The sequence below is a fragment of the Telopea speciosissima genome, chromosome 1 (genome assembly GCF_018873765.1).
Source record: "Telopea speciosissima isolate NSW1024214 ecotype Mountain lineage chromosome 1, Tspe_v1, whole genome shotgun sequence".
Taxonomy (NCBI): Eukaryota; Viridiplantae; Streptophyta; class Magnoliopsida; order Proteales; family Proteaceae; genus Telopea; species Telopea speciosissima.
The window spans coordinates 61,886,143-61,958,231 of NC_057916.1; the positions used below are offsets into that span (position 1 = coordinate 61,886,143).

General features: G+C 38.8%; 4 protein-coding genes and 3 non-coding genes across 7 annotated transcripts in view; 3 read left to right on the forward strand and 4 right to left on the reverse strand.

Annotated features, from left to right (window-relative positions):
• The first annotated feature begins 19,957 nt into the window (after positions 1-19,957).
• LOC122652560 (peroxidase 60-like) lies at positions 19,958-21,749 on the forward strand. The gene is made up of 4 exons (XM_043846346.1): positions 19,958-20,179; positions 20,383-20,562; positions 21,001-21,163; positions 21,334-21,749. Exons 1-4 carry the CDS (start codon positions 19,958-19,960, stop codon positions 21,747-21,749), a joined length of 981 nt encoding a protein of 326 aa, XP_043702281.1.
• Positions 21,750-21,916: 167 nt separating this feature from the next.
• TRNAA-AGC lies at positions 21,917-21,989 on the reverse strand. The gene has a single exon. It is a non-coding gene; the product is annotated as a tRNA-Ala (tRNA).
• A 10,395-nt stretch (positions 21,990-32,384) lies between these two features.
• On the reverse strand, positions 32,385-32,491 carry LOC122649329. Its single transcript, XR_006331288.1, has one exon. It is a non-coding gene; the product is annotated as a small nucleolar RNA R71 (small nucleolar RNA).
• A 217-nt stretch (positions 32,492-32,708) lies between these two features.
• On the forward strand, positions 32,709-34,547 carry LOC122652570. The gene is made up of 2 exons (XM_043846357.1): positions 32,709-32,789; positions 33,675-34,547. Exons 1-2 carry the CDS (start codon positions 32,709-32,711, stop codon positions 34,545-34,547), a joined length of 954 nt encoding a protein of 317 aa, XP_043702292.1.
• Positions 34,548-42,715: 8,168 nt separating this feature from the next.
• LOC122649315 lies at positions 42,716-42,821 on the reverse strand. The gene has a single exon (XR_006331275.1). It is a non-coding gene; the product is annotated as a small nucleolar RNA R71 (small nucleolar RNA).
• A 7,960-nt stretch (positions 42,822-50,781) lies between these two features.
• On the reverse strand, positions 50,782-58,646 carry LOC122657382 (10 kDa chaperonin 1, chloroplastic-like). The gene is made up of 7 exons (XM_043852077.1): positions 58,513-58,646; positions 58,337-58,395; positions 58,151-58,201; positions 51,914-51,979; positions 51,755-51,802; positions 51,470-51,499; positions 50,782-50,932 (listed from the first exon to the last, which is right to left on the reverse strand). Exons 1-7 carry the CDS (start codon positions 58,592-58,594, stop codon positions 50,864-50,866), a joined length of 405 nt encoding a protein of 134 aa, XP_043708012.1. The 5' UTR covers positions 58,595-58,646; the 3' UTR covers positions 50,782-50,863.
• Positions 58,647-68,260: 9,614 nt separating this feature from the next.
• Positions 68,261-72,089, forward strand: part of LOC122652579 ((S)-8-oxocitronellyl enol synthase CYC2-like) — a 6,453-nt gene continuing 2,624 nt past the window's right edge. The window contains exon 1 of the mRNA XM_043846370.1: positions 68,261-68,397. Within this exon, the coding sequence (XP_043702305.1) occupies positions 68,261-68,397 (137 nt within the window). The remainder of the gene's footprint in view (positions 68,398-72,089) is intronic.

Here is a 72,089-nt window from a genome sequence, read left to right on the forward strand (position 1 = left end):
TCAAATGGAAGATCAATGGTCGTTGGGACTATTTTGTTGCAATAAAAATAGTAACTTACATTAAATGCAGCTAGCTCACCGTGTTAAGCTGCTAAATAGAATCATTTTCAAGGCTTTCAAACCGCTGTGTTTGTCGACGTACTCATCTTGGTACTCATCGAAGACTGGGGGGTTGTTCAAACCATCCTGATTAACAAATCGATAGCCTTCAATGTCGACTTGGGAAGCCGAACTTGTAATTTATGGTTTATCATCGTCTTCGGTATCGACTTGCAAAGACAAACTGGTAATTTCTTGTTCATTTTCGTTGAAGCTCATATCCCATATTTTTTAGTCCAATCGGAGGATATGTGTCGATGATTACTCCTCATTAAACCAGATTTTTTGATTCTTTGAAGACAAAGACTAAGCATCAGTCGCTTGCTCATTCGGACTCCGACATCACGAAGCATTCCTCAAACATTCATTCTCTAGTGTACTTTGGCAAGTTCTTGCTAAGCATGCAAAAGTTCATTCTCAAGGTGTGATTCTGCAAGTTCTTACTGAACAAGAAAAAGTTCTTCTCTTGCATTGTTATCCTCGACAAGTAGTCTTTGCGCGATTATAGTCTCTTATGTTCTCTTCTAAGGCTTTGATACCACTTGCAGCAGCCTGGTGGAAGCCGCGGATCAGGAGAAACTAGAATGCATAGGTGTGTCACAGAGTTGATCAATCTAACAAGGCCAAAACAATTGCAAGGAAACTCTGTTGAGCTCGTCTTGGCGTGATTACAAGCTCTCATTCTCCTCTAAGGCTCTAATACCACATGCAGTAGCCTAGTGGAAGCTGCGAATTAGGAGAATCGAGAATGTACAAGTGCATCACTGAGTTGATTAATCTAACAAGGCCAAAACAATTGTAGGGAAACTCTCTTGAGTTCCTAAAGAGTAAGTCTCAACTTTATTCAAATCTTCCATTAACTATCTTAATGAGCAAAGATCTTACATTTATAATAATACAAAAATCTAAATCTAATATCTAAGCCTATTAAATGTTAGTGCTAAGATTAATTGTGTCAAACTCGGTGGCGGTGATGATGGCTATGCAATCTTCCAAGCTCCCATGGTGGATCCAACAAAAGTGGTTAGTGATAAAGCCTTTTTTAGCGGCCTGTAACTAGAAAATCACTCATTGCTATAGAGAGGCTAATCCCATTGTGGATTTCCTTGCTAAAAAGGCTACGAGGACTGGGGAATCAATTGTAGATTGTACTCTTCCTAGTCATATTGGTGAGCTTCTTGCTTAGGACGCTATGGGGTTGCCCAGATTTAGATTTATGTAATTGTTCTTTTCTCCTTTTCTAATAAAATGATCCTTTAGCGAAAAAAAAGCTAAGATTAATTGCAAATTACATCACAAAATAAGAAGATAATTAAATACTAAAATAAATTCTAATTTAATCTAGGATCTTTGATAATTAATAAATATTAAAAGAGTAAATTACTCCCCCCTCCCCTCGATTATGCTCGAATGCCAAACACCACCCCTAGGTATTGAGTAATAGCTCTACCCTCCCCTGAACTCAAAAGATTCTATCAACAGTACCCATTCTGGTTTGGCTTGACCCTTTGCATCCTGCAAGGGTTCTTCTCAACAAATTTGATGATCGCATCCGTTATGATGCAAGCTCTGATAGATTGGCAAGGGTACAATCCGTTCTTGTTGATGGTAGATGGAGCCATGGTCATCGCACTTCATCAAATCTTAGCTTGGTTTGGGGGGAGCTTGGCAGTGTCAGCAGACGCAATGACTTGGGGGAGGGCTCAGTGATTTGATCGGCTTCTTCATCTGTTTTATTCTCCACTAAATCATCTTGGAACATTGTGAGGTATCCTGCCCCGAAAGTGGAATGGGTGTCTGCGATATGGTTCAGGTCTTATATTCCTAGGCACTCGGCAACATCATGGAGATGTTTGGTGGATGGTCTCCCTTCTAAGGATCAGCTCTGAAAGTGTATAATATCAGTTGCTCCCTTCCGTTCTTAGGGTGTAGAGAGTAGACAGACCACTTATTCTTTGAGGGTTCCTTTACTAAAATGATTTCGATAAATATTCTGAGTCTTTATCGATGGTCTTTGGGCAGCAACCTTTTAGAATCTATTTGGATTGGAAAGAACTTCAAGGGAGATCCTATTGGGTGTATTGCCAAGCTGGTGTTCTGTTCTAAGATTGCCCACATTCGAAAAGAGAGAAACTTTCGTTTAAATAAGACGAAGATGATGCCTTGCATCATTAGAGACATCATTGCAGATGTTGAGGATGTAGAGCTATTACTCCTATGGGGAGGCAATCCCCTAGGAACATCTATCTTGTTTAAAAATGGGGAATCCATCCTATCTAGATCGAGGGGCATAAGCCCTCGGTGAGTTGATATTAGGGGCTGGTCATTGTTGTTGGTACTACTTTGGTTTTGGGTTTGGTTTGATTTGTAGTGCCTTTCAAACCTAGTGGTATTTTGTGGCTTAAGGGTTCCTTCTTGTGGCTTAGCCTGACTGCCTTGTTGTTGTAATTATTTTCCTTCCATTTCAATAAATTGCTATGGAGAAGGATAGGTATGCTAGGCTCTTCCACCCTTTGAAATGACTCCCTTACCCCTCAAAGGGACGAAGAGAAAGATAGACACAAATAGGGTGCTAGCATACGGTATACAGCTAGCATACCCAACCTTTTCCCAAATTGATATTACCTATAAAAAAAAACTTATTAGACCAATATTGAGTTACCGGTTTTGTGGTGTCTCTATATTCACTTACCGGTAACTCAATTTTGCTCTAATAATACTTCATCCTACTTCATCAAAGAAAATGAATGCAACAAAAGGATGAAATTACATTGAGTATGGAGGGAGATATTTTAGTTTTTGCATTCACAGTGGAAAAAAAAATAAAGAATTTATAAACTCTAAATCCCTTAAGTTCCTAAAGATATTCAAAGAACTACAAAATGGTTTTAAAACCCCTGGGCTTGATTTGATATGATTTCTATTTCAATTTTAAGGGGCGATTTATATTTTAGAAATTGTTTGGTTTGATTTTTGCACATTATGCTAGTGAAATAGAAATTCAGACATAGCTGAGGAGTTGTGTAAGAATTTCTATTTCATTTGATTTCACTCTTGCTCTCTAATGAGCACATGGTTAATTTGATGGGCAAAGTAGTAATTTCATGTTGAGAATAAAGCACCACCCTTCTTCTTCTTCTAATGGTCTCATCACCACCACCACGGCCATCGTCGCCACCACCGCCACTACCCCACCGCTGCCACTACAACACCTCCATCACCACCCTTCCCAAAGAAATATAGAGAATCTATTCTCAGAAATTGAACTACCAAATGAATTTTATTTATTCTTGAAATATTTAATACTGATATAACCAAAACAATTTCAATTTTTTTGACTATTTCATAAAATCAATCCAAAATTGAAATAGAAATCATACCAAATATGGCCTGCTATATATCATGAAATTGTTTATGTTGTGGAAAATATGGAGACATTTTGCATAGCTGTGTTTGATATATTTCCCACAAAAATGACTTAGTTGCTGATGTAAAAATTAAACATTTTGAGGTATAAGATAACTCACATCAATTTGGAGTTTGTGCAAGTTGGGAGCGCTTCTAATCAAGCAGAGTCCTGTTGAGATCATGTGCAAATCATTAAAGCAAATTTCTAGATCCAATTTCTTCAGATGATAAAAAGTATTCGAAAGCCTCTTCGGTATCAAATCCGCAACAAAGAACTACACATAAAGAACGGTATCAAATCCGCAACAAAGAACTACACATAAAGAACATGCAAGAAATAGGTGTCTGAGAATGTATTTAAATGAATATAGGGAAATGCACTAAATAATATTCATGAAATCATCTTACTTTCAGGAAATTCCCACCCACAGAAAGCATCTCAAGACCAACAAGACTTCCAAAACCTTCATCAAATGGAAAATTCCGTCCTGCTTATGATTCATAAGTACTCCTTCGAAACCAAAGCAATGCAAATTAAGAGACACATATGCTAGAAGTGGGGTGTTCTTGAAGCATATATTTTGCGTGACCTTGTAAAAACCATCAACGACTAACTCTTGCAGCTTAGGAGCATCGATAATTAGGTCAGTGGAATCTGTAAACCCGTCTAACATCAATCTCTCAAGTATTGGGCACCTGGAAATAAGATCCTCAAATGTGAAGCCAACATAGTCAACTTTATAAAGAAAAAGGCTCCGGAGGGACTTAAAGCATGCCAGCATTGGTGGACTTCTAAGTGTGCAAAAACTGACTTCCCATTGGGTAGAGAGATGCTAGTAACTCATAATTCTCAAACTGGGGTTGCAGGCGAAGGATTAGTTTTTGGATATAATTTCTTGATATGCATAGCATCCACCTATCTATTATATCTGGGGAATTTGGAATCCATAGATGAGAGATCTTGAACTTGCAGATTGGGCCTCTATGGTTCAAGAGAACTCCATCAATAAATCTTGCATGCTTGTCATTTTGGTTTATCAAATCATCTCCGAGGGAACAATGAAATATAAGTTCCGGAAGAGTAACCCAATTATATCTCCAATTTTTCGATAAGATGCATGTTCTCACGACTTCCCTTATAGACAAACAGGAAAGGATGTTTTCTATGATGTTTGGAGGCATGCCACTAATTTTATCTCTATGTAAACTTGGACCCCTCTTCATCTTTCAAAGGAACCTTGGCAAGTTGTGCTCTTAGTTGCTTCTGACATCCAAAATAGACTATGTTTGAAGATCAAACTCACATACACAATATTGAAAGAAAAAACTCATCAACAATAACAAGAAGTTCTTAAAAGGGGCGAAAAAAAAAAAAAGCGCAGATGACATGAGATGAGAAGTCGATTCAAACACATATGAGAACAAAAGGAATGCTAAGTAAAGCTAATGAACATATTTCTTCCAGTTGTTTGCATGCTTTAATCTGGCCAAGCACCTAAGAAGAAGCTTTTTAAAACCTTTTCCAGTAAATTTTGGCTCAACTAGATCGATAGACATACCTGTGGTTTAAATCCTCAATTCAGAGCTTAGTGATCGAGACTCTCTACCGGCTTCACCTCTGCAGCTGATTGCCTTCCCGGTTGAGAAACGAAGATGATTTCTTCTACTACCGTTGTACCGTTTCACAGCATTGCTCCAATAAGGTTTTAAACTTTTCAACCGAGCGTTACTACTTTTTTTTTGGTAAAACCGAGCGTTATTACTCTGGGAGTTTGGGGTGGTCGATACATGCATAAGGGGGTTTTTAACGTTTCAAATGAGCGTTACATGCATAACGCTTATCCCCTGGGCCTGCAGCTTTTTTATAAAAGCTGTGTGGGCCCCTTGGCTTTTTTAACTATTGAACTTAGGAGAAAAGAAATCCTACATGAATAGTGTAAAATTTAATTTCCACTTTAGACTGTTTTCATACAAGACAGACTCAAGTGCACCATTCATACCGTTAGATGGACCATTAGATGGATAAGGCAAAAGGTTTCGTACGCTGTCGTTGGATGGAGATGAGAAATAATGTATTGTATACGGTCATGTCCATTCAATAGTAGAAAGCACAATCGTGTACAATGCATGGCTGTGTACGAAAACCTATCCCAAAAAATAAAATGTAAAATATATCAAAATTTGAAGAAACTTCTTTATCAAATTATGCCATATAGAGCTATTTCCTTTTTTGCCCCTCAATGAGAATCTTCTTCAAATAATTATCAAGGGGCATTTTGATAAATAGGGTTTGAGCAATTACTATCACTACCCTACACTTAGTCTATATTTATTAAAACTACCCTACAATTACATTAAACTTCTTTTCTAAAACTACCCTGCTTTTAAACTTTTACATCTCCTTCTACCCTCATGTTTTTAAATACCCAGATTACCCTTCCTTTTCACCTAGTAACCTGTTATTCTATTTAACCTACCATTCTTCTTCTAATTTTACTATGTTTGTCATTAAACTGTAAAAAATGAAAGCACCCACCCGCTCCTCTCTCCCGTTTTTGTATTCTATTCATTTTTTCTTCAATTTTTCAACATTTCAACCTCATCGTTCTTCGAACAGATCGACCTGGTCCTCACTGTGACCCAGTTCTTCTCCTTCGTCTCCATTATAGCATTCCCTTCTTTGAAACCGATCCATCTTTTATGGATTTTCAACTGAAATCGCCAAGAAGGCAGAGACAATCTGATGATTGATCTTGTGCCGTTCGATCCCATGGCGGCGAGGTTGAGGAGAGATGAAAATGGTCGTGTAGAGATCAATTGTAATGGAGAGGGAGGGTTGCCTTTTGCTTCTGCGAATATGAAGAGGGAGAAGAAGAGTGATGACTCGAGAATCACGTTGTAGGTTAATAAAAAATAAAAAACACGGAAAGGTAAATTGAATAAAAAGAGGAAGAGAGAGAGAAGAAGAGGGATGCTTTGAAGAGAGTCAATCTGTTCCATGGTTTTAGTGCACGATATCAGATGGGTATTGGTAACCTGCAAAACCGATACGATACCGATACGGCATCGGTTGTAACAGACAAAATTACCCCTGAATCTCCTTACAAAAATGAGTTTACTGACCTTTTTACCCCTTGTCCGTACCATGCTATCGATACGGTATCGGCCCGCAATCGGTGACTAGCAAAATCGGTACGTATCGCCCAATACGGGTGATACGATACCAATACTTAGAACCATGATTTGTTCGAAGAAAAACGATGAGGATGAAATGTTGAATAAAAAATTTATTAAATAGAAAAATTGAAGAAAAAAAAAAGCGAATGGAATAAAAAACGGGAGAGAAAAGAAGCGGGTGGGTGCTTTCATTTCTTACTATTTTAATGACAAAAATAGTACAAAATAGAAGAAGAATGGTAGGTTAAAGGTTACTAGGTGAAAAGGAAGGTTAGTCTGGGTACTTAAAAACATGAGGGTAGAAGGAGATGTAAAAGTTTAAAAGCAGGGTAGTTTCAGAAAAGAAGTTTAAAGTAGGGTAATTTTAGTAAATATAGGTTAAGTGTAGGATAGTGATAGTAATTGCCCCAAAAATTAACCAATAGACACCTTCAATTTTTTTTCTTCGGTTTCATGTGACGGTGGTATGCAATGCTATGCTACTGGAGTGGGGATTCGTCATTATGGTTTCAATCTAAATTGTATAGACAAAGTCATGTTTTATATTGAACACCTCTGCTCTTTTATTGTTGTATGGTACTCCACCTCGGTACTTCACTTCCACCCGTGGTCTTTGTCAAAGGGAATCCATTATCCTCTTTTTTGGCTAAAGGTCAACAAAGATATAATAAAATCAAGGGAAGCAGTTTTCTGTACGGGAGTGTGGCCTACGCCAACATTCCCATGTGTCTTTCTCTTTTCTCATTAAAACGAGGGGGTAGAGGTGTCTTTTCACATGAGGAGGAGAGAGATAGACTCATGAGAATACTGGCATAGGCCACACTCCCGGATAGAGAACTTTTTCCATAAAATCAAATAGAGTACAAGGAATTAACGTCTAGGCATTCTTAGACAAATACAAGCACACTATAGGAAAAAGTAGTCCACCTTCGGCGTAGCCATCTATAGATACACTCCACCTATACCAACAAAATAAAAAAACAGAAATTGTATTAATTAGAGAAACTATATCTTGACCTTGATTCATTATCCCCTTATTTGTTCATTCTTTGTGTCGAGGTACGTACTGTCCTCTCAGTTCCTTCTTGAATAGAGTCAAAAAAGAAAAAGAGGGATTAGTATTTTTGGAAATTGTGACTATATTAGTCATATGCCTTTAGCAAACGGCATTATCTTGCTTGGCAAATCTTCCTTCCATGAATCATGTGCCTTTCAAAGAATTCTGGGTATCGATTGTCGTTTATAAGGTCCATGTTTAAATGAAACCAAGTTGGAGTACAATATAAGTTTGTGCTTCATTCAAAAGGCGATCCTACATGTACATGTTCGAGGGAAAGAATTGACTCTCAATGGATAAAGTAGCAGTCTTCCTAGATCTCTAGGTAGGTTTAAAGTTACGTGTTGAAAAATTTTTATACACCGAGCCCCGCCTAGCCAAAGGCTGGTTTTCTATGTAACCATTCATAGTAATATTTCTTATTAACTATCATGCATCATAAAACAGTAAATCCAATCATATTCTAGGTAACTAGATTAGACTGAGTGTAGCGACCTCGAATTCCAAGCCCACATGACTAGACCTAACTGGGAAGTTGCACAAGAAAACTATACTCTAAAATTCTACTAAAATTTACAGCGGAAGAATTAAAACAATCATAACAAGAAAAAGGATCTGATGGCTAATCTAGTTACCTAGAATATGATTGGATTTATTAGATCCTTGTTGATGAGAGGCTACCATATGGTAAGCCCTCCAAAATATGCATTAATTGATCCCAAAATAAACTGAATTGTATCCTTCAAATTACATCTTTGATTGGATAAAGAACCCACATAAACAAAATACTTACAATGCTGGAAGAAAACAACATAAAAAAGTAAAGGATTTAAGATTCTCTACGCCTCATTAGATATGACAATACCATTTCCTTTTTCTAGTGATAAACATAAAGGGGTTAGCTTTGAAAATCCCAGTGAGCAATATATCACAACCATGCTACATTCATCAACTAAAATTAGTTAAAGTACTACATATTAATTAGAAATCAATCACTCATCGATACATAGCCTTCTTTATTTGCTTTCCATTACAGTTATAATCATTATCCTTAGTAACTCATATCGTTCTCTGACATTCTCAGTCATTCGATTCATTATGCATTTATACATTCTTTTTTCTTTATCTGACCTCTACTCCCATAGTGGATATGTACACATCTCTGTGGATATGAATACCCTCTCTGTGGGTGTAAACACCCTTGCGTAGGTACAACGACACACCGATCAAGGGTCAACTTGTGGTTTCCGCATGTTGGATTTACCGGAGGTTGATATCCCTTTTAGCTACTCAATTGGTGTGGTGCGGGGTGACAGTGACGTGACATCGTGTCTCTCTAGGGGTGTAGGGGAATGAACAATTTGAAATAAAGGAAGGGAGTCACCACCTAGGTTGTGAAGGGCCTAGAACCCTAAAAGGATAGCCCAAATCTTGGTCAAAGGATAGGACTACAATTGATTTCATATGATTTGGCCAGAGAACGGGTAAGAGGTTAGGCTACGAAGATGGGAAGGTTTTATGCACCCCACTCCTGATGAGCCGATCTTTGTGCTAGGTGCTAGGATTCAAAGATTCTCTCAGAATAAAGTATCATACAACAAACATGCCACGTTAATTTATGATCAGAATATCATGCATCACATGGAAAACACTATATGAAAATAACACTGAAACAGGTTACTTTAATGACCAAAACTGATAAGGGGTCAAAGTAATTGCATAAAGTCATATTTGAACATCACCCTTGATTAAAATATGACTAAATATGTTAAAAAAAAAAATGGATATAAGATATTACAAATATCTAAAATGCAAGTAAGCAAGAACTAGTTATAATTACCAAAATGCCCCTAGAGGGTAGAAGGGTAGAAAATGCCAATAGTCATATTTGAGCATCACCATTGATCAAAACACGATTAAATACATTAAATGTATGTATGTGAGATATTTCAAATATCTAAAATGAAATAAGCATAAAAGTACAATAATTACTGAAATGCCCCTAGAGGGCAAAAGGGCAGGAAATGCCTATAAAGTCATATTTGAACATCACCATTGATCAAAACATGACTAAATACATTAACAACATGTATTTGAGATATTCAAAAAATCTAAATGCAAACAAGCATAAAATGATCACAATTACCATAATACCCCTGGGAGCAAAAATGCAAAAAATGCATGGAAATGATGTCATATGCAACAAAACATGTTTATTAATGTTAAAAATGTGACAAAATTGGTTGGAATCCCTTAGCTGTCCTAAGCAAATTTGATTGTAAAATGACCAAAATGCCCCTAGGAGCATAATGGTAAAAGTGTCAAAACAAACACTTAGAGGTGTGGCAAGGATCAAAAGTGATGTTGATCATCTTAAGATGACCAGGCAAACAAAATAGTATTATTGGAATGAAATTCCAGGCCTGTAATTAGTAAATTACCAAAATGCCTTTAAGGGCAAAAATGTAGGGAATGCAAATAAATCATATTTGGACATCACCACTATTAAAACATGACTAGATGCATTAACTATATGCATGGAATGACGTTCCGGCCTGACAAGGGGGGTTGAACGTATTTTTTAGACAACAGGTACCATGACGATATAGAGATTGATGGGGTTTTAGAAAAATATAGTGGAGTAAGGCCGAAAAGCTGAAATTCTGAAATGACCAGAATGTGTAAGTAAAGAAAGGGAAATTATCATTGCCACTCACTGAGTTACACCCTTATTTTAATGCAACCCACTAAGTACCCAAATATCAAAATGAACCAAAAATCTAACGGGGTTAATGTATAGTGTTGTTAAGTTGTGATGTCACCAGGTAATATTAGTTATAAAGACTATTATAACCTTCCAATTAAAACAAGTGAAGCAAGTTCTTCTTCTTCCTCAATCAAACGAAGAAGCCTTCACCTTTGCAACCGCCGCTCACCTTTGCTCACCTCTGCAACCGGAGAACAGAGGTGAGCAGTTGCAATCTCTTTGGAGTGTCACAACCTCAAAATAAGATTCAGAGGAAGTATACAAAGAAGAACTATCAAGCCATTTGACAGTGGCCATGGGGAAAATGAACGGCGGAGATTAGGGACCCATATCGTGCAGTTCGCATCTGGCTTGGAACCTTCAATACTGCAGAAGAAGCTACCATGGCTTACAATAAGGCCACCATTAAATTATGTAGTCCCCATCTGAAGATCAAATTCTCATTCCCTGATTATCAGAACTTAGAACCCCAAAATCAATCCCGCAGCATCAACAGGTAGAACCCAAGTCAGTAGTGTAGGAAGTAGAAGCCACACAAGGACGACAACAACTGCGAGATGTCGACCCATCTTGTTTGTCCCACGCAAACTGTTACACCTGTGCCTAAATCTGGGTCTAATTTAAACTTTGTATGTAGGACCGGGTGGAGTAATAGGACATGGTATCGAAGCCATTTCCAAAAATCTAAGGGTAAGTCTGTCATGACCTATTTGAATGAATTATACTTTGCAACACATGTATTTAGGTCATATAAACCTTTTGGACAAAGTCCCTTACATGTACGAAGACCCCAGAGAAAACCCCATTGCATTTGGAGTCAAACTCAGTAAGAATTGGTCATTGCGGATCATGCTTGAGTACCCCGCGAACTGTTGTAGAACATCATCCGCAGACATAGTCCACAACGGCTTAAAATGCCTAGAAGGGGAATCTTTGACTATGGACCCCTCATAGTTTGACCTTGAAAGTGACACCTCGTATTCCTAAGTGGATTTAGACCTAATTGACCTATCCTAGTCATCCATACACCTAGACTAAAGCCCATTTGGACCCAGATGTATTTTAAACACTTTTAGGACTCAAAACACTATTCCACCCAAACAAACCTTAGTGCTCCCAGCCTATGTTTGGTAGAAATCCTAATATCCCTTCATTTCATTCATTTCCCAACCCTAGAAAAGAGAGAGAACGTTGAGAGCAAGAAAAGAAGGAAGAAGAAGGAAGAAGCAAGGAAACTCACCTTGCTGTCCAATTCCCATTTCTGCACCTCCCTTGAGTTTCTCCACCATTTCTATGCATCCGGAGCTTAACCCACTCAAGGACTTTATGGAGAAGTAGGATACTAAGCTTCTTCTAAGCTCAAGATCACTCCCTTTGCTGTGCTAGCCCATCTCCCACTGTAAGTTATCTCTTCCTACCCATTTCCATTGAATTCAATTAGGTTTTGAATTATAGATTTTCAATTAGACCTCAGTCCTTAGGGCTTCTTATTTATTTTACTTTAATCTTCCAATTGAATGCTAGAATCATCTATTGATTACCTTCGTTTACTGATTCCTAGCTCCTTGGCCTACCCACCATGAATCCACCATTGAAACACCTTGAAATTGGGAAATTCTTGGTTGGAAACCTAAATCTGTGATTAAACCCTAATTGGACCTTGTAACGTTAACCAATTGTAACCCTAGGAGGTTAGAAGATGTTCTCATTTGAACCCTTGAAGCCCCCATGCTCGAAGACCACCCACAGCCTAGGCTTTTGCGTAAAAAACAATGAAATAAGCCTGAGCGGTCAATGGCAGCGAACTGTGCAGACATTGTCCACAGTACCCTCATCAAGAATGGAATCTTGCAGGTTTTTGAGGTCTACTTGCATAGACCGCACCCCTGTGGACTATGGACCTCACAGTCTACAAAGGTTATTTCTTGTTGCTTTTAAGGGTTGACCTAGGTTTTGTACCCTGGACCTTTCCTCGGCTAATGTACACTTGTAACCTAACTTTATAAGGTACCTACCACCTACGGTGAATTCGTACGCATGAACTTGTGATGATTTAGGTGAGTGGATTAGACACTTGAGATGGTAGGTACCTTATAAAGTTAGGTTACAAGTTCTAGGGTATTTTATGAATGTCATTCATGCATATGCTATGCTTAACATGTTGAGATGCCTACTCATTATGGATGTTAAATTAGAATTGAATAATTATTAAATGCTAGATTAGGGTTAGAAATGCTAAGATGCCTATCATGTTTAAAGTAGATGATTGGGATTTGATGTTTACATTGAAATGCTATGGATGGTATGCGATTGGTGTTAATGGATATGCGATGAGATATGGATGTGAATGATGGCTAGGTGATGGATATGTGATGATTATGAGATGAATGTAGATGATGGGATCTAAGCGCCGTGAGCAGGTGCCGAACTTGGGATCGCCATGTAAGATTTACTTGTTTGCTCAAGATTAGAGAAAGCCCGTGAAACCTCCATTCCAAAGAAAAAATGTAAATCTCCAGGATCCTTGAGAGCAAAGGATTCCACCAAGGCATTCACAAGAGATGTAATGGCAGACCAGTTATAACCCGACAACAGAATATCATCAACATATATAAAAAAGAACAGAACATCAACACCATTGTGATAAACAAACAGAGAGGTATCGGTTTTAGAGACCACTAAGATGGGTAAACCATGCATGGGGTGCCTATTTTAACCCATACAGAGATTAACAAAGAAGACATAAATGATCTGAATGATTTGGATCCACAAAACCTGGGTACTGTGTCTTGATCACGGTTTCATTGAGGTTACCATGTATGCAAGCATTTTGAACATCGTATTTCTTTGGTGGCCAATTGAAGGTAACAACTAGTGAGAGAATTAACCGGATTGTAGTAGGTTTAATCACTAGACTAAAGGTCTCCGTATAATCGACAATAGGACGCTGATGGAAAACCATTCGCGACAAGACGCGCCATATAGTGCTTGGTAGACCTATAAACATTGCACTTCAGCCAAAAAAATACATTTAGAACTACTGACATCAGAGGCAGAAGAGAATGGTAATAAGACCCATGTACCATTAACGAAGAAGTACGTCAATCTCATAATTCATGGCCTGTCTCTAGGGAGCAGAACACATAGCTTGTGTGTAGTAGGTAGGTTTGACAGGGTTCCCAATAGGATGTTTAGTAACGGAAAGGTTTAGACACGAAGGTGGAGGTTTGAGGGAGCCAGTATGAGATCTAGTTTGTATTGGATGAAAAGAACAACTAGATGTGGTACGTAGGTTCGGGACTAACGTGGAAGAGAATAGTGGTAGAGTAGAGTCGAGTAAAGAAGATGACCCATGCAGATGGGTTCAAATAAGGAAGATGACATCCGTGGTTGATTTTCGGGTAATGAAGATGACTCCCACTGATGGGTTTGAGGTAAAAAGGAAATTGTTGGGGAACTGTATAATAGGGTTTGGGTGATCTAGACAAGGATTATAGGGCAAAGGGATTGGAACAGTAGTGGACCCAGGTGTTTAAAATTGGGAGACCAAGATGGACCATGGGTTGGGAAAAGAAGAAGTGGGTAGCCCAATTATTGGAGGGACAAGCAGACCCAAAGGTAGATTGGAAAGTGACGAGCCAGACTAGTTTGAATAAGGAAGTAAAAGGGGGGTGGATGAGCAAAACAAGGATTAGTAGGAGAGGCATCAAACGTGCTCCAGGAAGAAGGAAGAGAGGAAAAAGGAAAAATGCACTCATCAAAAACCACATGACGAGCATGATAGAGAAGATTGGAAGAAGGATCAAGGCACTTGGAGCCCTTGTGTGTGAGAGAGTATCCAAGGAATATGCAAGGCTTAGAGAGAGGTTCTAGTTTGTGATAGGAATATGGTCGTAACCAAGGAAAGTAGAGGCAACCAAGGCTACGTAGAAAATGATAATCAGAATCAGAATTAAACAGGTATTGGAGAGGACACTGATTATCAAGTAAAAAGAAGATAGGATTTGATTCAAAAGATATATAGCCGTGAGAAAAGCATAAGATCAGTAAGAGGAAGGGAGATGGGCATGAAATAAGAGAGCTAAACTAAATTCAACTATATGATCGATGATGCATGCACTCAACGGCACTGTTTTGTTCTTGAGTATGAGGACAAGAAATTCGACGAGAAATTTCATTGGAACTTAGAAAAATATCCAATTTTTTAAACTTACCACCTCCATGTATTTGTAAACACTTAATGGAAGATGAAAAAAAGTTTTCTACAAAAAGCAGACAAAAATAGGATGGGCATCAGATTTGTGCAACATAGGATATAACCAGCAGTATTTACTAAAATCATCAATGAAGAGTACATTATATTGAAAATTGCCCACATAAGACACAAGGGCGGGGCCCCATACATTGAAGAGAGCAGAGCTTATTGAAGAAGATAGAGTAAATGGTAATTTGTGGCTCTTCGAACATTGGCAGTCACTACATGTTGTATGAGTTAATATTGACGTAGGGAGCTAAAACCAAGTAATAATCTGGAAAACTTTGGTGAAAGATGGATGGCCTAAACGGAAATTCCAATCGGTTATTGGAGCTCGAACAAAGGAGAAATTAAGGAGATTGGGGCAATTGGTAGAGCTTGTTGTTACTTTGGCTGCAAAATAGAATCAGCTTCGTTTTTTGATCCTCAATCAAAAAATAAGATTGATGAAACTCAAGAAACACATTGTTATCTACTACAAACTGATAGATAGATAACAAGTTTCAGTAAATTTGCGGAAGATGAAAAAGAAGATTCAATGAAGTAACATTAGAAGAACCAACATTTGAAATTAGAAAACCTTGACCATTGCCAACGATTATTTGGTCAGGACCAACATAAGGAAAGATAAGAGTAAGGTTGTTGATGTCTACAGTAAGGTGATTATTAGAACCTGTATTAAGTAACCATGAAGAATACGAGAGAGACGTAGAGTTTAGAGTGGTACTAATGAATGAGTGATTAAAGTTGAGGGTAGTGAGAAGCTTGATGACCCAGTTGATTGCAAATTTGATACTCCAAATGAGACGAAGGAAACTGAGAGGACCTAGAACTTCTGTTGAATGAATCTTTTGTTGGAATTCTGAGTTAGATATCGATCTGACACTCCAGATGAACCAAATGAAGACCACGAACCTAAGTATCAATTAAACCATTGACCTTGATTGTTGTCCATCGAGTAACGATTGTTCTGACGAGTGCCATGAGAATAAGGAGAATGGTAATTGTTGAAATGACGAGAACTCTAAGAAAAATTATGCAGAGATGAGTCGCAAAGAGAGCCAGCATAGACTATGTTAGCCATAGTAATGCCAACAGTAAAATCATTACTAGAGTGAAGATAGCTCTCATAACTAAGTAGAAAGCTGGAGAGCTCAACAAAGGAAGTCAAAGTGGTGCGGAGACGAATAGAGGTGGCAAAATCTAGATATTCAGTGCTAAGACCATGAAGAGCCGCAAGAACTAAGTCTTCATCACCGACTAGTTGATCGATGGTTACGGGTATATCAACAATTGATCGAAGTGAGTGTAAGTAATAAATAATAGAATCAGAATTCCTCTGTAATTAGTATAGTCGATCTTTGAAATCCATGATTCTAGTACTAGAGGATGGAGTGAAGATCCGAGCAAGAGTGCTCCACGCCTCATTTGAAATGTAGCACCAATGACATGAGGAACAATAGATTCAGAGAAGGAGGATAAGATCCAATTCAGAATGAGTTGATCTTGACAGTCCCATAAGGTGGTGGTAGATCCAGATAATTTATTTGCTTTTGAAGTTGTAGAATCAAATTTAGAAGATTGACGAGAAAACGAACCATCGATGTAATCAAGGAGTTTGTAACCAGGGAGTGTTAGGATTATAGGATCATCAGATATCACTTAGAGAATAGCGTGGCATGTATTGTAAATACTTGTGTATACAAGACTTGTATGTTAACATTATTTACTGCTATAAATAAAGACAATACTTTAGGGTTTCTCTCATTGAGAGAGATCACAATTCTATTTCGTCTTCTCTGCTCTATTTCACTCTGTGTCTCTGTTTCTGTTATGGTATCAGAGCTACGCAGAGCTGACTTCTCACTTCGTTCTTGATAATAGTTGCTTCGCTCATGGAGTTTCCATATCCATCAACGCTTAATGTCGCAAATTTTGTGACAATCAAGCTTACTCAATCAAACTATTTGTTGTGGGAAACATAGATTCTTTCATTGATTGAAAGCCAAGATCTACTCGGCTTCATCAATGGCGAGTGTCTTCAACCGATTTGCGAGATCGAAGGTTCGAATGGTGAAATGACTGTGAATCCAGACTTCTTGTCATGGATTCGCACTGACAGATTGGTCAAAGCATGGATAAAAGGAACTCTCTCAAAAGAGGGAGATACTGCACGTGCCATAACAAGTAGTTTGTAGCAGTCAGCTTAAGAGGAAGCTAAGGAGAAACATTAGTAGAGATTAATGGAAAAGGAGAACTAGAACCAGAGTCAATGCTCATGGTTGTGGAAGATGCCATTGACGAAGAAAAAACTCATTGGAATATTTTGAAGCTCTAATACCATGTAAGGTATTATTGTTAATGATCTCATTAATGAGGTTACACACTTACATAGAAAAATTCAATGAATCAAGACAGAATACAAGATAAATACAAAATGCAAGACTATGCAAAACAACTACAACTAAGTAATCGCACAAGAGCTGGAGATAGTGTTTTTAGGATAGGTGGTTGTGCATGAAGAGATATCTCCAACACGTTATACCATTGTGTAAAATAATAATTATAAATTCTTTCTTCTTTAGTGTTGATTTGATTTAACTTCTATTCTCTTTATCTCCCTTACAACCAAATTGGCTTTTTTATGTTGGTGAGGTATGCTTTTGAAATTATGGTTTCTTTAGCTTTTGGTATTGGGCTTGTCACTATACATATGGGAAGAATTGTTTGAAACTTTGAATTTTAGTAATGGCTAATTACTAATGATTGTTGTTATCACGACATAAGACACAGATTAAAGTGAATTTATTTTTTATGCCACATTTTCGTTATCAATTGATTCAATTTCCTGTAAAAGTAATCCTATTGCATATGGTGATGACCTTCCTCTTAAGGACTTTAATTTACATAGATGCTCAAAATCTCATTTTCTTTCTTTCACAATAGAAAAATTAATGGAAGTGGTTCACCATGTAACAGGATTGACTATTTTCTATTGTTGTCACATTATAAGTCACTTTTATTAGCTTAGGAGAACTAATGACTAATGTTTTGATAAAGAATTTGAGAGCAAACATGGCGACTCAGGAGGGAGCTCATGGGGTTTTGGGGGATGCTCAAGATCCTGGTGGAGGAGGTGAACGTGGTTCAGCTGCAAGAGTGTTGTTGGACTTGGGGGTTTTCCTATGATTCCCCTGGTGCAGAAGGAGATTCCACGTTCAGGGGAGCAGCAAGCTAGTGTCCGTCCTTCCTTTGCAATAGTGGTGGGGCGTTCGTCTCTTCTATCCTTGCAGAAGCTCCCCACTCCGGTGAAGGATGGAAGTTTGACTCGCATTAAGATCCCTCAGGAGGCTTATAGCTGTCAGTTGGATCTCCATCATTTTGCTCTGTTGGGTCGGGTAAACTTTCAGTTTATCACCATGGAATGGTTGCGACATATTGCTAAGTCTGTGTGGTCATTGAAGGATAAGGATTTTCTCAAGTCTCTTGGCAAAAGTTTTGTCTTATTTTGTTTCTCAAACGAGGGAGATATGGCCTCTATTTGGAAGCGAGGTCCGTTGCATGTAGATGGGCAGCTACTGCGGTTTCAGCAATGGTAGAAGGACTTCAACATTGATGATCAAGACATCACACATAGGCTCACATGGATTAGTTTCCTGAATCTGTCGTAGGAGTATTGGCACGAGGATATATTTTTGTCTATGGGGAATGCCGTGGGTAGGCCTGTGTCAATTGATCGGAAAATAAAGGAATCGCACTTTGGCCATTATGCAAGGGTATGTGTGGATATAGACAATTTTCATCCTCGTGTAGATGAACTTTTTGTGGAACGGGATCAAGATGGCTCTGCGGATTCGTTTGTTTTCAAATAGCAGGTGTTTTTTGAGGATCCACCGTTGCGATGCTCTGTGTGCAGGCGCTACATCACTGAAGTGTTGAGATTGCTCGTTGATCTCGTGAAGAAGGTGCCGAGTAACCTAATGGGCCTGATCCTCGCCTGATATTGCTTTGATGGACCGTAGAGAGTAGTGTTAGAATCTCCATGGGTTTTCGTGAAATCATAAACAAGTTTCATCCAGTAAATTAGAACACCATTTAATAAATAATACAGGGGAAATGATATGTACCTTGCAATTTGGTATGTTGGAGAAGACCTCATTCAACTTCCTCACGATGAACTCGAACAAAACCTTGGTTTGGATCTTCTACAATCTTTTTGTCTCAATTGTACCTCTCAAATTCTTGGTGGGAAGAACAAAGAAGGTGATCAAGAGACTGTAGCGACCCCAACCATGTATTTATAATACAAACTCCTAATCCTTGTCTGCCCCCCACAATAAACTAGAATACCCCCATTAACCTTAAAATGATCCCAAACCGGGTTTTACGCTCATGGAATCACACCAATAGGTTAGGATATAATTAATTAAGTCATAAAAACTAACAAGTAGGATTTGACAATGACCTTTGAGAAACCCATATGGCACACGGCATGGCGAAGACCTCTATTAATAGCAAGGATATCAGTCCATAAAATGCTAGAGGAGTCGGTGGATCCAGTAAAAGCAAGGGAAGGTTTACCTCTAAGGTCTCTGATAATACAACCATACTCGACCCACCCAAATCCTCCCAACTAGAATTGTCACAATTGAGGACCATCCAATCACTTAAGCCCTTTGCCCATGGCCCATCGGGAATCCCCAATTAAAATTGTTTAAAGAGCATTGTATAAAAAAAATTTTTGTTATCCATGTTGTTCGACTTTCCTGCTACCTGGTCTCGCAGCGAAGCTGGCTCAGGTTCTTGTACAAGAACCATTCTCATTCGCCCTTAGGCACACAAATGGAATCCACTCACTCACTTGGATTCCATCTGTGTGCCTTACGAGAACCTGAGCTGGACTCTCTCACAGCCAAAGAAATGGAATAATTCGTTTCCCCTTTGGGTTCACAAATAACCTCCTATTTTCTTGTATTTTCCAAAATACCCTCCTAGATTCCATTTATTTCGCTGTAAGCTCGAGTAGCAGCAAAGTTCCTGCATCCCCCGTAGCAGCAAAATTTCGTCTGCCAACACACACCATTAGTCAGGCTTTTTAGCTCCCACATATATAAATAGCAAATTAAGAGAGATCTTCCACTCTCCCACCATTCAATGACTATGCAGTTCAAAACTCAAGCAGTTCCAATAGAAAATGAAGGCTATAGCGGAAGTTACATTATTAATTGCGTTCATTCTATTGATCAGCTTCAGTGAACTGTGCTATGGTGACCTGCAAGTAGGGTTCTACAATGGAGAATGTGGATTCATAGATGTTGAGCTTATAGTGGGACAAGTCGTCGCTGCCCAAGTCTTCAGGGACCCAACCATTGTAGCTGCTCTTCTCCGATTGCAATTCCATGATTGCTTTGTTAGGGTAAGCACATCTTATCAGTTCAACCTAACTATACATTTTTGAAAGAAAAATGACCCAAAAACCTAATTAGTTGAGGGTGGTAAGCAAGTTTTGTGTGATTAGCACACATGTTTCAAATGATTTTATTACCTTCATTGGGAAATTATGAATCACTCATGATGCTTAAGTTTGCTGTCATGGTGTATTTTTGGTTCAATTAAAAGGGTTGCGACGCATCTATCCTCTTAGACGGAATTTTTACAGAGAAGGCTGCACCTGCGAACCTTAATGTGAGAGGATTCGATGTCGTTGATCAAGCAAAGGCCGCTGTGGAGAGCGCTTGCCCTGGTGTAGTTTCTTGCGCTGATATAATCGCCATGGCTGCTAGAGATGCTGTTTTCTTGGTACGTACTACGTAGTTCTTAAGATAAGAAACTCTGGCTGGTTTGGGTCAGTCAGATTCAAATTAAAAGAGTCATACCCAGTGCACAGGTTCCGCCATTGCAGGGTCTTGGGAGGGTCATAATTTATGCAGCCTTACCCCAGCTTTTGCATAGGGACTGTTTTCAGACTGGCAAGCTAGAATTATTCAATACTGACACCCTTAGTTTCTAAGTTTAAAATACCAGGTGGGATTAGGTTTATTATAGTGGATCTGTTGATCTTGTGTGGATTGGAAAATGCAAACTCTAACCCAGTCAAGATATAAACGGGGTTGGGCTTAGTCAACCCCTGTTGGGGTTTCACGCGAAAATAATTATTTCACAATGGATGTAAGAAGTCTGATGCGAAAACTCATACGGATTTGGGCACCCCTTCCTTAACGGTTAGTTTTAATGCAGGCTGGAGGAGGAAAATACAATGTACAAACAGGGAGAAGGGATGGCATGGTCTCACTTGCCAGTGAAGTAATCGATCTCCCAGGCCCTTCAATATCAGTCTCTCAAGCCATTGAAACATTTGCTATGAAAGGACTTGACCCTACAGACATGGTTCTTCTACTTGGTAGGTACTTAGGCTGTGTTTGGTATGTATTTTTGGAATGCATTCCAGATCGATTTCGCATTCTCGGATGATAAACACAGCCTTAATCTCTATCTTTCTACATCCTTTGCCATCAATCGATCACCATTTTTTTTTCTTTTTTTGTTATTTATGTTTGTGATTAATGTTAGGTGCTCATACTGTGGGGGTTGCACACTGTTCATTCTTCCAAAATCGTCTCTTCAATTTCCAGAACACAGGAAAGCCTGATCCAACCATGGACCCATTGCTAGCTTCAATCTTGAGGTTCAGATGCCAAGAGAATGGAACGAAGGACAACAGTGTTAGTCTGGACCAGAGCGAACAGAGTAGAAACATTGTAGACAATTCATATTACAAGCAATTGATGATAGGGAGAGGAATTCTAGAAATAGATCAAGAGTTGGCATTAGATCCTCAGACTAGGGATACAGTGATGTCTCTGGCAAATACTGGTGGATTTAACTTCGCTGCACAGTTTGGTGAGGCTATGGTGAAATTGGCTGCTGTAGAGGTTCTTACTGAAACTCAAGGAGAGGTTAGGAGATCATGCCGTGCCATTAACTAATCACTGACCAAATAAGAGAAGGAAATGAATTAGTTCTGATTATGTTGGTTGTTTCTTCAACTTCCATTTTGTGTATTAATTCTTGAATGTGATTGTGCGTTCAGCATGATTTCTGCTGTGAAAGAAAAAGTTCGTCACCCTCCCAAAAACCGTAAAATTAACTCAAGTGGAGATGCGGGGTATCGATCCCCGTACCTCTCGCATGCTAAGCGAGCGCTCTACCATCTGAGCTACATCCCCATATATGTTAGAATGTTTTATGTCAAAACTCAGCTTTTATAGCTCTAATTTATTGTAATTAAATTCATCAAACAAATAAAGAAAAATTGTTTTAGTTTCATGGCTCGTTATGATAAACATACGGGGGAGCGCAAGGGCCACGCACACACGGCAACTAATGAGAGCACGTTGTGGCATCTATGGGGGCGGGATTTTTGCCTTTCATGGTGGGCAAGGCCATCATTCGCCCCCAATATCGATCAATTGGTCTTCTGGGAATCTGGTGATCATGGTTTCAAGCAAACAACAAATAGATTTCCAATTGTAATAAGAAACAAAAGGATTTGAGTCTCTAAATATTGTATGTTTTAGTGTCTTCCGATCTTGTTTGGATAGTCATGTTTTGGGTTGGTCCTGGTATTCTTGGGTTTGAATGTTTTGTTTTTATTTGTTGTAAGCTCAGGTTTTTAGATCTGAGCTTCGGTCAGAGCTTTCTCTCTTTTATCCTTGATAAAAATAAAAAAAAATTTCTTAAAATTCAATATTTCTTGATGTAGTTCTTAATTTAGGCCAGCGGCAATAGGGAAGGCAAGGTTGCAGAAGAAATCGATCGCAAGGGCTGCAATGGAGGAAGAGTTGAAGATGGTTTGGAGGATATGGAGGAGGTTTGGATTGTTACGACGGAAGGTTAGGAACAGGGTGGTACGGATGAAGATTCAGGGTTGGTAAGAGCAGGGAAGTGGTGGAACACTCCAGTAGTGAGAGAGAGAGGAGAGAGGAGAGAGAATCGGATTAGGTTACGTTAGGGTTGGATTCAAATCATGACAGTTGGATTAAAAAATGCCAAATGTCATGATTGTAGGAAATAAACCATCCAAATCATACATGAATATACATGTAACAAGAGGTTTAGATTACTTATCCGGTTTGTAGACAAACCAAGGTTGATGTCGGCAACTTAAGCACTAAATATAACGTCATGAACCTAAAATTATGTTGAGAAACTTAATGGGCTTAGTCGTATCAATAGGCACTGTCCTTAAGACTGTAGACACCCCCTATGGTAGGGGTGTCAACCGGTCGGGCTCGGTCGGGTTCGATCGGGCCTAGCTGGGCTTCACCAATTTTTTAGGCTGCACTGTGTCCGACCGTTTAACCATTCAGGCTTGCATAGACTAGGCATGATACTGTTTATTTTGATCGATCAGTGTTCGATCTTTAATCAGGGCAGCCTTACATGGCTTGAAGGTGCTGAAGCTGTGTGGCAAGATTTCCCCAATAGGCAATAGCACTCAGCCCTTCAACAATTCGAAGAGGCTTTCAAGCTTTTACAGGGAGAATTATCAGAGATAAATTGGGGTTTGTGCCTTTGTGGGTAAATACTTTAATATATCTTCTAACTTCTGTCAGTAGATATCTTGTCATTTCTAATCATTATTAATTAGTATTATATAAATCGATATATATTAGTCAAATACACATTCACGTGTTCAGGGCCCATTAATATCTTAAGTCTTAACCATAAAAAGATCATTTGCAACAGATTTTCGTCAAGGAGTCGGGCTGACCGTCGGTCTTTTAGTATACACCGGGAACGACCGATTAATAATCGGTCAGTTCTCAAGCCTGGCATGTTTGCAAATCGATTGTGTCAGTCTTGGTTTTTCATCGGTCGGTACGGATCAGCTCTGCCGGTGCAGGTCTATAATTGACACCCCTACCCTATAATGCAAGACAGGTTCTTGCGAATTAGCCTCTAAGATAAAACAACCCTTGGCCCCTCAAATAGTCGTTGCACTCGCACACTGACCGGATCCCATCAAGTTAAATTCAGGTTGTGCTCAGTTAATAATAGGAATGGAATAACAGGACTTCTCGCTACAATAAAAAGCTAGAAGTAAAACTTGAGAGAGACTTGAGAGAAAATGAATACAAAAGAGAGTGTGTAACAACACTTGTAATTCTCATACAAAGTGTCCAAAAGCATCCTCTATATATAGAGGTGAAGGACCCCTTGGAGACACCCTTCCCAAGGGATGTGTCCCTTCAGAAGACAACAAAAAAGTCAACACCATATCCCTTAAAGACACCCTTCCCAAGGGATGTGTTCCTTCAAGAGACACAATTGACTTCGATCAAAACCAACCAATGTTGAATAGAACTGGAACACATAGAGGTATTTTGAAATTTCATTTTCTTAAAAATACAACAATCCCCTACAAGTTACAAAATACCGACAAAACGAAAAACGGAATGACTGAGAACATTAGAACACTAGGACGCCCCTTTGTAGATGTCTTTAGGATTTGAATCTACACTAGGTCATCGATGATCTGGATCCAGTCGATGAAGCAGTGGATTCGGTTGATGATCCGCTTGATCAAGTCATAGGTTTTGCAGTTTGTCAAGCTCTCGACCATATTTTTTACTATGCAGAATTCTGTTGAATAAGCGAATGTTGCATCACTAACAACATAAGTAGATAGAGGTCCAGGTGAAGCAGTCAATTATGCAGAACTGCAATAGTAGATTAAGAAGTGGATGTTGCAGTGGCTCTCAGAGGGTTAGGATAAAGGGCAAGACTTGCTTCTTATTTTTCCTTCACCCTTCATCTGTTTGCGAGCTGCGAGCAAGGCTGCCTTTAGGTAGGGAAAGAAAAGAAGCCAGTAGGTCCTTTTCCACGTGACCGCTAACTCATGAGCAAAGCCGCATTTTGCCACCCGTCATGCAGAATGAGAGGATCTTCACTAAAAGCCAGTTCTATTAGCGGACACTATGGACAACTCACTCTGCCATGACAACAAAGAAAGCCGCACTATCTCCTTACAACTTTGCCTGCTGCCCTTCGATGGTATAGTAGGATGGATAGCAAAGCCGCCTTCAGCCCTTCGGTTAGTAAGCCCTCTTCGAGCCCTGGACTGAGCATTTCCAAGAAAGACACAAGTAGTTGCCCTAGGAGACAATTTCTCTCTTAATTGCGTAGGAATATGAACAAAACGTGTGCATCCAAACACTCGCACCTATAGGTTCTGCCCCAGTAAGAAGTTTGTGAGGTGCCGCTGTAGCTTCTTCCCCATCTAGAAAGAGATGTCCCTTCTTTATGCACATCTATATACATAGCCAGACACAAAGGTGTACAATCCGGTCAAAATCTTCTGTTAACAAGCCACGTTATAGAGTATGGGTGAAGTCAGACTTCTTGAACCTTTTCTAATTGGTGTAGCCGACTGTGTAGTCATCCACACAATTGACTTTGATCATTTTGAGTGGTTTCACAAAGATCTCCAGGTATCACTGGAATCTTCAACTGACCCCAAGATAGAGGAGACTTGAATCTTCAAGAACATTGGCACTACATGCCTAGATCTAGTGGGGCCCATGACACCGAATCTAGTTGGGGACCGTGCAAGTTAAACTAAACAATCACATTTAATCATATAACGTATGGATCAAAACATTCCTTTGAGTCATAAACTCATCTAACTATAAAAGGTAGCCATTCAAAGATCCACAAGCATCAATCATTTATGACTGCAGAAACATACATGGGTTAGGGGTATAAATTCAAATCCATCAAAACTTAGAGTTAATCATTCAAAATCCCCATAAAACTCATATCTTGGGTAGTAACATTGTTGGCACCTACTTAAAATTATTTACAGACATCCATTAACACACTTAAACATATCCAATATAATGACCTTATCTAAACTGTAAGAAATAAAAAAAAAGTCCTCCTCCTTAATCCGTAAGGTCCTGTTCAGTCACAATTCCTATACCCTCACCTTCTGCTCCTTGATTTGTGAAAACATTTAACAATAATGGGATGATCTTTACAACCCAGTGAGCAAGATAAACAAGCATGTATAACTATACATATACATATAAGCCATAACTAGTCCTAGGGCAACATACATCATGCATCATTTTCATCTTTCTTTAAAAAATTCATGTGTTACCCAATTCCATTCGTAGCCTTAGCTTCAACTTCCCTTGGGAGTGGTATCCTTTTATGTTGGGTTGTATCTTGGCAAAAACCTCAACACCCCTCATAGCCTTTATGTTAAGTCATAAGTTGGCTTTAGCCTTGATGCCTCTCATTCAATTCATGTCGAGTCACGTTTTGACCTTAGCCTCAATGTCTCTTATGACACCATTTCATATCATCCCGAGTCGTCTAGTGGCTTAGGGCTTCGAATGATTTTCTTTCCTTATTCTTAAACATTCAATAGGTACTAAACGTACATTCTCATAAACCTTTCTTAACATTACTATAAACTTGTACATGATACATAGGGAGTATAACATAGTTGTATGCATAATAAGAGTACATAACATTCATTCCATTCCTTTATCCCATAGTCTCATGTAATCATACATTTGTTCAGCCATCCGCATCATAATAGACATAGGGGAAATACACATTGTATCATCATAAATCAAAACTTTGCATTTAAATTTTCACTCATAGTCCATCATTCAAACATTCCTATCATTCTACCCATTCACCATAAACAAAATGCATAATTAACATCACTGTCACATTGAGTCTTTATACTTACATCCAATATACCTACCATGTGTGCATAATTCATGAATGGCAAAAAGCATAGCATTCATTCATTCCAGTTATCATTCATACATGCATAGCCTATTAGCTACATGTCCTAACATAATTGAGTGTCGTTACTCACCTTCAAACGCTTGCCAATCTTTCGACTTTAAATCAATCTTTGAGTGGGCCTAAGGGTCACCAAAGCATCAAATCAATACATAGTTTTTGGTATCCAAAGACTGATCAATTAAAGGAACAAAGTCATGCAAAGACTTCTCTAAAAAGTTAAATTTAATTTTTTGGGACCATTCTACCAAGGGTACCGGTCGACCGGTTGGTTCACTGCCTGTATGGACCGATCATCCAGTCCACAGGGCAGAGATGCCCGAAAATGCTGAAACTTCATAGGGTTCTTTCCCAAAGTTGGGGGTTTTGCTTCTAACCCTCAAAGCTCGAATGTTAGAATCGAAAACCATCAAATTAAGCTTTCAAAACATTCTAAATTACTCAATCAACTCAAGAAAGATCAAACAATAAAACCAAAATGGGTATACCTTCTTTTTCAATGAAAACCCCCCAAATTATAGGGTTCTTTACCTCAAACCTCAATCAAATTAGGAAAACTCTTTAATCCATTATCATTCTTGCTTTCTAACAATATAGACAAGACGTTCAAACCATCAATAGCATGAACCATCACTTGGTTTCAAAATCAAAACACTTCCAAGCTCTCATACCATGAAAACTTTCCAAAAATCTTCCAAAAACGAAAATAACTCTTCCTAACTTGCAATACCTATTACAACAACAAAGAAAACTCTAAGATAAGCCATTTGAACATCAATCTAAGAAACTCAAACACAAAATAGCTATCTAAGAGGAATCCACATGAAAAATCCATGTTCCAATACCTCAAAATCTCTTGTAGAACTTCACCTCTTCAATCCTTCACTCCATTGATTACATCTTCAATCCTAAGTCTTTAATCCATTGATTCCACCTTGTTTCCTTCCTTTTCAAGCTATTTTCCTCTCTTTTCACTCTCTTTCTCTATTTTGGTAAGATTGAGAAGAAACCTAGCTATGAAAAATAACCTCTCCATAAGGATTACTTATACATAGTGGCAAACTTGTAAATACTAGGACTCCTTAAAAGAATACCCATAAAATCAATCTAAAAGTCTTTACCCTAAACCTTCCAACCAATAGTGACTCATTTAAAGGTAGCAAGTTAGGGTCTTTTTCATTGTCCCTGGTTCTCTAGCCTAATAAAGGACTCGACCAAAAATCACTTAAAATGAACCAAGACATGAACCATCAAAAACAAACAATAAATCAATATCATAAGTGAACCCAATAATATATATAACATATACCTAGGTCACCTAAACACATATCTTCCATCATTAACCATAGTGAATGAAAATACAATCATAGTATATAAAATTACATAATAGTCTATAAAATATAATCAAGGGCTATAAAATAACATACATATCCATATAGGACCATCAATTGCACATATGCCCAAAAATCATCATAAATCAAGGAAAATCATAAATATATGATAATTTTAACATAGTCTAGCAACATCATGCATTAGGATCGGTCCCCCTTCAGTCCAGTCCAGTCATTCAGTAAATTCAACATTAAAGAATTAATAAATCAACAGTTCTAGGATCGGGGTATTATAGGCACAATAATCTCCTTCTAGTTTTCCCTTGATCATTGAAAACCTTTAAAACAACATCAATACTCTACAATAACCAATCTTGAGCTTTTCTTCGTTAATGGAGCACCACCACACACATTCTCACTTCAATGGGCCTTCAACAATGTTAATAATAGATGATGGAGTGATTTCAATGCATTTTTTGGAAGGGTTCACTCTCTATTTCCTTCTTCTTTATGAATACGAGCTTCTTCTCACTGTTCTGTTCTTACAGAGTTCTTCTTCTTTTTTTGAGAATTTGATAGGTCATGAAGCTCAAATAGAGATCGAATAGCTAAGATTTAGAGCTTCAAAGATCGGCTAACCAAAAAATACCAAAAGGAATCTTTACGCAACTGTATTGTGCTGTGGCAATGCACAGAACCTAGGGACCATGAGAGATACACAAGATCTCATCAAATAGTATCAATCAGATGCACATCGAGTAGTGTGGCACCATGAAGTCGTCGAATGACATTTCGTGCCGTGGTTGGTTTGTCCCCTTCCTAAGGGATGTGTCTCTTCAAGAGACACAACTGACCTCGATCAAAACCAACTAGTGTCGAACAAAATCGAAACATATAGAGATTTTTTTAAACTTCATTTTCTAAAAATACAACAATGATTTTAAAGGGGTCTATGATGCCATTTCACTGCCTCTCAAATATAAACCTAAAGCTGTAAACTTCCTCCATGGGGTACCATGTTCTTATGCCAATTGTAGTTTCCATATCTACACTGAGAGGGGGTGAATCAGGGTATAACAAATCTTTCTAATTTTTACTCCCAACCGTGCAACACTAAATGAACTGTTAGCCTATAACACCCAACTACTTGCCACTGCGCTTGCTTGTATAAACAACCACACACTATTCACATGCACACCCGTACTAGAACCACCATATGGCCAGGCATACCAAGTGTGCACCCCATCCTGCAGAACACAACACTTCTGAACTAATACAAGAACAGTACACAAGATATATGTGGTTCGACAAGTTACCTACATCCACGGAGAAATACCCTAACCGGTGTTTTGTATTTACTCAATACAGTCTGTGGATTCAACTGCAACTACAGTCCAGGTGATGAAACACCTGCTTTCACCTAAGCACCCACTCAGGCTAAGGCACCTACCCTCTTCAAATCAAGCATCCAATTAACTGATTACAATGTATATGAATAAAAAACAAAGTAAATGCAAGTCCCACCCCCTTTCAACATATACCATAGATTTATCAATAGTATTCAATCTATGAAAAAATACAAAAGACTTAAAAGTTTGAAGTTATCCCCTTGCCAATATCATTTTGAGTGGCTTCACAAAGATCTCCAAGTATCACTGGAATATTCAACTGACCCCAAGATAGAGGAGGCTTGAATCTTCAAGTACACTAGCACAATAATCCCTTTTTGCTTTCACTTGTTCATTGAAAAGCTTCAAAACACATCAATACACAACAACCAACAATCTTGAGCTCTTCTGCTTCAATGGAGCACCAATACACACATTCTCATTTCAATGGGTCTTCAATAATAATCATCATAATCGATGATGGAGTGATTTCAATACATTTTTGGCAAGGGTTTACTCTCTATTTCCTTATTCCTCATGAACCCGAGCTTCTTCTCACCATTCTGTTCTTAAAGAGATCTTCTTCTCATTTTTCTGAGAATGATGATAGATCATAGAGCTCAAATAGAGATCAAACGGCTAAGATATAGAGCTTCAAAGATAGGCCAACCAAAAAATTCCAAAAGGAATCTTTGCACAAGTGTATTGTGCTCTAGCGATGCACAGAACCTAGGGACCATGAGAGGTACACCAGATCTCATCAAATAGTGTCCATCAGATGTGCATCGAGTAAGGTGGCATCATAAAGTCGTCAGATGACATTTCATGCGGTGGTTGGTTCATACCCTTCCTATGGGATGTGTCCCTTCAAGAGATGTTAGGCATATTTTATATCTCATTTTAATGCATTATTTACTGTCATATTATTCCAAGAACAGTGCTACTCAGGTATTTTTTTGTCATTTTTTAGGTTTAGGGACATTTTGGTCAAAGTGGAGAATACATGTCTAATTGGACCATTAAACGCCAAGCTACAAGGTTGAAGAATTCAGTTGGGTTAGCTTTCCAATGCGTAGCGTCGAAAATCACTTGATTACGAGCCAATTCGAGTTTAGAGAAGAAGAAGAGAGAGAAACATCAAGCATAGGGGCATAATGGTAATTTTGTCAAATCGAGAATCTTTCAAAAAATATTCGATATTGGGCTCATGTTGTCCATTTAGGGCCGATGAAAAGATATCATCAAAAGGAGGAAGTCGACTAAGTTTGGAATTTTGGTTGAATTTTTTATTTAAATAAATAAATTAAATTAAATTTCTCAAATCTTCCACTTCCTCTCTAATCTCCCACGGTCTTCTCTCTCCTCCTGTCAGATTCTCTCATCTCTCCTATCTCCTTCCCATCTCTCATTCACAAGCTCTCTCTCCCCCATATCATTCCCATCTTCACCGCACCCGAGCTGGCTCCTTTTCATTCCTTTATTTTTCTTTTTAGTTTTAATTCTACGTTCTAGACAAACAGCAGCAGCAATGTCCTTTTGAATACAGCAGTAGCAAGTTTTTCTTTCTTCTTAGTTATGGTTTTGTAATTTTATATGGTTAGTTCTCATTCGTATGCAAGCTCTATCTCTTCTAATCTCATCATTGCTTCCTCTTTAGATCTTGTTTTTAGATCTCTTTTTAGAATAGATTTTTTTTTTTTTTTTTTAGATCTATGTATTAGGTTCATCGTATGTAATTTTAATTTCTAGATTGGTTGTTGGGTTAATTTTATCTCCCTTCCTCTTCGATCTTATGTGTAATTTTTATTTAGTACCTTTGTAATTTGTTCGTCAGTATTGAGGAGCGGCGAGTTCAAGTGACGATGTTAAAGTGAATGGAATTGTCTTCATTGGAGTTATTCGAATCAGCTAAGTTCTTCTATTCTATTTAATTTTATTTGTTTATTTTTTTATTATTTAATTTTTAGTTTTTAATCTTTTAATTAGTTTTAGTTCTTTTAATTTATTTAGATTACTCAGCCATTAATTAGTGTGCTCTGCCTAAGTGGAAATTGGATTAATCACCTCCCTGTGTTTGACCCATAACTGTGATTGACCCGTACGCTTGTGGTATATTTTAAACTCAAACAAGAGACACAATTGATTTCGATCAAAACTTACCAGTGTCGAACAAAGCCGGAACCCATAGAGGTATTTTGAAATTTTCTTTTCTTAAAATACAACAATGATTTTAAAGGGGTATGTGATGCCATTTCACTGCCTCTCAAGTCTAAACCCGCAGCTATAAAACTTCCTCCCGGTGGTACCAAGCTCTGATACCAATTGTAGTTTCCAGATTGACACTGAGAGGCGGGGTGAATCAAGATTTAACAAATCGTTCTAATTTATACTTCCAACTGTGCAGCACTAAATAAATTGTTAGCCTGTAAACCCAATTGCTTGTCCTTGTGTTCGACCTGTAGGTTTGATTGACCCATACACTCGTATTATTTTAAACTTAAACAAGTTTTTGGCATCGTTGCCAGGGAGGCGACTTAATTCAGTTTTTAACTGATTCAGAGTACTTTTGCATTATATTTAAAAGAAAAAAAAAAAAAAAAGGAAGTTTGTGCATTACTATTTTGCTTGTTTGATTTTTATGTTGCATGAGTGTTTAGATCAAAAATTCTAAGCATCGTTTAGAAACAATAGAGAGACCAATCATGGGTGAAGAATAACCTAAAAACCTTCCGGACCATTTCTATTTCGCTCGAATGGTACAACCATCATGTATTCATCTGCCGGCTGCCCAAGGAAATAATTATGAATTAAAATCCTAATTCATTAGTATGTTGTCCCATTTTCATAGGTTGGCATTTGAGGATGCCTATCTTTTCCTTAGGGAGTTTGAGGAAGTCTGTGTCCTCATTAAGATGCAACAACTTATAGATGATGCTGTAAAGCTGAGATTCATTATTTTTTCATTCAAGGATGGAGCCAAGAAATGGCTTTACAGTTTGCCTAGAGATTCTATTACTACATGGGATCAATTTACTATTGTCTTTCTAAAAAAATCTTTCATTTGCATAAAACGAATAAGATCAGCAATGACATTTTTCAATTTAGGCAAAAGCCAAATTAATCATTTTGCAAACTCATGGAGAGATTCAAATATTTACTCCAAGAGTGCCCTCACCATGGTCTTGATATGTGGCATCTTTGCCAAATAATTTATGAGGGAATTGATTACCATACCAAGCAAATGTTGGAATCCATGTGCCCCCAGGAATTCACATCATTCACAGATGAAAACGATGCTTGGGACTTTTTGGTCGACCTGGCTGAAAAGGCTCGTGAATGGGAATCAACTTAGGAGAGTGAGAGAACAGCGTCAGGAAAGAGTTTCTTTGCTGAGGGAGTTATGGCCAAAGAGGCTCAGTTGGATAATCTTATTAAGAGACTAGAGGCTATAGTTGTTAAGGGACCTTCCCAAGTCAACCAGGTAAACCCCATTGTTCCTATATGTAGCTGGTGCCAATATCTAGCCCATGTGATGGAGAAATGCCCCCATAGCTCTGGTATGAATGGTAGTCATGAGAACGTTAATACTGTTTTTTTATACAATCCCTATAGCAATACTTACAATCCTGGGTGGAGGAACCATCCCAACTTCTCATGGAACTAGGGCAATAACCAAGTAGGAGTAGGTCCATATAATTTCCAGCCTCAAAGTTAAGGTCAGTTTGCTCCCCAGCAGGCTAACCAAAGGTTTCTCCCCTCATTCAATAACATTAGACCACCTCCCCCACCACCTTAATTTGTAAATCAGCAACTCCCTAGGTTCACGAAAGGTGGTGACTCATCCAAGATTAGTTCCATGGAAAAGAACATGGAGCTTCTTATGAGTATTTTTATGACTAGTCAACACAACTTGGAAAAACAAATTTCCCAACTTGCCAATACTTTACATGAAAGGGGAAAAGGGAAAATGCCAAGTCAACCTGACCCCAATCCAAGGAATTTAATTCAGTACTCTACAACCAATCAGAGTCCACAGAAATCAAATTCTTCTAATCAATGCAATGCTATTTATGCATTGAGAAGTGGACATGAGTATCTCTAGGATAGCCCAAAAAAACCAAATTCCACATCCCCTACTGGCCATCCTGTTGTAGTGAGTGATCAGTCTCCCATTCCAGGTTTGTCTGATGAATATAAAGTTGAGAGTAAGGAGCAGCCTAATGAGCAACCAGAGAGACTTTATGTTCCTAAGGCCCCCTTTCCCAAAAGGCTTGTGAATAACAAGAACACTACTACCTTGGATAAAGTTTTAGAAGTTTTCAACCATGTTCAAGTTAATATTCCATTGTTAGATGCCATCACTTAGGTACCCGCTTATGCTAAAGTCCTCAAAGACTTATTCACTCAAAAGCGGAAAACAAAAGTGCCCAAGAAAGCTTTCTTGGCTACCAATGTTAGCTCTGTTTTTTCCCAACATATGATGGCTAAATGCAAGGATCCTGGCTACCCTACTATTTCTTGTGTCATTGGTAACACTAAAATTGACCATACCCTTCTTGATCTTGGAGTTAGTGTCAATCTCTTGCCATACTCTATGTACCAACAATTAGGGTTAGGAGACCTTAAACCAACCACTATCACACTTCAATTGGCAAACAGGTCCGTCAAGATTCTCGAAGGAATGATTGAAGATGTTTTAATCAAGGTTATCAAGGTTGGGGAATTTTTTCTTCCTGTGTATTTTATTATCTTGGACACCCAACCTGTCTCCAACATCAGAGACCAAATCTCAATCATCCTTGGAAGGCCGTTCCTTACTACCAGTGATGCTTTGATTAATTGTAGGAATGGTCACATGAAACTTTCTTTTGGTAACACATCTGTTGACTTTAATATTTTTAAATTGGATAAGCAACCAACTTTGAATGAGGATGTTCACATGATTCATGAAATACCTTATTGGATTGAGACTAATTTTGACATTGATTTTGACTCGAGATTCAATGAGTGTATGGAGCAATTGGGCGACACTGATGATGATTTCTTCTCTGAGGTCTATAGTTTGCAAACTCTTTTGGAACCAATTGGACCCTTGTCCACCTCGCTGCCCAAGCCTTCCATTGAGGAGCCACCCAAGCTCAACTTGAAGGTGCTACCATCACACCTCAGATATGCTTTCTTAGGCCAGAATCAAACTCTCCCTATTGTTATTGCGTCTGAGTTAACCCTAAGTCAATAAACGGAGTTAATCAATTTGCTAAAAAAAAATAAGGAAGCAATAGGATGGACCATAGCTGACATTAAAGGAATTAGCCATTCTATTGTGCAACATCATATCAATGGAACCTCAAAGAAGAGTTAATCCTGTAAAAGAAGCCATGCAGAAAGAGATTTTGAAATGGCTGGATAACGGGATCATCTATCCCATTTCTGATAGCCAATGGGTTAGCCCAGTCCAAGTTGTGCCAAAAAAGTATAGAATCACAGTAGTCAAAACTGCCAACAATGAATTACTCCCAACCCGTATCCAAATCGGTTGGTGTGTTTGTATTGACTATCGTAAGCTGAATGCAGCCACTTGGAAGGATCATTTTCCCTTGCCTTTTATTGACCAAATGCTGGAACGCTTGGCTGGTCATGAGTATTATTATTTTCTAGATGGATATTCAGGATACAATCAGATTCCAATTACCCCTAAGGATCAATAGAAAATGACGTTCACATGCCCCTTTGGTACCTTTGCATATCCTTGTATGCCATTCAGGTTGTGTAATGCTCCAACCACTTTTCAACATTGTATGATGAGTATTTTCTCAGATATGGTGGAGAACTTTCTTGAAGTCTTTATGGATGATTTCTCCATTCATAGTTCCACCTATTCTGAGTGTCTCCACCATCTCCGATTGGTCTTAGAAAGGTGTAGGGAGAAAAATCTGGTTCTTAATTGGGAAAAGGGCCATTTCATGGTTAAAGAAGGCATCATTCTAAGCCATTTGATTTCCAAAGAGAGGATCAAAGTAGATAAAGCCAAGGTGGACCTTATCGTCAATCTACCGCCCCCTAAAACTATAAAAGATGTTAGAGATTTCTTGGGGCATGGCTTTTACAGATGATTTATCAAGGACTTTAGCATAGTCGCTAGACCCCTAGCCAATCTGTTGGCCAAGGACCAAGCCTTTGTCTTCTCCAAGGAATGCCTTGAGAGTTTTGAGCTTATGAAAAGAGCGTTGACCACTAACCCCATCATTCATGCCCCTGTTTGGACTGAACCTTTTGAATTGATGTGTGATGCTTCTGATTTTGTTATTGGTGCTATATTAGGGAAAAGAATCAACAAGTTGCCCCATGTCATTTACTATGGAAGTAGGACCCTAAACGATGCACAGTTCAATTACACTACCACTGAAAATGAATTCTTAGCTATTGTGTTCGCGTTGGAGAAGTTTAGGTCCTACTAGATTGGATCACATGTAATCATTTACACTAATCATGCTGCCCTCAAATATCTCTTAGTAAAGAAGGATGCTAAGGCCCATCTCATTCATTGGGTCTTACTACTTCAAGAGTTTGACTTAGAGATATGGGATAAGAAAGGGACAGAAAACTCTGCGGCGGATCACCTTTCCGGATTACCCAATGCTTTGATTGATGAATCCCTAGTGAATGAGAATTTCCCTGAAGAGCAATTGATGGGAGCATCTAGTGAACCATGGTTCGCTGACATAGTGAATTATTTGGATATAGTTGCGATACATGATCATTGGTCCATCCAAGATAAGTATCGGTTTCATTCACAGATCAAGTATTACTTTTGGAATGATCCATACTTATTTAAGACTTGTTTGGATCAGATTATCCGACGTTATGCTCCCGATCATGAACAGCTTATTATCTTATCTTTTTGCCATGATCAAGCTTGTGGGGGACATTTTGGTCCTAAGAAGACAGCGGCCAAAGTCTTGCAATGTGATTTTTATTGGCCAACTCCTTTTAGGCATGCATTTGATTATTGCAAGGCTTGTCGAGCATGTCAGTCTTTGGGTCGTGTGACCAAGCGGAACATGATGCCCCTCAACTCGATTTTAGTAGTTAAAATTTTTTATGTGTGAGGTATTGATTTTATGGGAACATTCCCGAACTCTTTTGGGAATCTGTATATTTTGTTGGCGGTAGAATATGTTTCCAAATAAATAGAGGCCATAGCTTGTAAATCCCCCACAAAGTGGTGGTCAAGTTTCTTAAAGAGCATGCCTTTTCCCGCTTTGGTACACCATGTGCTTTAATTAGTGATAGGGGTAAACATTTTTACAATAGACCCTTCGAGGCCCTAATGAAGAAATATGAAATCACCCATAAATTGGCCACCCCTTATCACCCCCAAACTAGTGGCCAAGTGGAAGTGTCTAATAGGCAAATCAAACAAATCTTGAAGAAAACCGTTAATTCCAACCACAAGGATTGGTCTAACCAATTGGTAGATGCCTTGTGGGTTCATCGGACAGTGTACAAGATCGATCTTGGTCAATCTCCTTGCTGCCTGGTGTATGGGAAAGCATGGCATCTACCGGTTGAGTTAGAACACAAAGTATTTTCGGCCATCCAGAAATTGAATTTTGATCTGTCTGATGCTGGTGCACATAGACAACTCCAACTATCTGAGTTGGAGGAAATTAGAAATGATGCCTATGACAATGCTCGGATTTAAAAGGCAAAAATCAAAGCATTCCATGATAAACATATTCTCTAAAAATCATTTCAAGTAGGCGACAAGGTCTTGCTTTATAATTCAAGATTGCATCTTTTCCCAGGTAGGTTGAGATCCCGTTGGGATGGCCCATATATTGTTCATAAAGTGTTCCCACATGGTGCTATTGAGGTTTTTAATCTAGGAAATAGTGAGATCTTCAAGGTCAATGGTCAACACTTGAAGCCATTCATTGATATGTCATCTGCAACTATGGGATAGGTCATGGATCTCCATGAGCCTCTCTACTCTGATGATGATTGATCGCCTGTGGTAACATCCCTCTTCTTTGTCTATTTTTTTCCTTTCATGCTTTGAGGACATTGCATATTTTAAGTATGGGTGTTGTGAGTTTATTTGTGAGTCCTTTTTTTAGTTTATGTTAGAGTTTGTAGCCTCTTTGATTTATTTTTGAAAGATTTTGAGAATATCCAAATACTCTACACTTTGAAATAATAAAAATTCCGTAATGAGGAAGGGAATTGAAATATATTTCAAGGTGGGATTTTAAAATAATTAAGTAAAATCAAAAGCATTGTCTACTGAGAGAGCCGATTTTTTTAGTCGTCTTATTTACATGGGTTTTGGTTAGGAGTTAAGGCTGGACCATGGCACATTTCCATGATATAGTTGATTGAAAAAGACAAAAAATAAGTTGTTCTCTAATCCAGTCTTGACTTGTAGCTTATTTGGCTTGAGTAAGTAAGACCAAGGGATGTTTTACACCTAATTCCTTTAAGCCGTCTGGTTTGAGAGTAATTGGCCTAAAGCTCGCTATAAGAGCCAAGAAAGCTTAAGAGGTCAAGACATTGCACAGATTGGAGTAGAATCAAAAAACAAATTCTAAGTTTGAACTCATATTGCATCAATTTCTAAACCCACGAAGTAGAAATCAAAAGATATATGCACTGAGAATCTATTCCAACACTACTTAGTAACATGGGTGTTTGGTGCAAGCTCTGCATGTCATTCAAGCCAAACGTAGTAGAGGAACATTTGAGTTCAATACTTGGAAATACATGGTAAAGTAAAATTGAGATTGTGCATGTGTTTAAAGGTTCTACTAAACTCCGAGCTAAAGTCTTTTGTCTCCTAGATGACCTACTTGATCTAATCTCGAGGGAAAAATAGTGTGACCAACCTAAATCCCAAAGTTTCCCTAATTTAGACGTATAACAGTTCTCTAACTCAGAGTGGGATAATAAAATTCAAGTGTGGGGGAATATCTAGAAAATCTCAAAGTAAGTTGTTTTTATCTTGGGGTTGCATTCTCTACCTTGACCATAGTATGGATTTACAATTGAAATTTGTGTGTATATTTACTGTAAACACTCACGAGACACAACTTGTCCACTAGGGATAACCTAGGGGTTTAAAGACTTGTTGCATGTGCCAAGTGCAATCATGATTTCGACGAAAGTGAGTTTGGTTGTGTTTTGCTTTCTTAGATTTTCTTTTTGTCGAGGATAAGCAAAATTCAAGTATAGGGTATTTGTTAGGCATATTTTATACCTCATTTTAATGCATTATTTACTATCATTTTATTTCAAGAACAGTGCTACTCGGGTATTGTCTGTCATGTTTTAGGTTTAGAGACATTTTGGTCAAAGTGGAGAATACATGTCTAATTGGACCATCAAACGCCAAGCTACAAGATTGAAGAATTCAGTCGAGTTAGCTTTCCAATGTGTAGCATCGGAAATCACTTGATTAAGAGCCGATTCGAGTTTAGAGAAGAAGATAGAGAAACATCAAGCATAGGGGCATAATGGTAATTTTGTCAAATCAAGAATCTTTCAAAAAATATTCGATATTAGGCTCATGTCGTCTAAAATTTAAGATGATGCAACTTTAATTCTCGGACTGGGTCCATCCGGGGCCAGGATAAAAAGATATCATCAAAAGGAAGAATTCAACTAAGTTTGAAATTTGGGTTGAATTTTAGATTTAAATAAATAAATTGAATTCAATTTCCCAAATCTCCCACTTCCTCTCTAATCTCTCACGGTCTTCTCTCTCCCACTTCCTCTCGGATTCTCTCATCTCTCCTATCTCCTTCCCATCTCTTTTTCACGAGCTCTCTCTCCACCATATAATTCCCATCTTCACCGCACTCGAGCTGGCTCCCTTTCATTCCTTTGTTTTTCTTTTTAGTTTCAATTTTATGTTCTAGACAAATAGCAGCGGCAATGTCCTTTTGGATACAGCAGTAGCAAGTTTTTCTTTCTTCTCAGTTCTGGTTTTTTTATTTTATGTGGTTAGTTCTCATTCAACAGCAAGTTCTATCTCTCCTAATCTCATCTTTGCTTCCTCTTTAGTTCTCGTTTTTAGATCTCTTTTTAGAATAGATTTGTTTTTTTTAATTTTTAGATCTATGTATTGGGTTCATCGTGTGTAATTTCAATTTCTAGATTAGTTGTTAGGTTAATTTTATCTGCCTTCCTCTTTGATCATATGTGTACTTTTTATTTAGCATTTTCGTAATTTATTCGTCGGTATCGAGGAACGACGAGTTCAAGTGATGGTGCTAAAGTGAATGGATTTGTATTCATTGGAGTTATTCGAATCAGCTAAGTTCTTCTATTCTATTTAATTTTATTAGTTTATTTTTTTATTATTTAATTTTTTGTTTTGTTCTTTTAATTAGTTTTAATTCTTTTAATTAGTTTAGATCACTCAGCCATTAATTATTGTGCTCTGCCTAAGTGAAAATTGGATTAATCAACTCCCTGTGTTCGACCCGTAACTGTGATTGACCCGTACGCTTGTGGTATATTTTAAACTCAAACAAGAGACATAATTAACTTCGAACAAAACTTACCAGTGTCGAACAAAATCGGAACCCATAGAGGTATTTTGAAATTTTCCTTTCTAAAAATACAACAATGATTTTAAAGGGGTATGCGATGCCATTTTACTGCCTCTCAAGTCTAAACCCGAAGCTGTAAAACTTCGTCCCTGGGGTACCAAGCTCTGATACTAATTGTAGTTTTCAGATTGACACTGAGAGGCGGGGTGAATCAAGGTTTAACAAATCGTTCCAATTTATACTTCCAACTGTGCAGCACTAAATATACTGTTAGCCTGTAAACCCAACTGCTTGTCACTGAGCTTTCTTGTGCAAACAAACACAAACTATTCATATGCACACTCGAACTACAACCACCATGTCGCCAGGCATACCAGGTGATCGGGTCATGATTATTCATGAAAGTGTTATTTAATTTTTTATTTTAACTAGATATTCATAGTCAAATTGAATTCACTTAGTCATTTTTATGATTGTAGGATTCTAATAGAGTACCACAAGTGTTTGGTTGCATCAGAGAATGCCAGACAATGTCTGGGTTGCACAGGTTTGACAAGAAGCAGAGATATAAGAGTGGCATGCACATAGGTTCACTTTGAAGGCAAGATGACCTGGGAAAACAGTGGAATATGGTATTTGTACTTGCATATATGTGTAGTGCTCGGAGTTGTGATCGTGACAATATGTGGTTTGTGCGATTCCAACTTCAAACGAAGAAGTTATGCTTATTTCCATACTATTGTGCAGTATAGGGACTTATTGGTAATTTTCTCTAAAAATTAATATTCAAGATTCCATTTTCAGAGAATCTATGGAGAGGCGCAACGAGGTATGTACATCCGTGCCACACCGAATCATTAAATATATGGCGGGTGATACTATACTATGCGGACACTGTAGCAAATGCCCAATCTATGGATCCTGAGTCACACCGATGAGTTGGAACTTTGAGTTGTAAGATGAAGGGCCAAATGGCCAAGTTAGAAATTTGCTCGCGTACCAATCTATGGAATCATCGAGATCTACACATCCATACGGTTGGATCAGTGCACCATGTCATATTTTAGAAGTTACATCACCTGATTTGTTAGTCAAAGAACGGACGACCCTGATCTAACTTGGGGGTTAATACCGCGTATGATCTGACGGTAAGGAGTAAAGTGCAGCGGAGATTACGTTATACGCACTCGTTCATTAAAGCAGTGCCCTCCTTAATTCAGAATTAAAGAATGGAATTAAAAAAATTCCTTTTGGGTGAATCCCATAGGCCAAACTTTCTAAGTCGGTTTTGAGAGCTTTAAAGCCCAAATTGGAAAAAACTCAGAGATACTAGGGTTTTTCGACGAGAGGAACACACTAGTGCAGTTAGAATCGACATTGGACCTACAGAACTGTGGATATTAAAGATCATTGAGTTTTTTTTATTCCCGAAAAAGGTTTGGAGGACGCTGTTTACATCACCATCCACCTGCATGATGCGTTCCATGGAAGATCATCGTCGTTGTGTAGATGAGAACTGCACCATGATCGGCTATGTCACTTTTGTCTTTAGGCTAGATGAAGCATTGTATTTCTTGATTAATTTCTATTCATACACTTGATTGGTTGATGTTTAGACCCCAAATCTTTTATCAAAATTTTAGTTGATTAATCTAGTTAGAGGTGTTGTTTCTGTGATTCAATATTCTCTATTCAAACAATGGTTTCTCATGTGATTGCAATTAAAACGATGATAGTTTATAACTAATTGAACTGAGCGTGCTAAGTGAGGAGCGAAAGATGACAGTGGTCGAGAAGATAGATTATAACTAGGATAAATTGTGATTTTCATTTTGTGGTATCATTAGTCTTGTAGTTGTAATGAGCCGAAGTGTGTGAGCTTGAAATTAATTAAGAGATCAATGTGGATTCGAACCCTAAAGAGAATTCTTCCTCATATTTCTTTCATCTCTATTTTATTTTCTATCTTTCTTGCTTTCTTTTATTTTAATCTTTAGAAACTCTAATCTTTCATCGTAGTTAACCCCTTAGTTCCCTGTGGGATCGACCTCTTCTTACCGCTATTCCAATAGTAGTTCTTAGGGTTTTAATTTGATCTTTATCGACCGGTCAAATTTTGGGGCCATTGCTGGGGAGCCAAAGCGCGGTTGCTTTGTTTGATTAGAGTTTTTCTTTTAATTTTTTATTTTAGGATTTAGTTATTTTATTATAATGTTTAGTTGTAATTTTTTGTTTAACCTAATTTTCATTTGTTTATTTTTACAAGCAATCAGTGGGCGAAGCAAGGAGACTGCGATGCTTTGATATAATTTTTCTCTACGCCAGTGGTTGTAAGTTTTTCTTTTATTCTTTTATTCTTTTTTTTTATTTTATTTGTGTGGGCGTTATTTAGTTTATGCTTGGTCGTCGTGCGTGCCAACCTGATTTAGCTGACCTTGATTCCGAAATTGAGAGGACGTTATCTGTAATTCGAAAAAATAATAGGGTGGCAGAAGAACGTCCATTGAGTGAGCCTTTTATCCCCTCAACCTACACGTCGGCCTCTGGCATACGGATTCCTATCGTTCAGGCCGCCTAGTATGAAATTAAGTCCAGCATCATTCAGATGCTCCTATCATTCTATGGACTTAATAACGAGGAACCTTATAAACACTTGGATGAATTTCTGAAAATATGTTCCACAACTAAATTCAGAATTTTTCAGATGATGCCCTTAGGTTAACTCTATTTTCGTTCTCGCTCAAGGATAAAGCCAAGCAATGGCTTAATTCCTTAGAAGCGGGAGCTATCACTACCTGGGCTCAAATGCAATAGGAATTTTTAAAGAAGTACTTTCCCATAGGTAGGACGAATCAAATTCGGCGAGCCATCACCAGTTTCTCTCAAATTGATGGTGAGCAACTTCATGAAACGTGGGAAAGACTTAAGGATTTAATTCATAAATGCCCCCATCATGCCGTACCTAAATGGCAGTTAGTCCAATGCTTTTACGATGGACTGACAGACAGACATAGGCAGATGGTTGATGCATCTTGTGGTGGGACTTTTATGGACAAAAGCGAGTGCGAGGCATGGACATTGTTTGAAACTTTAAGTGAAAATTCTTTGCACCATGCCTCAGCCTCTAGATCAGAAAGTTCCACCACTGGACCCCAAAGAAGAAGTGGCATTTATGAAATAAGTCAATCTATGGACATTAATAACAAGGTGGATATGCTTTCGCAGAAATTGGACCGGCTGTTATCTCTAGGTGAACTCCCCAGGCAATCGACCCCACCTCCTAACCTGCAGAAGGTGTGTACTTTATGTGCTAGCCTAGCTCATTACATGAGCGATTGCCCTTTAGCCGTGCAATTCCCTGAATATATGCAAGAGCAAGTGCAGCCTGCCCAAGGTTTTTCCAAATCGGGTAATGATCCTTTTTTCAATACTTACAACCCGGGATGGAGAAATCACCCAAATTTCGCTTCGAGACAACCCAAAATCTCCCAAAATATCCCTTATAGGCAGAATTTTTTCAATCCTCAGACTGTCTATAGGGATATGCCGCAACTAACTCCTCCACCTCAACAAAATTCTTCATTTGAGGAAAAGGTGTTCCGTGCATTAAATGGGTTAGAGCGTAATACCCAAATCCTCCACTCTCACACTCAATCAATTACCAAGCTAGAAACACAGTTGGGACAACTAGCTGATGCCATAAGTAGGAGAGAAGAAGGTCAACTACCAAGTCAAGTGGTAGGAAATCCTAACAGTCAGCCTAGTAACCAAGTTTTTCATTAACAAGCTAAGGCAGTCATGACTTTAAGGAGTGGCCGAGTATTGGGAACCCCTGAACAGAGTTCCCCTGCAGAGAATTCTGAGAAAAAGGTGAGTCCAGAATCCAGTCCTAAAGCTTCCCAAGCTTCCAAGGTCCATGAGATTGAACAAGTTGGGAAGGGTAGCAACCCTGATGTTTACATGCCTAGAGCCCCTTTTCCCTCTTGTTTAGAATCTCCATCTTCTGCATTTGGCAAGAAGGGTGAAAAGATGGAAGAAATGATGGAACTGTTTAAACAAGTTCAAATCAGCCTTCCCCTTCTTGATGCCATTAAGCAAGTCCCAACTTATGCTAAGTTTTTTAAAGATATATGCACTCAAAAGTGTAAGCTGAAGACCCACATTCCCAAGACTATCCATCTTATTAAGCAAGTGAGTGCAGTACTTTCCAATTGACCTTCCCTTAAGCTTAAGGATCCAGGAGCCCCTCTTATATCTTGCACCATTGGCAACCTTCCCATTGAGCGAGTACTCCTTAATCTAGGGGCAAGTGTTAATATTTTTCCTAGCTCAGTTTATGATCATTTTGGGTTTGGAGAATTGAAGCCTACGGAGCTTATTCTCCAACTTGCTGACTGTTCCATTAAAGTGCCTAGAGGTTTCATTGAGGATGTGTTGGTTAAAGTAGATAAGCTCTATTTTCCTATGGATTTTTGAGTCCTTGACATGGAAACACCAACTAATGAAAAACCACAGTCGATTATCTTAGGATGTCTATTCTTGGCTACTGCCAATGCTTGCATCAACTGTAGATCAGATGCAATGGTTATTTCCTTTGATAATAAGAAGCTCCAATTGAATATCTTCAATGCTTCTTTAGGACCCCAATGTGAGGAAGAGTGCTTCTCTATTGATGTTATAGATGAGATAGTAGCAGAGTGCACACCGATGATGTTAGCAGATGACCCATTGCAACAGTGTCTGACCTTCTCTAAAGGTGATGATTTTAATATTGATGCGTATACTGCTAAGGTCAATGCATTATTAGATGCCCCTACTCCACCAGACCGTCCTTCGTGGACTGTCAAGTATGAGTCACTTCCTCCCCTGGCTAAGAAGCCACCATTGAGTTCTATTGAGCCCCCACCAGTGTTAGAGCTTAAACAATTTTCAGACTCTTTGAAGTATGCTTTTGTAGGATCAAATGAGATATTACCTGTCATCATTGCCTCTAGCTTAACATCTAATCAAGAAACCAAACTGTTGGGTGTTCTCAAAGAACATAAGGCTACCATTGGGTGGTCCAGGGCTGATTTGAAGGGTATTAGCCCATTGATTTGTATGCATCGTATCTACTGTGATGATAGGGCTAAACCTTTCTTAGATGCGCAAAGGAGATTGAATCCTAACATGTGCGAAGTTGTCAAGAAAGAGGTGGTAAAATGGTTAGATGCATGCATTATTTACCCCATCTCTAACAGCAAGTGGGTGAGTCCCACTCAGATTGTGCCTAAGAAATCAGACCTCACTGTCATTGAGAACGACCAGGGTGACAAGTTCCTTACTCGTACAATCATAAGTTGGCGGGTATGCATTGATTATAGGAAATTGAACGCTGCCACCTGCAAGGACCACTTCCCTCTCCCTTTCATAGACCAAATACTCAAGAAATTAGCAGACCAAAGCCATTACTATTTCCTAGATGACTATTCAAGTTATAATCAGGCGTCTGTGTGCCTAGAGAACCAAGAGAAAACCACTTTCACATGCCCCTATGGTACATTCGCTTTTAGGCAGATGCCCTATGTGGATGGTATCACAGATAGGCAGGTCATTGAGTCTATTGACTTGATTAACCCAATTTATGATTTTTCTTGAGTTTTCACTCTTTGTCTGGCTGAAGACAGTAAACTTAGTGCTTGTGGGAGGCAACCCACCATTTTACTTCAGCATTTGTTTTTCTTAGTTTTTCAGGTCAACAGTAGATAACTATGGCAGGCACCGGTTGATGGTCATAGCGCTCAACTTCCTAAGGTTTTATTGCTCATTTCCTTGGTTTTTATTTGTTTCCCCTTGTTTATATTGTCATAATCTTTTGCTTGCCATTGGGGACAATGTCATTTAAGTTGGGGAGGGAGAACAATGAGAAACAATGAGAACAACTCTGATTTTTTTTTAAATTCATGCACAATTCTTCACTTTTAGAGCACACAATGTTGTTGTCATGAGTTGTAGCATGAGAGTCTAAAAGTTTGTTGATCACTTTAACAGTTAGTTAAACATAAAACACTATTCTTCTCTCAATGTTTGTTAAATCTTTCCACTTGAGATATAATTTTTCCATCTTTTGTGAATGCTAATGATGATTAAGGTATAATTATGCAAGCCCAAAATTTTAATTTTTATCATGCTTAATTAAAAAATAAAAACAAAAAAAAACTAAAGAAAAGGCAAGCACCTGCGACTTCCTTCTTAGTAACCGGGCCTCTTTGCCACCAACATTGAGTTTTGCGTCAAACGGTTAGAATGTCTAAAAAATAATAAAAGAAGATTGCTTTGAACCAGTCTTGGCATATAGCCTATTTGGCTCGAGTAAGTAAGCCCGAGGGGTTTTTTACACCTAATTCCTTAAAGCCATCTGGTTTGAGAGTGATTGGCCTAAAACTCGTTACAAGAGACATCTAGAAAGCTTAAGAGGTCAAGACATTCAACGGATTGGAGTATGATGTGCTGAAAAACAAAAAAAAAAAAAAGAGAATAAAGCATGATAATGGTTGCATGTATGGTGGGTTTGTATAGCGTTTGGACATTATGGCTTAGCTTAAGATGAGTGGAGTTGAGTGTAAATGTGGAAATTGACTGACCATGGGAGAAGTTCTTGTTCTTTATTTAATTTTGTGTTGAACTTCATTGACATTCTTAAGGATTTTTGTTATGTGCTTAATGATGAAGTTTTATTTGCTATGAAGTGGTTGAATTAAGCTGATTTCTTGAGATAGCAGAGCAGTTGTTTTTTTTTTTTCACTCGAGGACGAGCAAAAGTACAAGTTGGGGAGTGTGATCATGTCATGATTATTCATGAGTGTTATTTAATTTTTTATTTTAATTGGATATTCATAGTTAAATTGAATTCACTTAGTCATTTTTATGATTGTAGGATTCTAATAAAGTACCACAAGTGTTTGGCTGCATCAGAGAATGCCAGACAATGTCTGGGTTGCACAGGTTCAACAAGAAGCACAGATATAAAGAGTGTCATGCACATGGGTTCACTTTGAAGGCAAGCTGACCTAGGTAAATAGTGGAATATGGTACTAGAACTTGCATAGATGTATAGTGCTCGGAGTCGTGATCGCGACAATATGTGGTTTGTGCGATTCTAACTTAAAACGAAGAAGTTATGCTCGTTTTCATACGACTATGCAGTACAGGGACTTATTGGTAATTTTCTTTGAATTTCAGAGAATCTATGGAGAGGCGCACCGAGGGATGTAAACCCGTGCCACACCGAATCATTAAATGTAAGGCGGGTGATAATATGCTATGCATTATAGCAAATGCCAAATCTATGGATCCTGAGTCACACGGATGAGTTGGAACTTTGAGTGGTAAGATGAAGGGCCAAATAGCCAATTTAGATATCCGCTCGCATATCAATTTGATGGAATCATCGAGATCTACACATCCGTACGGTTGGATCAGTGCAGCGTGTCATGTTTTAGAAGTTACATCACCTGATCTTTCAGTCAAAGAACGGACGGCCCTGATCTGACTTGGGGGTTAATACTGCGTATGATCTAATGGTAAGGAGTAAAGTGTGGCGAGATTACGTTATACACACTCATTCGTTAAAGTGGTGCCCTCCTTAATTCGGAATTAAAGAATTGGATTAAAAAGATTCCTTTTGGGTCAATCCCATAGGCCGAACTTTCAAAGTTGGTTATGAGGACTTTAAAGCCCGAATTGGAAAAAATCTCAGAGACACTACCCAAGGTTTTCGACGAGAACCACACTAGTGCGGTCAATATCGACATTGGAATTACAGAATGGCGGATATTGAAGATCAGTGAGCTTTTTGGTTCCCGAAAAAGGTCTGGAGGACGTTGTCTATATCATCATCTGCCTACATGTAGCGTTCCATGGAAGATCATCGCCACTGCCGAGACGAGAACTGCACCATGATCGGCTCTGTCACTTTTGTCTTTAGGCTAGATGAAGCATTGTATTTCTTGATTAATTTCTATTCATACACTTGATTGTTTGATGTTTAGACCCTAAATCTTTTATCGGAATTTTAATTGATTAATCTAGTTAGAGGTGTTGTTTCTGTGGTTCAATATTCTCTATTCAAACAATGGTTTCTCATGTGATTGCAATTAAACCAATGATAGTCTATAACTGATCGAACTGAACATGCTAAGTGAGGAGCGAAAGACGACAGTGGTTGACAAGATAGATTATAACTAGGATAAATTGTGATTTTTCATTCTGTAGTATCATTAGGCTTGTAGCTATAATGAGCCGAAGTGTGTGAACTTGAAATTAATTAAGAGATCAATGTGGATTCGAACCCTAAAGACAATTCTTCCCTGTATTTCTTTCATCTCTATTTTATTTTCTATCTTTCTTGCTTTCTTTTATTTTAATCTTTAGAAACTCTAATCTTTCATCGTAGTTTAACCTCTTTGTTCCCTATGGGATCGGCCTCTTCTTACCGCTATTCTAATAGTAGTTCTTAAGGTTTTAATGTGATCTTTATCAACCGATCACCAGGTGTGCACCCCACCCTGCAGAACACAACACTTTTAAACAAATACAAGAAAAGTACACAAGATATACATGGTTCGACAAGTTGTCTACATCCACGGAGTAATATCCTAATTAGGGTTTTGTATTTACTCAATATAGACTGCGAATTCAAAGGCAATTACAGTCTAGGTGATGCAACACTTGCTTCCACCTAAGCACCCACTTAGGCTAGGGCACCTACCCTCTTCCAATCAAGCATCCAATTAACTGATTATAATGTATATGAATAAAAAACAAAGTAAATGCAAATCCCACCCCCTTTCAACATATACCATAGATTTATCAATAGTATTCAATCTACGCAAAAATACAAAAGACTTACAAGTTTGAAATTATCCCCTTGACAATATCATTTTGAGTGGCTTCACAAAGATCTTCAAGTATCACTGGAATATTCAATTGACCCCAAGATAGAAGAGGCTTGAATCTTCAAGTACACTGGCACAATAATCCCCTTTTGTTTTCACTTGTTCATTGAAAAGCTTCAAAACACATCAATACTCAACAACTAACAATCTTAAGCTCTTCTTCTTCAATGGAGCACCAACACACACATTCTCATTTCAATGGGTCTTCAATAATAATCATCATAATAGATGATGGAGTGATTTCAATGCATTTTTGGCAAGGGTTCACTCTCTATTTCCTTCTTCCTCATGAACCCGAGCTTCTTCTCACCATTCTGTTCTTAGAGAGTTCTTCTCATTTTTTAGAGAATTTTGATAGGTCATGGAGCTCAAACAGAGATCGGACAACGGAGATATGAAGCTTCACAGATCGATCAACCAAAAAATTCCAAAAAGAATCTTTGCGCAACTGTGTTGTGCTTCGGTGATACACAGAACCTAGGGACCATGAGAGGTATATAAGATCTCATAAAATAGTGTCCATCAGATGCACATCGAGTAGCGTTTCGCCATAAAGTCGTCAGATGACATTTCGTGCTGTGGTTGGTTCGTACAACGTGATTCGCGCATGAACCGTCATCTTGTCTCCTTTGGAAGGAAATGATACTGGCCCTCGGATTTGAATCTGAATTTGATTTTTTTAAATACAACGAACGAGAAGAGTGATTTTGGCATTTTGAGTGGCCGTTTGGAACACGCGTCACGCACAGTGTAAATGAAATACTTGGCAATTGAATCCCATGTAGCTCAGCTTACAAAACCCCTTTAAGAACTTCCAATTAAATTCCATGCTTTGGAATCAAAAGACTATCTTTGAAAAACCTTCATAAATTTGATCATTAAAGCATGAACTCTTGAGAAGTCTGACATTGCGTGCCTTCTCTTTTGAAAATATGGTCTTATCTCTTCAAGACTCAGGTGTGGTCAACAAGAGCTTTTTGAAACTCAATTAAATTCCACCAAATGAAATCTTTTCAAAAATCAAAATAAATCCCTTCATAAATCCGATTGTTGAAGGCTTGAAGCCTTAACTTTTGTAATGTATAACTGAGCCTCTGGCTTCATCTATCCATGTTCATGTAGATCAAACTATTAAAGAACTGCAATTAAAAGACACCTACAGGAAATCACTCTCAAAATGATTGTTGAGAAAATGGGGTAAAAAAATTGGCTGTGTTGGGATCTTCTTTTGCAACACTTTTGAAAAGTACCACATAAAACAAACCAAAAACTTGCTATGTCATATCACACCAAACACTTTGGAACCATGCCACTTGGCAGCCACTTCATCCATGCCATGAGGCATAGTGGGGTCCACAGATAGTAGGGCCCACCTCTATTTTTTCTCTCCTCTTTCTCTCTCTAATCAATAAAAGAAAGCTTCAAAAGATATTGCCAATACACTACCATCATCTCAATAAGTACTGTCACTTGCATATTAGCTGCACTAAATTATCATACTACCCCTGAGCGATGTAAGAGGACTAAAATGCCCCTGAACACTTCCAAACACTTCCAGAATCTCCCAAAACACCTACAAACTTGTTTGCACTTGGTTGCCAACAATCACAACACATTACCACTACTGCCAATGGACCAACAGGGTGCTTGAGAGGAACTGGGAGATGGGAACCTGAGAGGATAAAAATCCTAAACCCATGATCCAACCCATTTTACTACAATTCCCAGAATACCAGATAACTAACAGAAATGGCATGTCTATGGAGAACTAACAGCAGTCTCTTCAGAAATTTAGCAAATTGTGATCACCCACCCGGAAGGATCCACTATAAGGAGAATGACATTTCAATAATGGATTTTAGCACATTAGGAAGTATGATTTCAAACAACAAAGATTCCACTGTTGTGCTACACTATGCTAAAGGTAAAACACAAGCTGAAATCAAATAAACATGCCGAGCTAAGATTCAAGAGAGAAATAATTGGGAAAAGCTCTTCTCAATAAAAATCTATCCCCATTAGGAGAGAACTGCTATACTTATGTGAATCCTCAGAAACTCTCGATTCTACTCGACTATAGCCACCAGTTCACCTGCTCGACAAAAGCAATGCCTTGCATCCGTTCCCAAATCCACCTGTGTGTCAAGGACATAAACAAAACCCCAATTAGAAAGCAAGACAAGAAAATGTGAAACTGTGGTGTCCAAAACATAAACCACAAAGGCATTTCTTGTTCATAATCAAATTTGTTTGCTACTGATTTTGGACATTGCACTTAGGATGGTTGTAACTCAGCTAACCAAACATCTTGGTAGCTCATTAATAAAAACACATCCAAACCTATATATCTTCCTTCAGATTCACATAGGATCAAAGAAACAGGGTTGTTCACAACAGAAATTCTTTGGACTAAGTTTTCAACTCTAGCAACTGGGTACGTTTATTAAACAAGAGGACCAGATGGGACAAGTATCTGACACAAGTTGTATTTTAGATGGACCCTACATGAACTTATATTGTGTAATTTCATATGGCATAGGCATGCAACTAGCCGACACCAAGGGAAGTGAGTCCTCTATTTCTTGGGTCTCTCATCCCCTGCTCAGTAATCACATAGAACTCGAAATTCAAGGACAAGGGGTAGAAACCGTTTGCAGTATAACACTACTCACCTCATATGCATTAATATCCAATACAAGAACCTGTCAAAAATATCATCTTTAGATCAAACAAACAACATAAAACAAAATATATAAGCTTAAAATAAAAGAGGGCTGGGGGAGGGGGGGGGGGGGGAACAAATTCCCTGAAGGTCACAATAAGTTCCATTGCTTTGTAAAAGAATTCTACTAATTTTCTCTCATTACTAAACAGCCTAAACTAGGCTTGCTTTGAGATATGTCCTCAAGCAAACAACCATGATAAATCCCTTTCATGCTTGATTGTTTGATACTTACCCTTTTCCCAGCCTCCACATTGCTAACTTCAGTACCAACAGATAAAACCTGTTAAGAAGAAGGATGTCAATGTTGCTAAACATAGCTGTATTTTTTTTTTTTTTTTTTTTTTGGGGGTGGGGCTGGTGTTGATGTGGTCATGTGGTTGTTTTGTCTCACCTCACCCATTAAATAGCGCTCAAACTTAACAGCTGATTTAGGCAAGAACACTCCACCGGCTGATTTCTGTACAGTATTTGACATCAATAATAACATAAAATTTAATAGGTAAAAAAGGAGAGAGGATTAATATTCAATTAATGGTAATCAATTCCAACTTGTAAGATTTTCTTTTTCCTCTAATCAATAGTAGAAAGTTTCTACCAACAAAAAAAAAACACAATAATAGAAAGTTTTCATTGTGAAACTCAAAATTATCCAAAAATATGAAGAAAATAAGTAGGGTTGCAATCCAGGCCGAATTTGGTCTCAACTTTGAACCAAATCAGCCCAGGCTCAATTTAGTTCAAAACTCACAACCCACGTTTTTTGTTTTCGTTATAACAAACAGAAAAATGTGATTACATGATTAACGTCTGGGCATTACTCAGATTAGATACAATTAAAAATATCTCATAGGCTTCTCACCTTTGGCATCGCCATCAGAAAGATAACCTACCATAGGGAAACACAAATTACTCTAAATGAAATTTGGATTTCCCACAAGCATCCCACATGACCTCATGTCCCACAAGATCAGGATGGTGATCCATTAGAAAAGAAGAGGAAGATTTTGCTGCCTTCTTAGCTAGGAGATCAGTACCTACATTAGCGTGGCGATAATTGTGAGAAACTTATGAGTGATAGATCTCATGTGAGGCTGGATAGGAGAAATCTTCCAGGCTCAACAAGTTGCATCCCCCAAAAAATAGGACAAGTACAAAGGCATGAGATACAAGGGATTCTAACAAGTTCTTCCGGGTACACTCAAACCATTGGATGTATAAAGGAATCTCTGGATTAGTCATATGTCAAATTTTAGGACTCTATAATATGTCATGTGGCCCACCTGCAATTGTATACTTTTCTTTAAATTACCAATGATATAATTGGTCTCGTTTTCAACAAAATTTCCAGCCTTTTCCATGAGCCATAGAGAACCCATTTGCAGTGAAACTTGAGACATGAGTTGGGAAGGCTGGGATCTACTTGTGGGGAAACTTTGGGCCCCACCTGACTTGCCAAATGTTATTTATAGAGGCCTCATACTGGATTGGGAAAATAAAGAGGACCTGAATACCAAAAGAACATTAAGGGCCCAGTCGCTTAGAAGGATTTTGGTGGGGTGGGATAGTTGTACGAACTTTCCCACCCCAATGGGATTTTAGGTCGTTTGTTTAGCTGGGGTTAGAAATTGGGTAGACAACAAAAGACTGTCTGGTTTTACTGTAGGCCTACATGGCCGATCGTTTCTCCCACCCCACCCCCTCACAAAGTCCCGCTGAATCGGTAGGACTTTGTCAAAAATCCGTGGGAAAACTTCAGGGCCACCGCAAGCAGCACCCCCAGGTGCCCCTCCATTTCAGAAGCCTCCACTCGACCGCCTCTTCGGCTATGCTACAACCTTCTCCATGATCCCCTACTGTCACCAATGAGCCCCCCTCCCGAAACCCCTTTGTCCACCTACAACTAAGCCAACTGAAACCCTTGAATCACCATCGCCTGCAACTCACCCTCTAGAAACGAATCCATCTGCAACACCCAGCCCTTGAACCCATTTGCAATCGTCCCTGCAAACCCATTCGTCTTTTTTTTTTGAGACTTTGGAAGCCATGGTGCATGAGAAGACTTGAGAAAAAAGCCTAATGACTTAGAATAAGGAAGCATTCCATTTTCTTCACAACAGACTTGGGATCACAGATTGAGTCATAACCCCAAAAAAAGGACTTAGAATAAGGAACTGATGATGAATGAAAAAAATACATTAAACAAAAAATAAAGGGGAGCAGTGAAGCATCATCCATGGAAAAGGGCTTAAAAGGATGTGCAGGTGCGTGAGAAATTTTGGGCGTTTTGGGTTGGTCGATTATATTCTGGAAGCATGAATCACCTTTTCCTCTCACCACAGAGCTCCAACAGCTAAAACAGGGTCGCCTGCAATCGATCTTCCATGACCTCTCTCTCACCCACAACCCACTTCTCCAGAAAGTCCCCCCTCCCCCTCCCCACCACTAGTTAAACACAGTTGGAATTGGGAAAGTGAAGGATTCCAGTTCACTTTAACAACTCTCCCACCCCATCCACCCTCAAAACAAACAGGGCCTAAAGGATAAGACAATTCCAATCCACAAGAAAAATCATTCCTATGATCAAATGCAGAGGCCCCAGACTACCTCTCTTCTTCTCAATCAATAATTGCTTCAACTTTAACCACACTTTTTATCTGGCTCATTTTTTTTCCTTGATCTTTAAACCACTAAACAGAAAAATGGATGTGTTCCTTGCTAAAGCTGATCATCACCAAGAAGGCAAAGATCATAGAACTAGTCTGAAAGCAGCCACCAATACCCCAGTTTTAGGCTGCCAACCAGACAGCAATCCAAGTTTTGGCTTAACATTCCAATCCTTAGGAAGGCATTGAACAGCCTAAGTTCGAAAAGGTCAGAACCAGCTACCACCCGCAGACCTCTCAAAATGCTAATATAATAGCACTACTAAAATCATTATGAGCATGAATTTGATGGAATACTATCTTCTCAATGCAATCAATGATGGAAAAACATTTAGACAAACAATTTACAGAAGTTTGCCATTCCTTTCCAGTAGGAAGCTCATATGATAACATGAAAAGAGATTATTTCCAAAGCAACCACCCTCTCAATAAGGAACTGCATTCCAACAGAGATTTGATGAGATACCATCAAGATCAATGTTTTAAACATAAGACCAGACATGGAACAGCTTTGACTTGGCAGCCAACAATTAAACTAGTCAGTTCAAATGGTCCAGGCAGTAATATTCATCATTCTGGACTGCTGCTTTCTATTGGTTTTTTCTCATTTACTTTGATTTTTCCTTTTTATTCTTTGGGGTTTCTAAGGATGTTTTCTGCTCACAATTCTTTTTTCTCTTTTTGTCTTCCCTGCTCATCTTTTCTGATACATAATTGGTATGAAAGTTGGGCAGTCATGTATTACCTCTACCGTGCTCTTGTCTACTTGAATATCATTGTAAAACTCTATGCACATGATAAATAAAAAACTTAATTCTTTACTTTTAATTCACTAAAGGTGTATTTTAAATTGTGGAAATTCAAACTTCCATCAATTTAAGCTGTCTCATAACAATTTCAGGTAAGATTTAATATGAGTTGTCAAATTAGACACCCATGACCATCATAGTTGTCATGGCGTCCTGGCGCTGGGAGAGGTGGCATATCGAGCTACGCCATGGTGGATGTAAATATATCGTTCGATATGGCTTCCATGGCGACGCCATGGCGTCGCCATGGACGCCATACCACGATATGTTGGCATATCGGTCGATATTTTGACAGGTTAATCTATATTTTCAATTTTTCATACTTTCATATACACTAATGGATATTAGTTACACTTTCATGAATTAAACCATAGTGGCATAGTATATTAGTAGTAGTGTAGTACACTTTCATGTTGATTTTTGATGTTATAGGACATATATTATAGCATACTAAATGACATTAAAAATACAGAAAATAAAAAATTAAACATGGTCGACATGCTCGCCATGGCAATGCCATGGCGGGCGACATGTCGATATATCGACGTGACACCCTTCCACCGACTTGGATCGCCGTGACGCCGTGACAACTATGATGACCATAATAACCATCTCCCCTGTTTCTTTCATATTAGGTGGAGGATTAATCTCTTATTGATAATGGGCATTGGAGCAATTTGAAAACACTACTAACTCATGTGCTGCCTCATTGGGCCCACCTAATCCTATGTAATCACAACTAGCCCAGTAGTTTGGTTCTCAAGGACTCAAAGAGATCCTAAGGTGTTTTCTTCCAAGATCGACTCCCCTGTTACTGCAAGTGCTGTATAAAGCCCTGACTAGGTCAGAGACCACTGTGTTCGCACCGGCAGTCTAACAAAGAGGTGAAGTAGTGGTCTCTTTATTTCATCAATCGCTGGGAGTAGAAAGCCTTAGCCTTGTTTGCCTCACCATCGGATTCGAACTGCGTTTGAATGGAACAGATCTGTAGATAAGACTTTTGTTTAAGTAGTGAAACAAACAACTTTTGCTTGTTTGTATATGGTCAGACCTAGCCTAAGTAAACAAAGAACAGACCTGGTTTTAGGGGTTTCAGATAATGAGCTTACTAAATAAATAAATAAACATTAGTTGAAGGGGCTGTTGATTTTCATTCATAAGAACCAGCACCTGATGGAAGTGCAATTTCTGTTTTCTTTCTTCTAATTAGCTAATATTAGTGTAATAAGGAGAACCTATACATTTCCATGATAGATTTAATTATCAAATTCATATAAGCCACATCAAATTCATATAAGCCACATCATTCAAAGAATCATTGAAATAATTATAAAACACAAAACATGCCATGTTTTGATGGTTTCAGGTAGACCTGAACATTCGTCTATCCAGCTGGCACACTTAAGCTTCAGATTCTATGGTTTAAGCCTAAGGGGGGAGAATTACCCCTTGAAGGTTGACAGTCTTACTAAAGTCATAACTTCTGTTAAAAATTTCAATGGTTACCAACTCCAAGTTTCTAGCTTGAATATGTTGTGTGAAGGCAAACCATCCTTACAGATGATTTCTGGATCAGTTTTATATAAAAAAGCAATGCAAAATGATCTCGAATGTTAAATGCTCTAAGCTCTAAAGAAGCTAGTAAACTGGCAATTAGTAACCTGAGAAATCAGATTCACGTGTCTTTAGGTAAGAAACTTCTATTTCTGAACTTTAGAGTAGCAAGCAACCAATAACTTAATCAAGGAAGCAGAAAAGAGAACATTTTTTTAATAACTATTCTTAAATCCATATTCTGTAGCTTTGTAACTCTCTTTATTCCCAATTTTATCAGTATGAGGTAGTTTCTGATTCAGCTCATGCTTTTGCATTTATAAGAAGAGCTTTTGGTCTTTGGATACATCACTGATGGGGTCTACCTATATCAAGGGTGTCAAATGTTAAGATTTTAGTCTATAAGATGGTTACTTGCTTACTCTGGATATGGCTGACTTTAATCATTTTAGGATATCCCACTGTTGAGGTGGATACCTGCAATGGTGTGAGATTCTGTTTTGGATGAAAATTTTGGAGCAAAGAGCAGCTGGCTTGTTCAATCTTTGATTCCGTACAAGAAGGCTTCTGTGCCCATAGTCTTTTGGAAAAAAGCTATTGACGTAATTTTCGTTTCTTCCCTTGTGATTATGCTGTCCCTATGATTCTCTGTCACCATCCACCGGTCCTAATGAGCCAGAATTGCTATCTTTAATGGCAATATTTTGCATTTGAGAATGCCATTCTCTCCACTTGGTCTAATAACCAAACAACAACAGCTTCAGCTGCTCTAGTTGAGAAACATTGTCAACTAAGAGAACCATGAAAAAAATACCGACTTTATATAAGATGCTAATGTCTTCTAATTTATCTATTAGAAGAGAGGAGCATGTGTGAAGCTACAAAAGTACAAGCCAAGGACAGTGGAATCCAAGAGACCCAAGTTAACACTCATCACCCTTTTTCTTCACCTGACATTGTTTACAAACTCATGATACTCACCTACCAGGAGATCTTTAAATCAAGGGGCAGCAAGACAAAGTCAAGAATAATTTCTTCTTCTTCTTTTTTGGGAAGGGGTGGGGGGAGGAAGAGGAAACTACCACTCCATGGGGATAAGAAAAACTGTGAAGCATCACACCAAAATCTTAGCAATGCAACAATGTCAACAAAAATAATAACAATCTTGAAGCTAAATGAATAAGCTTGAACATTGTCAAACTCAAACTAAATACACTAACTAATCAAGATAGATGATTCTTGATTTGTTTGAAACTACAATATTTTCAGTATGCATGTGTCATGTTACAAAATACAAGCTAAGTTATATCAACAGCTTAGCTTGCATCTTCTGTTCAGGAATATTTAACAGCCACTGATCTTAAATCCAGCTGAGACAAATGCTATCTCAGGCCCAAAGCTTTTAAAGCATACTCTAAATATAGCCTTAAAGAGAAACCCACATACACAATGCAATTCTGAAAATGAGTTTAATTTTGAGAAGAATTACCAGAGTCCAGAGAGATTATCTTAAGAAATAGAAACCAGCTATCCTTAAAGAGAAACACACACATACACAATGCAATTCTGATAAACAAGAACAACAGCAAAAGCTAAATATACCTCAGGCAACTCCTCTAGACGAATTAAAACTCTATCGGATTGTGGAACAACCTGTAAGATAGAGTACTGGAAAGCCCATGAACTCCAGCAAAAAGAAGTATACAACTCGATATCAACCAAAAAAAATTTTTGTGAGAGAAGTAAAATTTAACAGAGATTAAAAACTCAGAGAAATAGATTCTAGACCTTAGTGGGTTCCCATTTCTTCGCCACTGCATTAATTCTCAAAGCACTCTTCCGCAAACCTGCCGACAAATTATACGCCAAAATTGAGCGGGGCCGGGGGGGTGGGGGAGGGGAGGAAGGAAAATAAGTGATTTTAAAGTAGCTGAAGCATTAGAGAATAGAGATTACAAAACGACCTGGTGAGCTCTGGGTGGAGAAAGAATGAATGAGTTTGTTCGAAGAGAAAGGCTTTGCTACTGTAATAAAAGCAGACGCCATGGATAAGGTAGAGGAAGAAAGAGATAAAGAAGGAAAAGCGAGTTATCCAAATGGGTAGTTTGAACAACAAAGCCCAGCTCGAACAATTTGGATCCTCTGCTGATGCTGGCCGTACGGTCGACGTGCAGCCTCATACAAGTAGGGCGTGGACCCCACCTGGGCAGGTGGCAACAGAGGATCGGGTTTCTCTGTCTAAATACCGGCGGAAGTATGTCGAATGTCGATGGAGATATTGGAGTCCGGATCCTCTCCTGTGGCAAGGAGAGTAGTTGGACGACACGTGTCAAAGGCCAAACGGAGATTAATGTTCTGTTAAAGTCCATCTGTTACATTTCTTTTACTTTTATTATATTCAATAAAATAAGAATACTTTTCACTTGCTACATTCCTAGGGAAAATAAAACTTTACTGGCTCCTTCGAATTTTAATGGATTTTTCTCTTCTCCATTTTCAGAACCATTATTTCTTATTGTTTCCATCTTTAAAGTGCGAAACGTGACGGCCTTCAATCTAACGGTTATAAATCACTCTCTCTATTTTAGCTGACACTTAACCCTGGTTACACCAATCACAAGCCTAACCCGGGACAATGTAACCCAACCAACCCTAAACCCATGGTTAAATCAAAATTCAAAATTCAAAACCCTAATACTCTTCTTTTCCCCCGCTCTTTCTCTCTCCTGCCTCAGTCACACAAACATACAACCTCACCATACAAGGTCGCCCCCAACCTCGCCGAAGACGACAAGGAGAACCAAAGACGAGAAGGACTCGAGAAGGAGAACCTGAGACCTCGCCATTCAAACTTGACAACCCTAATCTCTCTCTTTCTCTATTCAATCTCATTCACAAGAATCTCTCAACGTCGCCATTGAAGGTCGCCCCCAACCTCGCCGGAGACAAGAAGGAGACGAGAAGGAGAATCGGAGATCTATGGCCCCGGGCCATCTCGCCATAGAAGGTCGCCCCCAATCTCTCTCTTTGCTCTCTCTGTGGAGTAATCCGACGAAGCCTCTGCAATTTCAGGGATAGCTCCGTGGTTCAGCCTCTGCAATCGTGGTTAGTGTTAGTTTATTCAACTGGTTCAAGTAAGTTATCAGCTCTCAAATCATTATGCTAAATATTTATTTCATAAATCAAGGCCCTAAATTTTGGTCTGAAGAGAGGTTTTCACCATGCCTGGATTCGGCATATCAATCTCCAGCCCTTGAGCTCAATGTCAATGGCAGCCCTTCGGCTCATAACAGAAGGGAAATAACAGATTTCGGCATATCAATCTCCAGTCCTTGAGCTCAATGAATTCGGCATATCAATCAAGGCCCTAAATTTATTTCAGTGTTATTTCTTTTTTATCTGCAATAACAGAACCTCATGATGCAGCTCCAAGAAGGAAGAAGAAGAAGAAGAAACCCTAAACTTAGGGTTTAAATAGGGAGCCGTAGGCTAGGATTTCTATTTTTCCATACTTAGTTATTTTTCTATTTTTTAGATTGAACCGGCTTAAATTGGTTGCATCCAATTGGTTCAATTGGTCTAATTTAAGTGAAATGTTCCTATTGGCTAATAGGTTCTTATATCCTATTGGCTAGTATGGAATCTTCACTTAAGTTAATTGTTCTAAGTTAGATTCTTTTCTTTTTAAGTTAGTATGGATAGTTAAGTCATTATACTGTTTTAAGTAATTAATTTGACTTAAACCTCTCCCTTCCACGTTTTTATGAAGGAGAGGCATTTAATTTGTAGTAGGAATTGGTCTATGGCCTTATTATAAATATAAGAGATCGTGGGAGGCTCCCCCACAATTGAAATTTGAATTAAAAGATTTTTCTGTTGGTAATTCTTACTCTGCTCCTTGCTCTTTAAGAGTGTTTGCATCCTTGTGAATACATCAAGGTGGAAGGGTGGGTGGAATCTGCGACTCCTTACGCCGTAGCATGTGGGAGGGTCTCTCTTCGAAGGTGATTTCATCCTTCATCCCTTAACTTCTTTGCCAGTGGAATCCTATAGTAAGTTGAGATTTAAATTTACATTTTTAGTTTCCTTCCCTCCCCCATTCGATTCCTCTTGTTTTTCTATTTGAATTTCCAAAACCCTAGATCATCTAGGCATTATCCAGCCATCATCCTACCTCTGTTTTACACCAAAATCGAGCATGACCTTCCCATACCATCTCCCCACTCGACCAAACTTGCTACCCATTACATCACCTAACCTAAAATCCCTCTTATCCTTTAAACCCTAAAAACCCTAATTTTATCTTTGGGACATATTCAGCCATCGAGAAAACCTCCTGCTGCCGAACCTTCCCCTAGTCCCTCTAACACTCGACCTTAAGCCCCCTTTGAATCCTATTGTAAACCCTAGTTTTGGCTATTTTCCTAATTTTAAAAACCAGGAACCCTAACCCTAAATCTGCTGAGAATTTTGAAACCTAACCAAATCTAGATATTTTTATACCATAATGACCCTCTAAACCTCTGATTAAAACCCTATAAACCCCATTCCCAAATTCCCATCCTAAACCCTAATTTTGCCCTAAAACAGCCCCTAATCAACCCTAAACAGTAGGCTTGACCAAAGCTTGATTCCAATTGGCTCCTAGTAGGATTATCACCTATTCTAGGACTACATTATTTTGGTATCGAGCCATGGACGAGCATGGCAACCAGTCTTTGCCACAACCAGCCGACCCTATGGCAGCCATGTTAGAGATGTTCGCAAGTTTACAGAGATCAGAAGGCTACAAATGATGCAATCATGACTAGATTGCAACACTTGGAAGGACAGAGAATCCCTCCGATAGGGACAGACAACTTGCCCATAGAAGAGGGCGGTACCAACCCCATTGCGTGATACGAGGCTGCCTGACGGAGATGGGAGCCCTAGAGATGACTACAGGGGTTATAGAGATGGACATATAGGTCACAGGGACAGATTTAGGACTAACCGAGATGACAGGGATGATAGAGACTACTATAGAGATCGTCGGGATGGACCCAGATATGCCCGTGAGCCTTCTCGGGAACACAGAGATCACCACCGAGGCTACAGAGACAGAGGTCGGCAGCCCCCTTTTGAAGAGTATATGAGGTCCTACTTCACTGGAGACCAAGGTACTAATCGACGACATACGGGTAACCAGAAGGTGAAGCTTGAGCTAAAAGAATTCGATGGTAATTCTGACCCTCAAGTGTTTTATGATTGGCTTGCTGCAATAGAAGACTATTTCGATTGGTATGATCTATCTGAAGAAGGGAAAATGAAGTTAATCCGTGCTAAGCTTGTCGGAGCTGCACGTGAGTGGTGGAGAACTGCTGAAAGAGAGATGGACTTCAATGGTACTGCACCTCGTACTTGGGAAGACATGAAATATGACCTGAGCAAGCAATACTTACCAAGGCACTTTAAGTCTTAGATGCAGGATAAATTCAACTCCCTCCGCCAAGGGACCATGACTGTAACTGAGTACATGAGGCAATTCAATGCTCTTTCTTCTCGCACTGGCATTAGGGAGGAGGGCATCCAAATGCTTTCCAGGTTCAAATTGGGACTATCAAGTGAGATCAACAGGACAATTGGAGTGGTTGATGTTGTAGATGTTCGAGATTGCTTTGAGAAGGCCTTGAAAGCAGAGGAGCTATTAACTTCATGTAAACAGCCGGGTTCTACTTCCAAGCCGGCCTACATCAACACTAGCACCTCAAAACAAGGCTCCTCTATAGGCAACACTTCTCGTCCTGCTGTTCCCCCTCGTGTGGATGACAAGGGCAAGACTCCTATGGGCCGAAATGACCCCTTTACTTGCTATTATTGTCAAGACAAGGGACATATCGCTAGGGACTGCCCACATAAGAAGAAGCCTCTCAACGTGGCTGAAAAAGAAGAAGTTCAAGGTGAAGATGAAGACCAAGGCGGCATTCACATTCATGCACTTCCCCCTGACGATGATGAACATTATTTTGATGATGAAGATTTACAAGGTGTTCATGTAATTCATCAAGAGGCTGCTGTCCAGCCAGATTTGCAATCTTCTTCATCCTCCAAAGAGCTGCTGTCCGCATACAAAATTGCACCATCCGCTGAAGATGAACTCAAGCAACTCGACCCTGATTGGGAAGACCATTCTGTGATCTCTAGCCATTCATCGGGGATGAATGTTTTCAAGACGGGGAGAGTTGATGTAGCTCCAAGAAGGAAGAAGAAGAAGAAGAAACCCTAAACTTAGGGTTTAAATAGGGAGCCGTAGGCTAGGATTTCTATTTTTCCATACTTAGTTATTTTTCTGTTTTTTTAGATTGAACCGGCTTAAATTGGTTGCATCCAATTGGTTCAATTGGTCTAATTTAAGTGAAATGTTCCTATTGGCTAATAGGTTCTTATATCCTATTGGCTAGTATGGAATCTTCACTTAAGTTAATTGTTCTAAGTTAGATTCTTTTATTTTTAAGTTAGTAGGGGTAGTTAAGTCATTATACTGTTTTAAGTAATTTATTAGACTTAAACCTCTCCCTTCCACGTTTTTGTGAAGGAGAGGCATTTAATTTGTAGTAGGAATTGGCCTATGGCCTTATTATAAATATAAGAGATCGTGGGAGGCTCCCCCACAATTGAAATTTGAATTAAAAGATGTTTTCTGCTTGGTTGTCTGCTGCTTTGCTCCTTGCTCTCCAAGAGTGTTTGCATCCTTGTGGGTACATCAAGGTGGAAGGGTGGGTGGAATCCTGCGACTCCTTACGCCATGACGGTTGGGAGGGTCTCTCTTCGAAGGTGATTTCATCCTTCATCCCTTAACTTCTTGCCGGTGGAATCCTATAGTAAGTTGAGATTTAAATTTCTTTTTAGTTTCCTTCCCTCCCCATTCGATTCCTCTTGTTTTTCTATTTGAATTTCCAAAACCCTAGATCATCTAGGCATTATCCAGCCATCATCCTACCTCTGTTTTACACCAAAATCGAGCACAGCCTTCCCATACCATCTCCCCACTCGACCGGACTTGCTGCCCATTACATCGACCAAACCCTAAAATCCCTCTTATCCTTTAAACCCTAAAAAACCCTAATTTTCTCCTGGGACATATTCAGCCATCGAGAAAACCTCCCTGCTGCAGCCGAACCTTCCCCCTAGTCCCTCTAACACTTGACCTTAAGCCCTGCCTTTGAATCCCACGTAAACCCTAGTTTTGGCTATTTTCCTAATTTTAAAAACCCGGAACCCTAACCCTAAATCTGCAGAATTTTGAAATCTAACCAAATCCAGATATTTTTATACCATAATGACCCTCTAAACCTGCAGATTAAAACCCTATAAACCCCATTCCCAAATTCCCATCATAAACCCTAATTTTACCCTAAAACAGCCCCTAATCAGCCCTAAACAGCAGGCTTGACCAAAGCTTGATTCCAATTGGCTCCTAGTAGGATTGTCACCTATTCTAGGACTACATTACCTCATTTCATTTCTTTACAAGAATTCGACAACTACATAAACCAATAACCAATTACAACCTGTGTACTCCCTCGAACTTTTTGGTAGCAAGAGTCCAATCCATCAAATATTGACCAATTTCAGAAAATATCTTGGGAAGCTATCTTGATGTTATTTACATAGTGTTCACGGGTACTTGGACTATAAATTGGACAGGTGCTCTGCTGGCACAGCTCTCAGCTTGTGAGTGCTGATCTGTTTTATTAAGAGTGAACAAGTGTCAATGTCATGCCTTATTTGTTACTACTTTATCCCTTAGCTTTTCAGGCAGAAAGGGAATTGGGGAGGTGGAAGTGGAATGCAACCTGTCATGTAGATCATGTAATTAGGTCTCTTTTTTAGATAGGGATATAGGGTCGAATAGCAATATGTAAGATACCAATACCTTAGAATTTTGTGTTTCTTTTCTATGTAAATGCTGAAGTGAATTAACATGAATCAACACGGAAACAGAGTTCCAACATGCATTGACTGTACTCTAGTGCAGCAAAGAATCAAAGAAGGAAATAAAAGAACTAAAACAGAAATAAGAAGAAGAAGAGTACCACAATAGTAAGAGATCAATTGAGAAGCTCCATCCCTATTAAAATTTTCAAAATCGATTAATTGAAAGCAAAAGCTTCAGATCTGAGAAAGGGAACCTGAATTGGGGGTTCTATAGTTTATCTGGAAAAAAAGTTTGGTGAAAAACAAAATTGCGATCTTTATGTGAATCCTTAGCTCAAAATGGGAGAGCACCTGGGAATTACCCAAGTTATGATGGTTCAAATCCATCAGGATTCATACATTTAACACGATTGTGAGAGAATGGTTTCAATAAGAAAAAAAGATAGAATTCTTTGCTTTGGAGGTGCATGTGAATGCCTTGATATTTAATATATATTATAACTAAGATTGTGGCTATCTTGAGTTGTATTTTTCTTGTTTTTTAATTTGAAAGATTTTGGCAATGGAGCCATGATGGAATCTTCTTGAGGATAGTCAGGTTAGCCTGTTTTACTGGAATCTTTTGTCTAGGGGATCATTTAGATAGGAGAGGCAGCTCTATGATGTCCAATCCCATAAGCGTTGGTACACTAAGGATCTTCCCACCATATCACTGGTTTAATTTTGCAGCATAATTTTGAAAATTAGAGCAAGCATTGGAAAAGTTAAAAAGAGCAACTGGAAGAAACACCATTCTGAAAATGGTAATGTTGGACCATCAAACCACTACTGGAAGAAACACCATTCTGAATAGACTCAATTAAAGTCTTAGTTACATGCATATATAGACAATGAGGGCACTGCTTTCCACCAATTCCTTTTCAATCTAAAAGGAGAAAAAGAAAAACTACAATAATCCTACTTAAGATTTTGAATGACTAATAAAGACACCTAATCCTGTCAAGATAATTAAAGTCATGTGAAAGCTGGACAACAACCTAAATCAGAACTTATCCAGTCTCATGCATCCCATCTTTTTGACATTCATATTGTCATGTTTTATGAACCAAAACTTCAGCAGAGAAATAATCATCCATATCATAGCCAACAAAAACATAGGAAACTTAAGCTAGTTCATAAAAAAAACAAGCTCTGAAATATGTGTGTGACAACAAGACCTCAGAAAGAACAAGCTCTGATTTTCAGCTTCAGTTTGCTCTGATTTAACAGCAAAAATGACCATACTTGCTCTTATTTACAGCTTCAGAATTGCTGATGGGGAACAGTTCCCCAACTGCAGAAATATGATGAATGTGAGGAAGGTTAGAAACAACAAAATTTAACACTTTTAGTAAGTTCGTAAGCTCTTAATTGTGAGTAAGGTTAGAAACAACAAAATTTAACCGTTTATTTTTAACATCAAATTTATTTCTATATGAATCCTGATGGATTCGAACCATCATAACCTGGATAATTCCTAGGTGCTCTTCCATTTTGAGCTAAGGACTCAACCTGTAAAAAAAATACATGTCTTTCTTCATTTTTCTCTTTTGGGTATTTCTCTCATGGAAGATTAAGCTGAATTTGCAAGCATAAATGTTGCTTAAATGACATATTAACATGACCAGAAAGCAAATGGTAGAAGTAGACATTAGTCGTAGATTTTCTTAACACTATTTGCTTATATTTGATTTCAAATGGACAATAGGAAATGAAGGATTCACTTGACTAGGAACTCTCAGTAAGACAAATGGTAAACTGAGGCACATATCACAGCTTCAAAATATACTAAAATATGTCTAGGACCAGCCAAAATGCCATATCTTTTGCTAATCCTGAGTTCTGCTACTTCACACCACATCCTCACTTGCCCTTATCTGATCAATCTCCAAGCTCAAATCAAGAGTGCTTTACTGAGGCTGGAAAGAAGGGCTATAACAGTATAACCAGACTGGGTCAGCCTTATTAGTTCTTAACCAGACTGGGTCAGCTAACTGAAGCTATAGGTTGAATAAAACTAGTAGGAACTGATCAGGAACTAAGAAAAATAATGAATAACTAACTGAAGGTTCAATAAAAGGTAAGTATTAACACACATCCATCCACCACCTCTAATAGAGGTAAGTATTAACACACACACACACACACACGTGTTGATAAGAGGTAAGTAATGGAAAATGGATGGATGGATGTGTTGATCCAGTGTGTGTGTGTGTGTGTTTGTGTGTGTTCATAATTAATTAAGCTCTCACTGCAAGCTGCCAAGGTACAGCCATCCAAGTCGGTTCCCACCAACTAAGGCTGATGTCCTCCATGCCCAAGCACAGGTACAGCAACACACCTTTTGTTTTCATTACAAGAGAAGCTTCACTGATTTATAAAAACAAAGTCTACTTGATTTGCCTCAGTACAATTATTCTAATGTAGATTGGGTGACTTTTAGGTATGGCATAAATCCTCAAGTACTTCTCATACATTTCTTTTATGCACACGATCTATTAAAATTGGGATTTGTTTTCCAGAATTGGAGAAAAACAAAGTTTGTCATCGTCCTGCTGCTTCTTCATTTTTCGGTTTTCTCTTAACATGTTAAGACACATGTCGATCCATTTTAGGAAAAGGAAGAAAAATGAAACAAACAGAAGAACTGAAGTGAGCAGGGAGGGATGCAATCCGATTCCTTCACTACCACCAGAAGAAAATAAAATTATGGATGTCAGCAGCAATGAAAGAACCCGCAAACTATCAAAACAAACCTGCAAATCAGCTCAACAGCCATTTAAAAATAAATAAATAAACAAAAATAATTAGCCTAATAGTCCCCAAATCTAGCATCCATTCCTCCAAATTCATAGGCTATAGACTGGCTGCTATCCTAGTAAACTGAAATTCAACAATTGCTGATTTTCAAATCGTTGGCTGAACAGTGGAGATTTTCCTATGGATGAATTGTTCTCCGTTATTCTTGCTAAACACTTTGTATAATTGCTCTGATTTACCCCAATTGCTACTTATTTTCAATAAATTCTCTTAATACTCAAAACTTCTGCAAAATTTATTAACTCTAAGGTATCACGGGCATCAGAGTTGTCCTGATCAAGCTGGTTGTCAGGGGACAAACCACCATTCTTACCCAAACCCATTCTCTTGTACCCAAATGATGATCCCACATCACTGTTTCTCCGATTGCTTTGCTCATCCCTGATCTCTTCTAAGTGCAGGTTTCTTAGTCAATATCCAAGGAACGCCTAGAGGAACCCCCCTGAGAAAGAGACCCAAAAGGATACCCTAGAGGCCATGCGAGATGCCCTCGACTGCAACTGTAGGTTTCAACTAGCCTGGACCCAAAAAGGATCACTCATTTTGGAGCTGGAATATTTAAAGGGGATAGGTTTCAACTGTAGCACAGAGAAAGGGAGCAGTAGGAGCAATACCTGTTATGGCGAGATGCCCTCGACTGCAACTCCGGTTCTCCTCGACGGATCCGGCGGCTTCACACGGCGGATGGGGGCGACAACGAGATCTCCTTCGTGGCCTGAAGTTGCAGAGGGGTGGAGCTCCGCCGCGTGCTCTAGCGTCGCAGCTCTTCGACGATTCCGGTAGCTTCACACGGCAAGATGGGGGCGACGCCGAGATGGCTGCGACAACGAGATCTCCTTCGTGGCCTGAAGTTGCAGAGGGGTGGAGCTCCGTCGCGTGCTCTAGCGTCGCAGCTCCTCAACGATTCCGGCGGCTTCTCTAGAGAAAGGTTGAGACATGTTCGATGTCAATGAGGGCAATAGCAGATCCGTTGCAGAGATTCTCCGCAGGGGGTGCGAGGTTGGGGAGGAGTGGAGATGCAGGAGAGTGGATCTTGAAAACTCTTCTACACCGGCTCTGGTTGTTCCGACACCGTAGGTTGCAGAGGTGTTCGGATCTAACGGCCTTCTCCTGCACTCGATCTAACGGCCTTCGCGTCTGAGACAGGGAAGAGAGGTAGCGGCACAGAGGTCCTCTTGTGCCGGAGGTTGCTTCCTGTGAGAGATCTCAGGTTCTCCTTCTCGAATCAAGCAACTTCTCTGGTCCTCGTTGTCGTCTTCGGCGAGGTTGCGGGCGAGCTTCAATGGTGAGGTTGTCTGTTCGTTCGAGTGAATGACGCAAGAGAGAGAAAGAGCGGAAAAAAAGAAGAGTATTAGGGTTTTCAATTTTGAATTTTGACTTAACTATGGGTTTAGGGTTGGTTGGATTACACTGACCCGGGTTAGGCTTGTGATTGGTGTAACCAGGGTTAAGGGTTGGCTAAAATAAAGAGAGTGATTTATAACCGTTAGATTGAAGGCCGCCACATGTCGCACTCTAAGGGTGGAAATAATAAAAAATAATGGATCTAAAAATGAAGAGGAGAAAAATCCCTCCTTCTGTTGCTCGAAAGTGAATCGTTATCCCCTAAATTTACCTACCCCTCAATTTTCTTAATTCTATCTAATAGGGGGTAAAAATGACCACTCTACCCCTGCCTGAACACACTATCCAGGTGAGGTCCACCTCCCCTATTAGAAGGAATTGAGAAAATTGACGCACATGCACATTGAGGTGATAATTTTCTCTCGAAAATCGAGATAGAATTTCAGTTCATTTCTTTTCTTCTTCTACAAGGTGGTTTTCTTCTTTTAGTCCATTTCTTCTTCTACAAGTTGGGTTTCTTCCTTCATAGACAGATCGCACCATTTCTCTTTTATATATATGTGTTGTTCTTTTCAACAATAAAGTATTTGCATCTGTCCATGGGTTCTTGTGAGGATTTTTAAATCCACCAAGAGAAAAGCTTGACACCTGCCCCGTTTTGTGGTAAACGACTATTCCATGAGAATGGCATAGGATCCGTGATCTATTCAGCCCTAATGAGCAATTTAACTATTCAGCTTACCCCACTCAGCAATTTAACAAACAGAACCAATTAATTACTTGTTTATACCCTATTTTTATAAATTTCATATTCTACTTTCGGTCATAGATTGAAAGATTATACATGGTTTAAGGCCGTGTATTGCACATTACCAAAAGAGGTTGCTTTTTGAATTTGAACAATAAAGTGGGAAAGTGGTGCTAGAGATTGATTTACTTAACTACCTAAAGATAATTCAAATTCAAATGTGAAGTAGAAGTTGTTGGAACTACCCATAACTCAACACTCTGCAAATTTAGTCTATATATAGGCATTTCATCTTTTACTTGTAAGAGGGGGGATCAATATTCGGAAGAGGCATCGTGTTTTTAGCATCAGCAAGCTACTTGACATCATATTAACATCAGTAGGGTAGAAACGAAGACATCATGCTATAGCATCAACAGGCAATGGCAACCATGTGCTCTACCAACATCAGCAGGCCAGAGGCATCATGTTATCAACATCAGTTGGTTTGAAACGAAGGCATCATGTTCAATATCAGCTGGTCATTAGCACCATGTTATCAACATCAGTAGGCTAGAAATGGAATATTGATCTACCATTTTTCTTTTGTTTGTTATTTTTCTTTTTTTTTTTTTAAGTCAATATTAATATCTTTCTATCTTCCTCTTTTTCTTCTATTGCAATTTTCATTTTTTAAAAGTCCTTGGATTACCAAGGTACTGGTAGAATCCATCATCGCTTGAAGTAAATCATAATAGTTTCCTCAGCCAACAACGGCCTCCAAATCGAAAGAAATTTGAGGGAAACAATTTAGCATACCCTGTGGAACACCAAAGAGCAAACTTGTGATGGTTTGATCGAGGAAGAAGGAATGCCAATTTTTTAATCGGACAAATCAATTTATGCTCAACAAGGGGCAAACCTGGGGCAAAAACCTGTTGGATATGAGTTGACCAAGCAAAGGGCACAGTAATCTTGCGGCTGTTCCTTGTTGATCTGCTTTGCAACAGACGGAGGCAATTCAGAACTAGGGCAAAACTTGCCGAATATGGGTTGACCAAGCAAGGGGCACGGTACCCTTGCGGCTGTTCTCTATTGAACGCCTTTGGCACTTGTCCCTTCACACAAAAAACAAAAAAACAAAAAACAAAAGGAAGACCAAAACGAAGTAAACCTCCTATTTGGCTTCCACTTTCCTGAAGTTTTTAATCCATCGTCATTATGTTGGCTGACTCCCATTAAAATCCTTTTTATTTATAGGGTAAAGTACACGTACCCCCTATAATGCACCCAATATTCTTCGTACCCCCTAAGCTTGTGATAAGTCTACGTACCACCCCTCAATATTCTACGTACCACCCCTGCTTTATCCCCCTAATGCCATTTAAGTCCACACCAAGTGTTAAATGGTAAAAAATGATCAAACTACCCTTTCTTCTATCTTTTCTAAAATTTAAAAAGACCTCATTGCCCTGACTTATTTGCTAAAATTTGAAAAGACCTAATTGCCCTAACTTATTTGCTAAAATTTGAAAAGTCCAAAATGCCCTTATCTTCCCCAAATCATCATCTTCTTTTACAATGGAGATATCCACCACCACCACCATTAACACCATCACCACTGTGAAGCCCCACCTCCAGCACCACCTCCAACTCCTCCACCCTTACCAATTTCACCACCGAGTCTCCCTCCCTTGCCTATTCTTCCACCTACACCGCCGCCCTTACCATTGAAATTCAAGCAGCCATTAAACCTGAATTTTGAGTTTAAAAACTAGAATCCAGAAATGCAGAGCAAGTAGAAGCAGTGCCTATTCTCCTTAGGAAAAACAAGAAAAAATACGATCAGATCTCATCTTCCTGATTCCAAGTTTCTTTACCCCTCTCTTTAAGAATCGAAACTAGGGTTTTTCTAACCCTCCACGAAGTTTGTGAATAAGTGAATCACTGAAGCGGCTGATTCATCTCTCTCGCGCCAGAGCTCAGGTAAATTGCAGATCTCCTCTTTTCGCTTCTGGTTTCGTCTTGGCAATTAAAGTTCTCTTTTTTTTTTTCCCCATTTAAAATTTGCTTGGTTTCTTAAAATTTGAATTATCACAAAGCTGGTTAACAATCTTCTAATCACAAGATCTATGATGCACATCACATAATTCTGTTATTGTTTTCATGTTAATAGATAAATATGGACTCACAAATCTCTGTATGTTATAGGAATAGTGTGTTAATATTCTGTAGACATCTTTCTAGGTGTTTAAGATTCTCCGATTTCTCAAGAGCAACTATTGGATTTGCTGTGCGGACAGAAACCATTATTTCTTAACATTGTTTGCCCTTGAATATCTGTCATTTATATTTGATTTTTATTTCGGTGGGTGTGTGAAATGAACTATTGTAATTGCTTTTCTTGATGTCGCCTTCGATCAGTTGCAGAGAGAGAGAGAGAAAGAGAGAGAGAGAGAGAGAGAGAGAGAATGATGGAGGAAGTGAGGGGGTGAAGAGAGAGAGAGAGGTGGTGGTACCTGCATATCCGTTCTAAAGCGGTGGTGGTGGTGGCACTACAAGAAATATGATTTTTCCCGACAGTACAAAATATCTTCCGTAGCTAAATATTGTTTTCAACGACGGTTATTGTAGTATCGTAGCAAAATATTATTTTTTGCGACGGTCACTTTATAACAGTTGTGAAAAATCTAA

Bases quoted from the DNA above. Each gene is read 5' to 3' on its own strand.
- LOC122652560 (XM_043846346.1), top strand. From the start codon at position 19,958: ATGAAGGCTATAGCGGAAGTTACATTATTAATTGCGTTCATTCTATTG. The intron at 20,180-20,382 runs GTAAGCACATCT...TTCAATTAAAAG, and splicing joins TCCATGATTGCTTTGTTAGG to GGTTGCGACGCATCTATCCT. The intron at 21,164-21,333 runs GTAGGTACTTAG...GATTAATGTTAG, and splicing joins AGACATGGTTCTTCTACTTG to GTGCTCATACTGTGGGGGTT.
- LOC122652570 (XM_043846357.1), top strand. From the start codon at position 32,709: ATGGCCAAAGAGGCTCAGTTGGATAATCTTATTAAGAGACTAGAGGCT. The intron at 32,790-33,674 runs GTAAACCCCATT...GCCATCACTTAG, and splicing joins GACCTTCCCAAGTCAACCAG to GTACCCGCTTATGCTAAAGT.
- LOC122657382 (XM_043852077.1), bottom strand. From the start codon at position 58,594: ATGGCGTCTGCTTTTATTACAGTAGCAAAGCCTTTCTCTTCGAACAAA. The intron at 51,803-51,913 runs GTGAGACAAAAC...TCTTCTTAACAG, and splicing joins AGCGCTATTTAATGGGTGAG to GTTTTATCTGTTGGTACTGA. The intron at 51,500-51,754 runs GTAAGTATCAAA...TATTTTTGACAG, and splicing joins ATGTGGAGGCTGGGAAAAGG to GTTCTTGTATTGGATATTAA.